General features: G+C 37.0%; 1 long non-coding RNA gene across 1 annotated transcript; it reads left to right on the forward strand.

Annotated features, from left to right (window-relative positions):
• Positions 1 to 21891: 21891 nt before the first annotated feature.
• Positions 21892 to 36531, forward strand: LOC132652483 (uncharacterized). The gene is made up of 4 exons (XR_009590123.1): positions 21892 to 23758; positions 31631 to 31726; positions 34280 to 34387; positions 35340 to 36531. It is a non-coding gene; the product is annotated as an uncharacterized LOC132652483 (long non-coding RNA).
• Positions 36532 to 72089: the final 35558 nt, after the last annotated feature.

A 72089-nucleotide genomic window follows, 5' to 3' on the forward strand; every position in this document is an offset into this window, starting at 1 on the left:
CAAAGGTGCAGATCTAACTTTATTATCTAGTATAACAGCCTTTAAATGATGAAAAGGCCAACCAGATCATCCCAGGCTAGCCTCAAGCACCACTAACAGACAATCAGCCAACCAGGTGCCACTATAAGGAAACGTGGGAGATGTCCTGTGGGAGGAGGAGCAAGGTCACCTTAGGAGACTTCAGTAAAGAAGGGGGATCCAATTTGAGACTTCACTAGTGTGCTAGGAGTTTCTAGCAGATCAACACTGTGCACAGTGGATCAGGACGTTTTAAGGAGATGTAGGAGTCGCTATGCACCTCCAAAAGGCTTACCTCAACATTCCCCACATATTTACATACATTGATATGAGTGTGTGTGTGTGTATATATATATATATGTGTGTGTGTGTGTATATATGTATACATACATACATATAGACATAGATACAGATAAAATATATAGATATATACATAGATAATGATATATAGATATATAGAGAAATGAGATAGAGATAGAATAGTCAGATACAGAAGATAGATATTAGGTAGGTATATGACTGATACAGAAATAGATAGATAGATAGATAGATAGATAGATAGATAGATAGATAGATAGATAGATATACATAAATATACACAATCAAGATTCCCTATTTTTTCTGTTAAAAAAAACTAAAAATATTTTCTTCTAGCTTTCAAAATCACACTGTGGTAAGTTAAGATTGATAACGTACTAGAGAGTAACAGACAACAGACTCTGTAGTCAAGTTCCACAACTTCATATTTCTATTTAAGTGATACAACTCTGTTAATTTAGTGGTGTCTTTTAAGACCCCACTCATCTGGAATCTACCACCCTCCTCTCTATTTCTATCAGATCAACATTTTTAGATCACAGGAATGAGTGAGGTCAGGTAGCAATTACCTTTCTTTGCCTATTTGTTAATGTTCTTCCTTGTAGCTATGAAGCTTTGAAACTTGCTCCTATATTTTGAGACACAGTGTAGTATCAGGAATGTGGTTTACAAATATTCCCTACCACTCTGTAAGCTGAAGTTCTGCTACTTTATTGATTGTTCTTCTACTGTTAAGAACTCTTTCTGATTGCTGTAGTCCCACTGGTCTCATTTTGCTTTTGTTGCTTTTGCTTTTTGTGTCATATATAAGACAATGTTGCCAAAGTCAATGTCATGAAGTTTACTTCTTTGCTTTCTTCTGGGAATTTTATACTGTCATGTTTTATGCTTATGTTTTTCATTCATTTGAGGTAAACTTTATTTATGGTGTAAAATGCTTGTGATGGTTGATTTTATGTGTTAACTGGACTGAAATTCTCAGACATCTGGTTAAGCAGTTTTGGATGTGCTTGTAAAGTTGCTTCTGAGGACACTGGCATTTTAGAACTTGAATCCTCATTAACGTGAGTGGGCATGCAGCAAGCCACTGAAGCCTAAAATAAACATGTGTAAGAAGAACACATTTATCCCTACTTAAGCTAAAATAATTCCATTCTTCTTTTCTTTTACTTCAAAATGTTTTCCTCCCTACATTTATCTATCTATCTGTGTATTTAGGCACTTTATATCCACTTCCTTGCTCTGTATATTTATTTATTAATCACTTTATATCCATTTCCCTGCTCTCTCCCTCCTCTCCTCCCAGTCCTATTTCCACACAGCCCCTCCTCCCATTTCTACCTACCCTTTCTCCCAGAACCAATCACACTGGTATCTCAAGTCACAGCAGGACATGACACACCACATCTCTCCCACTGGGGAGTGACAAAGAGGAATGTGACCCTGCAGCAGGTAACAGATTCAGAAACAGCCCCTATTCCCATTGTTAGTGGACCCGCATGATTACCAAGATGCACACCTGCTGCATATGTGTAGGGGAGCTAGGATCTGTCCATGCAAACTCTTTGGTTGGTGGTTTAGTCTCTGTGAGCCCCTTAGGTCCAGGTTAGATTACTCTGTATGTCTTTTTATGGTGTTCTTAAACCATCTCTCCTTCTTCCTACTCTTCTACAGCACTTCCCCAGCTCTACCCATTTCTTGGGCTTCAGTCTATGCATCTGTCTCCACCAGCTGCCTGACAAGCCTCTCAGAAGACAGTAATGCTAGACTCCTGTCTGCAAGCATAGCAGGGTATGATTAATAATGACAATGATTGGTTTGACATTCCCTCAATCGCTGTTCCATCTCTTTCCATATACTTGTAGACAAGACACGTTTTGGGTCAAAGATTTTAAGTGTGGGTTGGTGTCACTCTCGTTCCACTGGGAGTCTCACAAAGAAACAATGACATTTGCAAGAAAATGAATGAAACTAGAAAAGATCATCCTGAGTGGGGCAACCCAGACCCAGAAAAACACATTTGGTATGTAGTCACTTGTAAGTGCATATTATTCATATAGTACAGTAACCGTACTATGATCCACAGACTCAAACATGCCAAGGAGAGCCCAAGAGAAGATGCCTGAATTTCACACTCAGAACAGGACATGGAGCGAGGTGGAGGAAAGAAACTGAGTAGGAGATGAGGTGAGAAGAATAATGGGAATGGGGAAAAGGGTAGGAAGAGAGAGGAGAGGTGTGAGGAGAAGAACTGGGGGAGAGGATAAAAATTATAGAACAGGGGAGGCTCCTGGCTCCTGGGAGTCCAATGGAGTGACCCGAGCAGAGACTCTAACCAATGGGTGTTAAGGAGCATTCTCCTTTTCTATTGTACCACATCTCTTTTGCTGTTATTTGTTTCTTTTTGTTGTTTGTTTGGTTTTTCTGCCTAAACTCAGATTAGGATATAAATCAACAGATTTTATGAATCTCAAGATTATACTGAATTGAAGCTAAATTTCCTACTTTGCTGCCCAAGCTTTTAGGCTGCAGACCATGGAAAGCTTCAGGCTCTGTGACAACATGAGCCAATCTCTCATAGCAGCTCTCACTTATCCTTATCTGTAATACATCCTATTGGCTCTCCTGTAAAATTACCTTTTTTCACCTGATGCAGCTGTCATCTTGGAAGTTTACTACCTCCATCTGCTAACCTAGTTCTGAAAGCTTTTAGCCTCAGGACAATCTAATCTAGGCCTACATTGTTTTCAGCCTCTGTGAATTACTGCTGAGTAAGATCACCCTTTCTCATTCCTTCTGAACTCTGGCTGTCTGGTTCAACTCAGCTGTTCTGGTTCAGACTCCACTCCAGGCTGACTGATTCAATCTGGCTTCTCTCGAAGCTTCTGACTAAATTGCTCTGTTTGGCTTTGTGCTCACCTTGATCAGATGTTCTAGTCATCTGGCTGCTTCTCATTATCTATCTCATTCTGTCTTAACCTGTGTCTAGCCTGTTCTCGCTCTGCAACCTGTCTTGGTACAACTGGTCCAGTGAAACTGCTTCCTCCCTCTTTTTTTTCTGCTGGTCTCTCTTAAGTTGCTTTCTTTTTCTCTCTATTCTCATGAGAGTTGGCATATCCTGTGAACTCTTTCTCTGATTCTTCACTTTATTTACCTCTCAGATATCACATTCAAACTCAAGTGCTCTCTCTACAAATTAACTTTACCTTCATTGTCAGGTGTGTAGTGAGGGCATTTTTGCTTTCTAGCTTGATCACACAGACCTAGAAGGTCTTTGAATGTGATGAGAGCAGCCATGTTGCTGGATTGAAATTTCTCTACACTCCCCCTTTCCGGAGAATTTTGATCAATATGAAAATAGTCTAGATTCATATTTTTGCCTGCAGTTATTAGGTTACTAAACCTAATTGCTTACGAAGCCTTAATTCTCACTGCGTAATTATGATATCTTTATCAAGGGAAGGTTTAGCAGGTACAAACTGATTTAGCTCTGGGTTCTTTACTCTTTTCCATTGGATCTGATGTCAGTCTGTATGCTGTTTGAATTACTACATATTATAATATACTTTGAAGTCAGGGGTATGATGTGTCCATTTTGGTGATTTTAGTTTTCCTCAGGATTGCTTTAGATGTTCTGGTTTTTAGTAACTCCATCTGAAATTTGCTTTCTTTAATTCCGTAAAAAATACCATTGTAATTTGTTATAATCTTTACGAATACAGTATTGAATCTTTAGCTCATTTTGTCTATTAGTCACTTAAACTATATTACCAATGAGTATTATGTAGGCTTCAGTATAGGGTTAATTGCATTCTCACTTCCTTACTGAAGTTCACTGAGTATTCCTTTAAAAATATTGTAATTAGAATTACATTGATTTTATATCTTCCCCTTGTACTGAATTTGTTTGTTGTGAGTGCTATTTTCAGTTACTTACTATTTTTCTTAATTACCCTATTCTTTGCTGTTTTGTACACATGAGTATTTCTTTTTCATTTTATTGTAATTGAGATTACATTGATTTTCATATCCTCAAGTTGTACTGAACGTATTGGTTTTAAGAGTGATGTTTTTTTCTTATTCTTTGCTGTTTCATACAAAAAAGATGTAATATTCCAACAAAGGTAATTTTATTTTCACATCTCTTTGATCTCATTCATTTCCTTTTTTCTTGCCCAATTATTCTAGTTATTCTAGTAACTTCTGATACTATGGCAAAATGGAGTAATAAGTAAACATATCTTCAGTTTCAAGAAGAGGTGGAACTAAAATAAGGCAACTTGACTCAAAATAAACTAATAAAGCAAGAGAAATCTCAGCATAATGGTTACTTTACCGATCAATCCTAGTCTAGTCTGCTTAAGCCATTATGAATGTTGCTAAGAAATAATTGCTCACAATTATTTTTTTACCATAATAGAATTACAGGAAGCCAATATATGAAAATGAAACATAAAAAATTCACCAATGACTTTAAAATAGAGCACCATAATCTTGAACAACCATTGAATCAAAGCAATTCAAAACAGAAATAAGAAAATAGCACTCACAATACAATCAAAAGAAAACTAATACACACCTCAACATAGGAGAAGCAGAGAAAATAAAACCAAGACAAAATTTGTAGTTATGAATGTCATTAGTGATATCTTTTATAATTTAATTCTTCAAAGAAAAGAAGTTTTTATCATGCAAGCCATTTTTTTTCTCATTTGGTTAGTTAACTCAAGATACTTTATATTTGAGGCTATTTTGAAGATTGTGAAGGGTGCTTTTTCCTTGGTCTCCTTCACAGTCCATTTGTCACTGATATAAGGAGGCCGTTGTTGTTGTTGTTAATCTTATTAACAGCCACTTTGCTTAAAATATTTAGGAGTTGTAAGAGTTCTCTTTGTTTTATAGTTGAGCATATTTTGGATATGTGACTAGGAGTGGTATAGCTGGATCTTGAGGTAGCGCTATTCAAAATTTTCTGATAAAGTGCCAGATTAATTTCCAAAGTGTTTGTACAAGGTTACATTCTCACCAGCAATGGAGGAGGGTTCCCCTTTCTCCACAACCTCTCCAGGATGTTGTCACTTGAGGTTTTGATCTTAGTAATCCTGATGGGTGTAAGGTGAAGTTTCAGGTGATTTTGATTTGCATCTCCCTAATGATTATGAACATTGAACATTTCTTTAGGTGTTTCTCTGCCATTTTATATTTCTCTGCAGAGAATTCTCTCTTCAGCTCTGTACCCCAATTTTAACTGGATTACTTGGTTTGTTGGTATTTAATTTCTTAACTTCTTTATATTAGTCTACTATCAGACAATGCATGGAGAGGACCTAAAACTCCACCTCAGATGTAGCTCATAGACTCAGACTTCAAGTGGAGAGGGACTTTCTCTGGCATGAACTCAGTAAGCAGACTCTCTGATCACCTCCCGCTTGGGGGCGGGGTGCAGCCTTACCAGGCCACAGAGGAAGACAATGCAACCAGTCCTGATGAGACCTGAGAGGCTAGGTTCAAATAAAAAAGAAGGACGACCTTTCTTATCAGTGGACTGGGGAGGGCCATAATGGAAGAAGAGAGAGGGAGAGTAGATTTGAAAGGAGACAAGGGAGTGGGTCACACCTGGGAGACAAATTGAATAAATTGTAATAAATGATAATATTAAAAAAGATGAAAAAAGCATGAAACATTAAAAAAAGTTTCCTGATGGAATTTTTAATATCACTTATATGTGTTATCATACCATCTGCAAATGATGATATTTTGACTTTCCTTTTCAGTTTGCATCGCCTTGATTTGCTTCAGCTTTTTATTGTTCTAGATTAGACATAAAGTGTACTATATTGAATAGTTGTAAAAAGACTGGACAGCTTGTCCTCTTTCTAAATTTAGTGGAATTGCTTTGAGTTTCCCTTCATTTAAGTTGATATTGGCTATATGCTGGCTGTAAATTGTCTTTATTATGTAGAGGTCCATTGTATTCCTAATTTCTCCATAACATTTATCATGAAAGGGTTTTGGATTTTGTAAAGGCCCATTCTGCACCTACTGTGACAGATAATCATTGTGGGCTTTTTGTCAGTTTACTTTAATTGTTTTATCTATGTTGAACCAATGCTGCATCTCTGAGCTTATGCTTACTTGATCATGGTGTATGATAATTTAGAAGTATTCTTGGATTTGACTTGCACTTATTTTATTGAGTATTTGTGCATCTATATTCATAATGGAAATTGGTCTGGAATTCTCTTTCTGTGTTGAATCATTATGTGCTTTAAGTATCAGGGTAGCTGTTACCTCATAAAATAAATTGGGTAATGTCCTATTTCCATTTTATAGAATAGTTTGAGGACTATTGTCATTAACTCTTCTTTGAAAATTGAGGATATCTTTTTCCAACACTACTCTTGATGTTGAGATGTGCTTTGCTTCACCAGAACGACAGACCCTGTTTTGCATCCATTCTGCTAGCCTGAAATTTTTATTGGGGAATTAAGCCCACTGATATTGGGATATATCAATGAACAATAGTTATAGAATCCTGTTGGTGGTGGTGGTGGTCGTTGTAGTGGTGTTTGTATGTTGGCGGTTGGTCTGATGCTTGTATTTTGATACTAATTACTGGCTCTCAAGGTCTGTATACACCTATCGTTTTCTGTGTGAACCTGCCTAAGACATTATACCTGATACGTTGATTGAAGACCTAAAACCTGGGCAAGGAAGAATGAGGTAGGCATGGCTAAGGTTCCTTGGCTTTGGGTTCAGAAGAATCACTGGAAAGAGGCAGACTGATGGGAAGAGAGGAGGAAGGAGAACGTCACAATGGGTTATTATGGAGAAGAAACCATGTGGGCTGTAAGGACTCCAATAATGGCACAGAAAAGCCCAGATGAAGAATACAAGCAAGTACTTATAAGATTATGGATGGAAGGTAGCTCAGAAAAGGATGGTTCAGGAGGATGGCATTGGATGGGTGCTGGGAGGTGGATGTTGAGATTATTGAGACATTGAAGGTAAAATACCGGTCCAGCACAAGGTAAATAAGGCAATTGGAAAATTTAAGAGATATCTGTGTCTTATTAACTGTGATAATGGTTTAAAAAATACCACTGTGATAGTCATAGTGCAAATAACCCAACATCATTTTTAATTTTCAGCAACAGTTGTGTTTGTGTCCTTTCTTTTGTTTTTGCTGGTGTGAGATTATTTATTTAATTTCCTGTGTCTTTATGGATATAGTTAACCTTCTTAGGTTGGAGGGCTTTTGTGTTTAATTATTTATTTTTTTTTTCTTTTTGCACTTTCTGTAGGGCCAAATTTGTCCATAGAAGTTTATTTTGACTTTATTATGAAGAATCTTATATTTTCCCTCTATGGTGATTGAAAATTTTACTCCACATAATAATATGCGCCAGCATCTTTGTGGTCTCTTGGAGTCTGAGGTATATCCACATCTGTTCAAGCCCTTTTTGGTATTAGTCTTTATTAAAAATTAGGTGTAAATCTACTAGGTATGCCTTTGTAAGTTACTTGGTCTTTTTATCCTTGCAGCTCTGAACATTTTTCCTTCTTCGGTATTTTTATAGTTTTGGTTATTATGTGGCAAGGAGACTCCCTCTTCTGACCCAACTTGTTAGGTAATCTATATACTTCTGGTGTCTAGGTTAGGAAAATTTTCTTCTATGATTTTGTTGAAAATATTTTCCGGGCTTTGATCAGGGATTCTTCTTCTTCCTCTATTTCTATTATTGTTAGCTTTTGCCTCTTTGTAGTGTTTCAAATTTACTGGATGTGTTGTGTCAACAGTGTTTTAGATTAAACATTTTCTTTAACCGATGTATCCATTTTTTTCTATTATATCTTCAATGCCTGGGATTCTCTCCTCCATCTCTCTCTCTCTCTGTTGCTAGCATTTGTATGTGTAGTCCCTGTTAGAATTCTTAATTTTTCATTTCCATAATTCCCTCAGTTTTTATTTTCTTTATTGCTTCCATATTTATTTGCAAGTTTTGAACAGTTTTATCCATTTGTGTCAACTATTTGTTTGTATTTTCTCCTGTTAGGCCACAGAGGAGGACTTTGTATTTATCTCTTTAAGGACCTCTATTATCTTAATGCAGTTTGTTTTAAGATTTTTTTTTTCATTTTTCTGTGGTAGAATGATTGGGCTCTGATAGAGTCCTGTTTCTCTGGCTGTTATTGTTTAGGTTTTTGCACTGGTGTGTAGGCATTTGTGTTCGGTCTTAGTGCTGATTTGTGGGTTTGTGTTTGTTTGGTTGGTATTTGTTCCTTGGTTGCTGTTTCTCCTCTGTATTTTAAGAGAGTGTGATGACTATGTGTTGCCTACTTACTGGCATGCTCACCTTGTGTGTTCACAGAAAATGTCTGTTGTTGGAGGCTAGGATACACCGATGAGTTGGAAGGGAGGTTAGGACGGTTCGCTCTGTAGGATCCACAGAGGATATGGCAAGGGAGGAAGGGAGGTTTCAACAGTTACTCTGTGGCAGCACTAGGTAAGAGACTGGGGGATTCGGTCTAGGGAAGCAGAGAAAGAAGCAGGAACTGGGGGCGGTTCCCCTGGGGTTTTGGCATATGTCACCAGCGGTTGAGCAGGAGATACTTGCTTTGCGAGACATGAGACTAAGGGACCGGGTCTCAGAAAATAGACAGAAATTAGAAGATCTGCCAAAAATATATATATATTTTTTTATACAAAGGAGAAAAATGATCCAACCTTTAATGAAATAAAAAAAATTTCAAATGAGAAATAGAAAATTCCAGAGTTCTTTAGAAAGTATAAGAATAAAAAATATAAATAAATAACATTACATTTTACCAGTTATCTTGAGCCACTTAAGTGTACACATTGAAAGAAATCTAGGGTCTTCCTTATTAATAGTCCTCTCTTCACAAAGTTCATTTTGTAAGTATGTATATTTAAAACACTGCGCTTTTGCATATGACTCTACGTACATTTTCTTTTCATAATTTACTCATCTCACTTATCAAGAAACTGACAGAACAAAGGATGTGATTTAAGAAATTATGGTTATAAGTCTAATAATAGCTTTAGTGGCTATTACACATGCCCTATCATAGGGTTAGAAGATAACAGGACTATCAGCCACCAGAAAATTGACTTATTCAAAGTTACAGGAACAAAGAATTAAGTGAGATGTATTTGGAAAACCTGGGACATTAAGAATCTGCTTTACTATTTTAGCCAAAAAATATTTAAAATAGAAAACCACAGTCATGATGAGTTGGCATTAGGTAGAATTTCAACTTCATAAAACAGGCTTTAAAAATCTGTGTTCAAATCCATCAGCTCACTGACCAGGAAATATAGGGTTTAATTGCTCTTAAAGGATTCAGAATTTCCAGAGTCTCTGCACCACTGTCACAGCAGTTAAGTTTTCAATGGACTTGCATTCCAAATACAGATGGTCTTTGATTAAGGTAGAGCCAGCCTGCTTGCAGTGGCAGGGTCTTCCTCAGTTTAAAAAACCATTCCCAAATTTCACACATACAGAGAGAAAGAGAGAGAGAGAGAGAGAGAGAAAGAGAGAGAGAGAGAGAGAAAGGTTTTCTTTATTACAGAAAAAAGAATGTAGGAAATTATTCCTATTATAAATATTTTAATTAATATATTAATAAATAAGTGGCCACGATTGTCCCCTCTATTTGATTAGACTTGAGATTAGACATGTTCTTTTAACCTTTATCCTTGATGTTTCATTTTATATGCTGTTTTAAAAACACTTGTTTTTTAAAAGCAGTCATTTCTCTCCCTGATTTTTGTATATATGGATAACTATTAAATACTTGCCACAAAAACAACATGAAAAGCATGGGCTCTATCTATTTGGAAAGCAATTGCCAAGAGAGATGGCACTAGCATTCACAGTCCCTTGAACATTGGATGCCAGTGCATAATTCTTCAATTAAAAAAAAAAACTCTTGTCAAAAAAAATGGAGGAAATGTCATTTTTCTTTGGAATAAAACAATCAGCATAAACCAGAGGATTAAAATTCCTTTCAGCACTGATGTATATTTGTGATAATTTGAATTTAAGAGAGCAGATGGAAGAAATCTTGAATCACAAGAAGGAACATTATGTCAAATATTGCATTTCCTTTTTGTGGTTGGCTTGAAGCCAAGCTGTGTTCCTGAGAGGTAGGTGTTCAAGCACTACAGTCTTTCCTCATCTGTATTGCTTTATGTTAATAACTTTTATAGAAAATTGAGGCATGCAGGGACCTAGAAACTCTGCTCAGAGGTAGCCCATGGCAGTTCAGTCTCTATTTGTGTACCCCAGTAAGGAGAGCACGGACTGTCTCTGACAAGGACTCAGTGGCTGGCTCTTTGATCATCTCCTTCTAGAGCAGAGAGGGATGAGTCTTGCCAGGCCACAGATGAGACCTGATAGGCAAGGGTTAGATGGAAGGGGAGGAGGACCTTCCCTATCAGTGGACTGGGGGAGGAGCATGAAAGGAGAAGAAGGAAAAAGAATGGGATTCGGAGGAGATGAGGCAACAGTTGGACTATCAAATGAATAATTTGTAATAAATAATAAATGAAAAGAAAATAGCTAACAATATATAATTAAATGTAGGGAAATAATTACAGTTATCTATGATTCTTTATTACATAGAATTTTATTGTTGAATTTTTCTAAAGTTGATTTTTTATTTTAAATATATTTTGAAAAATTATATATAAGATGAAAATCATATTATGCTTTAGTAAATTATACCCTGTTATTCATATTTCTTATTTTATATCTAAATTATGTGATATAGCCAACATTCTTTGCTTTTTTTTTGCTGTTATTTTTAATAGTTAATTTTGATTAGCACCTTGGCTGGACAACAAAGGAAAGGAGCTTCTAGGAGATTTTCTCTTGATTAATTCCATTAAAGTATGAAAAATCACATTATATGCTACATTAAATGTATGGAAGACTTCTCTCTGATGCCTCAGAAATAAGATCTAAGGGAACATTTTACTTTTTGCCTACTTACCTTCATGTCTTAGTGATGAGTTTATCTACTCTGTTGCTGCTTCTTATACCAAAGTCCAGTTTCTTTTTTTTTTTTTCCAACTTAGACTGAAGACCAGTAGCTTTGGCAGGATCTTCCATGCCTTTAACATCACATTTTTGAAAGCTGAAGCATCAGCTTTATGTATTGAACAGTTCTTGGGCCTTCAAAGTCTCCAAAGTAAAAAACAACAATATATAGACTGCCTACACTTAATTCTGTGTTCTAATTTGATTTTAATACATATTAATTCTATCAGTTATATTCTTGTAGGAGACCCTAACTCATGCATCACGATTTAAAAATTATTACAAAAATAGCCTTTCCACTTATGTCTAGTTATCAATGATATAATAACATGCTGGCTATAGCAGAATTGTTAAAAATTACTGTACACATTTTTTTCTAGTCATAAACATTGGAATGACTGAACAAAGAATCAAGTACTTATGCTTATGCAACACATTTCTTATAAAAAAAACACAAATACTATCGGATATGTTCCAAGAAAAATAATTCTGACCTCCCATCTAAAACCATATATATCCAAAAAGAAGATTTCACTTGTATAGATCAGAATTGCTTTATTCCCCATGGTAGGCAGAAATAAAGTTTCCACTCCACCAAGTTTTCTACCATCTAATAATAGTACCCATGAATACATCATTTCACATGGCCAATGGGCAAAAGGATCATTATAAATTTGACTAAAAAGTTTGGAGTATAGAGTATTACCTGGATTATGCAAATGGATCCTATGTAATCACAACAATTTTTTTTAGAAATGAAATAGGAGCAGGAGAGTCAGAGGAAAACACATTTATGTGGATGAATTAAAGGTGGAGAAAAACATTTCATATAAGGAATATGGGAACCTGAAAATCATGTGAAAGAACCCTCTCTTTTAGAACTTCCAGCAAGAAAGACCATGGCTGTTGACAGCTTAATTTCAGCCAAGTTTTGACCAGACTTAGACAATAACACATCTTGGTCATTTTAAGCTATTAAACATAGGGTATTTTTTCCAGCAGCAATTAAAATCTTAGGAGGCTAATATCCTCGTGGCAGCAAAGACATGCTGTGGTTGCCTCCATCAGACTATCCTGAGGATGGTGTTCAGGGCAAGAAGAGAAAGTGTGCTTGCATGGGAGCTTTGAAATTTAAACTAGGCTCATACAAACTGGGTTCATGTAACTCAACCTTTACATGCTGTTCTTTTTTGGAGATTGTAAGAGATGATGATCCTTCCTGGCACAGCATGCGTTCGGTTTTTTACATCCTTACTCAGCGCATGGATGGACAAGATGTGCAACTAGATATTTGCTAGAAGACAAAAACAAATGCTTTTTTTTTCCCATGATAAGGAGGACAACCCTCCCTCCACTACATACACACAAAATTCCATCCAAGTCCAACAGTGAGTTTCCTGGTGTTACCCATAGAAGCATGGCCATATATACTAATAAATACTATTGCAATTTCTCATTAGTAAGTGAGAACTGGGTATCTTATTGAAGAGGCCTCACGGAATATGTACATCCCTAAGAGATACACCTCATTTCAACTAGAGCATGGGCCACTCATGGGAAGATTTGTGCTACTGGAAGTCCCCCTGGCCAATGGAAAAAAAAAGTGATGTTGGAGAAGCCCAGTCCACAAATTATCTATTATAAAATAATTAACAGATGGCGCAGGATCAGCTGAGCTCTGTGAGCCCCTAGAACTTCATGAGTCCTGTGAATGTTTCTCCTCCCTTGGCTTTTGAGGGTCTCTTGGAGTCATCAAAGGTTGTATAATTCCAGACAGCAAAGGTCATCGTCAACCCAGATGGAGCAGCAGCACAAACCACATGATACAAGCATACATGATTTGAGTTGCCTTTAAACATGCGATTCCACTCAACAAGATCTTGTAGGTGACTCTGGATAGTCCAACTGTGGACATTTAATTATTGAACTAGTTTCACAGGATGTTGGTTAGAGGCTTTACCAGTAAAATGTGCATGACTCTAAAGAGAAAGGTCAGAAATCAAGTGTCACATTATTTTAAAGGGCTATTACAGTGTAAGTTAGTCAGACTTGGGCAATGTTACCTGTAAAACTGACAAGGGCTGAAAGGAGACATCCTCTCAATGGTGGTATATAGTAATATGTACAGAAGAAATCAGAGTAGTTTTCTACAGGACACAACCCAGGTAATCTTAATACAAATTAATGATTCATCAAGACTCACAAATCTATCATGTAAAAGTAGCCATGGCATTAGAAACACATCTCTTCAGTTCTTGTCTGCCCTCTGATGGTGTTTTTAAAGCCTTGCCTATTCAAATGTTGGATCCTGGCATGAATGATGCCATCTACTCTCTATAAACATCAGCAGCAGCTTTACTCTAACCACATTCACGAGAGAATGTGTCCTTATATTGGGAATCTGTGTCTATACAAATGCCTCGGAAACTCAGTAAGTAGGTATTATTCATTTCCACAGTTCACATACTGGCTGGAGTGTGACTTTCAGCTGCCAGTATACCTGTTTTCTATGGCGCAGGTCAGACAGAAAGACTTTTTTTTTTTTTAAAGAATTCCATGTATAATAAATAAAGGACATGGATTATTAAGGTGAGAATGCAAGTGAGTTTTTTTCTTTCTTGTTTTCTTTTTATAAATTACAGTTTATTCACTCTGTATCCCAGCTGTAGCCCCCTTCCTGATCCCCTCCCAATCCCACCCTCCCTTCCTCATCTTGTTCCATATCCCTCCCCAAGTCCAGTAATAGGGGAGGTCTTCCTCCCCTTCCCCATGAAGCATGTTTACTTCATATACTCTGTTGGAACACTCATAGGCATCCCAGTGGAAAGCATTTGATCTCATCAGAGCTATTCTGTCAAAAACTAAATATGGACACTTATAAAAAGTTGTGTTAACCAATGACCCTATTAGTTTAACGGCTTCCCTCCCCCCAGCAGGAGAGGTAAAAGGTGCAATAATCACACAACCAGAAAGCAACCATTGTTTTACATATAACCAGATGTGGCATAAAGCTAGATAACGCTGCATTCTCCTACACCCTTTTCATGTCAGTACTGATTTAAATAGATGCATTCTAAAATGCTTCATCCTTAAATCAGAAAATCAGGGCAGAATATTTTAAGACCTTGGTGTATTAATCAGGGCTATCCAGATATTCTGAACCAGTAGACTCTATATGTATATGTGTATAGGTTAGGAATGTGGTTTACATAATTGTAGAGACTGTATGGCCAGCTAACAAGCTCTACCTTTATCACAACAGCTAAGGTATTGACAATGTAGGTATAATGTTCTTTTGAAATGTATACGCCTTGCCCTTGTCAATTCAAATGCTTATTTCCCCACCCCCAACTCTCTGGTTTCAATCCGGATATTGCATTGTGATACTCATTATAAGCATCCTGTCTCAACTCCTGTGTAAACAGGACAAAATAAAGCAACTATAGACAATGTTGTGCAATGGGAGGAGCCAGAGGACAGGATAGAGGGGAGGAGCTAGAGAGCAGGAAAGGAGTGGAAGGAGAAGGGGCAAGAGGAGAGAAAGGAGAGCAGAGCTGGAGGAGAGAGCTTGGAGGACATGGAGCATGAACCAGACCTAAGATTTCACAAAAAGCAAGTATAATGTGGGAAATCTAAATGTTAGGAAACTAAGGGCTTGGAAGTTTAGGAGGGAGTAAATATTGCCCAGCATTGTGTTCTAGGTTAACTAACAACCCAGTCTCTGTGTGGTGATTTGGTTATACAGCTGTTTAAGATTAACAGCAAACTTTACTAGAAGATAAACCTATAGTAAATATTAACAACTTCTTACAACATGACAACATTCTTCAGTTTTTAAAAAGACTTTCAAATGGTTGCACAGATACCATCTAGATAATCAAGATGATTAAGATTATTTGCATCTTTAACACCAATGTGCTGGTTGGTGGAGACAGAGGGACCCTGATCTTGTTGGCCACTCTATTTAAATGGTGAGCACCAGATTCAGTGAGAGTGATAGAGAAAGATAACAGAAGTGGATGTCAGGTCTCCACTTCAGGTTACTTAGTATAAAAATACACTATGTGCACACACATGCATACACAGACACATAAACAAAAGCCAAATAATTTGTAGGAAATTTTTACTATGTTTAACTTGCATTACTTTAGTATATACTAGTAGATATTGAAAAGGGATCAATTTTAAGTCATGCCAGAATGTGTTCAACCATCATTTCTCAGGGATTTCAATTTTCTAAGTCATCAGTCACAGAAACATGTTGTTCCAAAGACTCACTGAGATTGTAAAAGTTCACAGAAGAATTTCACTCACCTTAATAATTTAACTTTAGATATAGATTTTTAAAACTTTAAGCTTTATATATGTCTGTATGTGTGTGTGATATGTAAGTAGATCACATACATCCTATTATTTATTCATAAGGGAAATAGCAGTATAGCAAAGCTCCCTGAATTATAGTGTTGGTGCCTACTTGTAAATCCATAAGAAATTTGATCTACCCTCTAGTCAAAAATTAACTTAACACACCAAATAGAGTGTAATAACACAGTAAACTGTGTGCAGTGCTTTAAAACTCAGGCTTTCTATTGAATATAGTTTTTAGAGCATCTTATTTTTAAAAAAACAATATATTCCACCATAGTCATCAGGTACCCCCTCAGTTACCTGGACAGGGGTATTTAGATTATATCACGTTAGCTACTCCTTACTGTGAAACCTCATTCGGTCAACCCAGAGCTACATAGAAAGACCCTGTCTAGAAATAAACAAATAAGCAAGCAAAAATGCCTATAAATGTCAACATCAATAAAGAGCTAAAAAAGGATTTAAAATAGCTATATTTTCAGCAAACATAAAAGAATACTAACATATTATTATACAATATATAATTATATTATCAAAAATGTTTTTGTATGTACATTATTTATGCAACTATATGTTTGACTTATAGAATGCAAGTATAAATCTATTTTAATACATTATTTACTATTGTAAATAACTGACATTGTTCAGTATGTCATTATTATTTTGTCTAAATATTAATGTTTTCAAAAAAGAAAATAATAAAGAATAATGTATCTTTTTTAAAAAAAAGAAATACTACTTTAACTTAATTGGTTTCATTTATTCTAATACGGAGCATCACATTTATGACTTTGAGCATGCTTGTTAATCACGGTGCCATTGAGCAAACTCCAAGACAAGATACTCAATATCAAATGTAATATATGTGAGAATATTTTCTCATTTAAACAAATGATAGATATGTTAAATGTGAGTATATATCATAGGTATGACATATTAAAATCATATAGTTGTACAATTATATATAATACAATATAGTAGAAAATATATTATTATGTAATATATTTTTATATCTATAATATAAGCAATATAGATATACTATGGTTTCAATATGTTTCTGCATATTTGTTGGTTATTTGTTTTTAAATAAAAACAATTGCACAGAGTATCAATTATCCTTCATGAAACTATGTGAGCAATATGTTAAAGATAGTAAAATAATAAAATCAATTTATATGATGCTTATCATTATATTCTATTCATTCATTACTTTTTATGTTATGCCTATAAATTATACTCTTCAATACAACACAATCAAAAAATAAATCGGTAATAAGCATTACTGCAATACTATTTAAAGTCAGTGCGGCATCCGTTATATATAGAATGAAATAATCACCTGTTTTTGGTGTTTCAAACCAAGTGATGATTTTGTCTTCGTATATAAAATTCTTATTCTAGGTTCTGCTCATTCAATCCATCACACTATGATAAGATGGTGACAAAAGTGGCTATTAGAAACATGTTAAATATATCATTATAGCAGTTCCATGGAGATAAATTTTTAAGAAGCAAAATAATTTTCAACATATATTTTCTCTGCATGACACCCAAAAAGAACTTTCTTATATTTCATCCATAAGTGAACATTAGAAAAAAATTAGTTATTTCAACTTTGGTACTTTTTCTAAATAAATTAAATTAAAATACAGGATAACTTAAAGAAGCATGTGAATGATGACAGCAGCTGTGGAAATTAAATAAACCTGATAGCTTGTATTTGCTATGCTGCTAACATATTTTATGACTCAACAGCATTGCAGTATTCTCCTAATTTTTGCTACAAAGGGAAGTAAAACTACAGTTTATTGTAGCAATACTTCATAGTGACCTACTTCTGTAAATTGTCTTTAAGCTCTGGGGTAAAAAGATGAACATTTGTGTTTTTAAATTGGATACAAAAGCACTTTTTATCCTGTGGCTCCTGTACAATAAATTGTCAAATAGAGACCATTAGAGATGTATAAACATATTGCTTCTCAGTGTATTTTAACCCTTCCCCCTACTTTCTGACATTCCTTACCTAGGGCAAAATTACGTAGATAAACAATGGTTATTTTAAAGGTGAAATGAAAGTTATTAAAGATTTTTGGTTTTGAGAAACTTAATTTTCAAGATATGTGACACAAGTTTTGTTCTGTTTCCTTAAACAATTCCAGAATAGAATGGTCAGTGTCTTTTCAAGGAACAATAATTAAGGAAAAATGATTGAGTAAAGGCAAAACAAAAATGAGAATAATCACTAAAAGTTATATAGAGAATGACAAAACATAAAACCATATTGTTCATTCAAAATAAAAATTCAAAATAAAAATAAAGGTGTACTTTGATGGTATGAAGAAGGTAGCCTAAATATTATTTTCATATTTGTTCTTTCAGTTCTTTCCTCATTAATCAAATTAATTTCCTTTTTCAAATTTCCTTTTGTTTAATTTTTATTTTTTAATATTAATCATAGGTTATTTACTTTATATCCCAGCCATAGCCCCTTCCCTCATTCCCTCCCAATCCCACCCTCCCTCCTTCATCTCCTCCCTGTCCCTTTCCGAGTCCACTGATAGGGGAGGTCCTCCTCCCTTTCCATCTGACCCTAGCTTATCAGGTATCGCCAGGACTGGCTGCAATGTCCTCCTCTGTGGCCTAGCAAGGCTGCCCCTCTCTCGGGGGGTGAGGGGTGGTAAAGGAGCCAGTCATTGAGTTCATGTTAGAAATAGTTCCTGTTCCCCTTACTAGGGTACCCACTTGGATACTGAGCTGCCATGGGCTACATCCGAGCAGGGGTTCTATGTTATATACATATATGGTCCTTGGTTGAAGAAACAGTCTCAAAGAGGGCCCCCGTACCCTGATACATTTTTTCCTTGTGGAGCTCCTGTCCTCTCCTGATTATACTAACTTCCCCTTTTATCATATGATTTCCTGCACTCTACCGAAGGTTTATTTATGAGTTTCAGCATCTGCTTTGATACGCTTCTAGGCAGAGTCTTTCAGAGGCCCTCTGCAGTAGGCTCCTCTCCTGTTTCTTGTTTTCTCCTACTTCCCATTTATATATTTATTTATTTATTACAATCAATTCACTTTCTGTCCCTGCTGTAGACCCTCCCTCATCTCCTCCTATTCCTACCTACCCTCCCTCTTCTCCCTCTATGCCCTTTCCCTAGTCCCCTGATAGCGGGAGACCTCTTCCCTTTCCATCTGACCTTAGCCTATCAGGTCTCATTAAGGTTGGCCTGGCAAGGCTGCACCCCTCGGGGGGGAGGAAGGGAGAGGTGATCAGAGAGCTGGCCACTGCAATATAATTTAACAGATTCCTCTGAGCAGGGGGTCTAGGTCCTCTCCATGCATGGTCGTTGTTGGAGTATCAGTTTCTGTGTAACCCAATGGGCCCAAGTTTTTAGATTCTGTTGGTCTCCTTGTGAAGTTCCTGTCCCCTCTAGGTCTTTCTAGCTCCCTCTTCTTCTTCTTTTTTTTTTCTTTCCATAATTTTATTTTTCTCATTAGTTACATTTTGTTAATTCTGTATCCCAGCTGTATCCCTCATTCCTTCCCCAATCCCACCCTCCCTTCCTCATCTCCTCCCTGCCCCTTTCCAAGTCCACTAATAGGGGAGGACCTCCTCCCCTTTCATATGACTCGTTTTTGTCAGGTATTTTCCGGACTGCAGGGAATCATATGAAAGAAGGGGAGTTTGATGTGGAAAGGATAGGAGCTCCACAAGGACCAAACGTATCTGGGCACAGGTTCTTTTCTGAGATGGACACTCAACCAAAGTTCATGAGAGGATAAAACCTAGAACCTCTGCTCGGATGTGACCCGTGATAGCTCAGTAATCAATTGGTTTCCCATAGTAAGGGGAACAAGGACTATTTCTAACATGAACTCAATGATTGGCTCTTTGACCTCCCCACCTCCCAAGGGAGGAGCAGTACTGTTAGGCCAAAGAGGAGGACTTTGCAGCTCCCTCTTCTTAAATACGGTTTCCTACACCCTGAACAAAACTTGGCTATGAATCTAAGTACCTCCTTCAATACCCTGGTGGGTAGAGTCTTTCAGAGGTCCCCTGTTGTGGGTTCCTGTCCTGTTCCTTATCTTCTCCTTCTTCTGATGTGTATTCAGTTTGCCCTTCTGAGTGAGATTTCAGAATCTTCCTTAGGGTCCCCCTTGTTATTTTAGCTTCCTTAGAACTATAGACTTTAGTGTGTTTATCCTATATTGTATGCCTAATATCTACGTATAAATGATTATATACATTATGTGTTTTTCTCCTTCTGGGTTACCTCATTCAGGATGAACTTTTATAGTTCCTACCATTTGCCTGCAAATTTCATGAGTCTGCACTTTCTCAGAAAATTAGAACTATGAGGGAAGGAGGGTGGGGTTGGGATGGGAGGAGGAAGGGGCTAAACCTGGGATACAAAGTAAATAAAATGTAATTTATAAAAAATAATTAAATTAAAAAATCTTACTAAAATAGAAAAAAAGAAAAAGAAAAAGAAAATTAGGAATAGTGCTACCTCAAGATCCAACTCTACCACTCCTGGGCATATGCCCAAAATTTGCTCCACCATTCAATAAAGACACTTGCTCAAATGTGTTCATAACAGCTTTATTTTTAATAGCCAGAATCTGGAAATATCCTAGATGTCCCTCAACCAAGGAATGGATACAGAAAATGTGATACATTTACAAAGTGGAATATTACTCAGCCAACAAATTATTTTCTATTAAATAATTACAGTCTAGCTTGTCAATAAATTTTATAGGAAAATACTCATAGGTTTCTATGAATATTGCAAACTATTAATTCAGAATTTGCTCATTTTTTAAAATAAAAAGAACGCCTAGTGTAATATTTATAGCTGCCAACTCCAAAACCATGCCTTTAGTGCTAAAATCAGATTGTTTGATTTTTCCCATCCTTATCCTTATATGTTATTTTTGTTGATATTTTAATGAGTGAAAATGACAGACTTCCATTTAGTTGGGAAATCAGATTAAAAGGAAAGCAATGATTGGAGCTGATTCATGTTCTTTTCAACATAAGGACTACTGTTAGCATTCCCCGCCTAAATTTGGGTTCCTGTTTTAGGGTAGTTAAAGTTATGCAAACTTAGTTATATTTTGAAGTTCTATATAAATTAATTTTTCAAATATACATCATCCAGACGATCACTGAAGGAGTAGAATTACTAATTTTATGTCTATGTATTGACTTTAGGTTATAAATAGTTCCCCTTAAATTTTGAAAATTTACTATTATTTTGGATACAGTTCCATTATAAAAATGAGAATTCAGTTTGCTCTTATAAGAGGCAGCTGGCTGGAGCTCCTCTAGATAATGGGCATTTGTCACAGACTGGCTCAGCATCTTCCATGTATTCTGATATCAGGCTCTCTGGTTTTCATACACATGTAAATGTAACTATCTAGACACCTTATTAGCAAAGTTGCTTTATAGCTCCTATGTGATCAAAGGCTCCCTTCTAATTTTCTAGGAATGATAGGTACATTTTCTGATTTATGACGTTTTCATTTTATCTTTTGTCTATTTAAGAAGTTCTTAAATCCTCTGAAGGAAAAGAGGCAATACCACACCCAAATATGGGCATGTTAAGAGAAATAACAGTAAGTCATTTTGAAGATGCCTGCAATGTTTTTTTGCTACAACAAACCAAAGATATAATAGAGAAACAGATGTGAAATTTCTGTGAGTGCACCCTGGAAGAACTCCACTGTGAACTACTTTGATAGCTGTTCTATACCTGCAGAAAGAAAATCCCACTCTAACAACTTGGAGAGATTTTTTGGAGGACTCCTAACATCCACAGCATAGGACATACCTTGAATGTGATGAAACCAATAATAACTGATGTTTTCCTGCATTGCTGATATTGTACAGCTATAGCTGTTTAGTATTAAATGCTATAGTAAAAGTTACTTGAAGGCAGGCTACATGGTTTAAACCATTTTCGTCATATTTAAATCTTGTGGTAAATGTACTAGATATAGTAATCATAAAAGAGTAAAAACTTTCACAAAATATGAACATGTATCAGTTTTCTTTTACAAGTTTATCAGTATTTTAAGTAAAATTTCTGTTTATATTTTTTACAGATTATTCCCAGACCTTGAAGGACATGACAGGAACTAGTCCTCACTAACAGAGGCCTTGCATGAGCCTAGAAAGCAATCTTTCCGGAGAACCGTGTTTACAACTTGTAAAACACATGGCATCACCTGAGAAAAGTCACTGATAAGTCTGATTTTTGAGTAGAAATATATTTCAGTATTCAGCTTGAGGTATTCAAAGATCTGATGGGGAAGGAGGATGCCAACAAAATGAGAACGAAGCTTTGCTTGTTCTTTAATATATTGTGAACTTATCATACTTTGTATATCATACTTTGTAAAATGCTCCTTCTTAGATGTATGGGGTTTTTGAATTTTTTATCTTAAATCTTTCTCTCATTTTTGGAACAGGATTAAATAGCAGTAATTGGCGGGTGGATTTAATTGCTTTTTTTTTTTTTCAGAGAAAAATGTTTGATGACTTAATGGCTCTTCTTCTGCAAGTGAAAATGTACCCACAGATATATTCAAGATGCTTTGCCAATTTCAATTGCATTGTTGAATCCAAAAAAGCTTCATAGTCAATCATATGTGTTTTCATACTTTTATTCTACTGTAGGAAACACAAAGTATTTCTAGAAAAATGAACCACTGTTAAAGCTGAAAATTGGGCGATTTCCTACTTACTGGTCAACTATACCCCATAGTATCGACTACTTCACTTTCTAAACAACTGTCCTGAGATCAGTTTATTGTACAGTGATTAGGTCCTAATTTTATCGTCGTCACTCTCTTCCCAATATGTTAATAGAGCTGAAAATGACCTTTGCATTAAGACAAAACTGAATTTAAGTTAAAACAATCCTCTTCACTTTGTAGGCAAAAGCAAGAGGATCAGGATATCAAGGCCATCTACCAGTCTCCTGCGAGTTCAATTATAGTCTGGCTTACAGTAGACTTTGATGAAATAAAAAGGGAAAGAAAAAAGAAAAGAACAGGAGCAGGAGAGATAAATTAGTGCTTAGAGTATTGACAGTTCTTCCAAGGACCTAAGTTCATTCCAGGCACCCACATGGGAGCTCATAACCATTTGTAACTCCAGCACCTGGATACAAGGCATGCATGTAGTAATAGGCAAGCATGAAAGGCAAAACAATTTTATACATACAATTTTTAGAAATTCAAAATGTAAAGCAAACAAAAACTGTAAATCATTCATACTTATTAATCACATCCTTTTGCAAAGGTTTAGATTTTTCTTTCTATAAAACAAACTAGTAGTCATGCAACAGTATCAAACACACTAAATTACACAAAATGTTAAAGATAAAACCTAGAGCCCACTAAAGCATAAAAAGCAGTGTTATGGGGGAACTTTTACACTGTGCTTATAAGGAGTCTAATGGCTGAGCAGAAAAAAGCAGCAAATGCTTAAAGTCTGGACAATTCTCTGAAAATCATGGAGCAATTGGAAAACCTTACTTAAAAATAGTGAATAGTGGTAAGAACAATGAGAATTTGTGACAACTTTCCATACCCTGAGTGTTGTTTCACAGATAGTCCCAGTTAGGTGCTGTTAAAAACATGAATGATCATGCGTAAAATACTCCTGCACGTAAGGTTCAGGTAATAGTGGAATAAGGAGCAGAAAGATTTTAAGAGCAAGAATATCAAGGAGTTCGGTGTGAGATTGTGTCTACTAATAATATAAGAAGCTACACCACAACGTCTTAACAACATGACTAACCAAACATAAGCTGAAAAAGGATGATACCAAGGAACATGCCTGCGTGAATGAAGAAACAATGAGGCGTCAACACTATCGAAAGAACGACAGATAACTGAATAAATCTGGGAGCAGGAGAAAAACCAATTAGTTGTCTGCTTGTGAATTCGCAACACTAAAAAGCATACAAAAGGTACCATCACATGTATGAAGCATGTTATGATCAGGAATATATGTATGCAATAAAAATATTGTAAAGAACTTGACATTTTCAATTTTAAGGGGAGCAGGGAAAGTGTGTGGGAGGGCTATCAGGGACAAAAGGTAATGGGAAAATACTGTATGATTAAATCTGAAAATTAAAACAAACAAGAACAACAGCAACACTGAAGCACTCCTCTTCTTTCCAGGTCCCAGATGAAAGTTGAGCTGCCAATCTGTAGGAGGAAGAGTATCAGGATTTCTTTATCTACTCAGGTGTTCTTTTTTTTTTTTTTAGGTTGCATAAATTTTATTTATGGTAAGAAGGTCTGAAAGTTAAAGTCCTTAAAGGAAAGTGTTATAGGGTAAACATAGAATACAGGTATCTGAATAATCCTCATCACAGCTTGTTCATAGAGCAAAGGGTTGAAGCTGAGAGACACTGTCAAGAATTATGTAGGTCCCTTACTTGTTTCCTGTTTTCTTCTTCTTCTGATGTCCATCCTCTTTGTCTTTCTGGATGGGGATTGAGCATTTTAGCCAGAGTCTTCCCTCTTGATTAGTTTCTTTAGGTATACAGGTTTTAATAGGCTTATCCTATATTATGTGTCTATATGAGTGAGTATATACCGTGTGTCTTTCTGCTTCTGGGATACCTCACTCAAGATGATCTTTTCCAGTTCACACTATTTACATGCACATTTCATGATTTCCTTGTTTTTCATTGCAGAGTAATATTCCATTGTGTAGATGTACCACAATTTCTGTATCCATTCTTCAGTTGAGGGGCATCCAGCTTCTGGCTATTACAAATAAAGCTGCTACAAATATGGTTGAGCAAATGTCCTTATTGTGTACTTGAGCCACTTTTGGATATATGCCTAGGAGTGGTATAGCAGGATCTTGAGGAATAACTATTCTTTTTTTTTTTTTTTTGAATTTTATTTTTTCTTATCAGTTACATTTTATTAACTCTGTATCCCAGCCGTGTCCCGATCCCTCATTCCCTCCCAGTCCCTCCCTCCCTCCCTCATCTCCACCGTGCCCCTTTCCAAGTCCACTGATGGGGGGGACCTCCTCCCCATTCATCTGATCCTGTTTTATCAGGTATCTTCAGGACTGGCTGCAAAGCCCTCCTCTGTGTCCTAACAGGACTGCTCCTCCCTTGGGGGGTGGGGAAGCCAAAGAGCCAGTCATTGAGTTCCTGTTAGAAATAGTCCCTGTTCCCCTCACTTTGGGAAACCAATTGGTTACTGAGCTACCACAGGCTACATCTGAGTGGAGGTTCTAGGTTATATCCATACATGGTCCTTGGTTGAATGTCAGTCTCAGAAAAGACCCTGTGCCCAGATATATTTGGTCCTTGTGGAGCTCCTATCCTTTCCCCATCAGACTAACTCCCCTTCTTTCTTATGATTCCCTGTATTCTGCCAAAGCTTTGGTCATGAGTCTTTGCTTTGAAAACACTGCTAGTTAGAGTCTTTCAGATGCGCTCAGTAGACTCCTGCCATACGTTCAATGCACATCCCATCTGTCTTTCTAAACAAGGATTGATCATCTTACCCCGTGCCTGCTCTCTTGATTATCTTTTTAGGTGTATAGCTATTCTTAATTGTCTGAGAAAGCGCCAGATTGATTTCCAGAGTGGTTGTACAAGTTTAAATTCCCACCAGCAGTAGAGGACCTTTCTCCAGAACCTCTCCAGCATGTGTTGTCACTTGAGTTTTTGATCTTGGCCATTCTGATGGGTGTAAGGTGAAATCTCAGGGTCGTTTTGATTTGCATTTCCCTGATGGCTAATGATGCTGAGCATTTCTTTAAGTGTTTCTCTGCCATTCGATATTCCTCTACAGAGAGTTCTCTGTTTAGCTCTGTTCCCCATTTTTTAATTGGATTACTTGATTTGTTGTTTTTCAGCTTCTTTAGTTCTTTATATATACTGGATATGAGTCCTCTATCAGATAAAGGGTTGGTGAAGATTCTTTCCCAATCTGTAGGCAGTCGCTTTGTTTTGATGACAGTGTCCTTTGGTTTACAGAAGCTTTTCAGTTTCATGAGAATTTTGTGAAGACAGAGGAACAGATTGTTTCCTGGCGAGGCTACACACACACACACACACACACACACACACACACGCATGCATATTTAAGGACAATTTTTATATTATAAGAGGGGAAGAACAATTTCCAAATCTCATGAAAGTAAGAAAAAGTTTCTGGAAGAAATGGAAAGTTTTTGTGGGTTTTTTTTTTTTGTTTGTTTGTTTTGTTTTGTTTTCAATATGTAAACAACTTCAGAACTTCAGTCCAGGGATATTATGGGCCATGATCCCAGAATTTACTAGCAAGCTATAAAGCTGGTGAATACATAAAAATAAATATTTTAACCATATTAGCAAGAAAAGAAAATAAATAAAAGTCCATGAGCAAATATAAAATGTAAAACTGTATCATGTTTTAAAAAGTCAGTGAATTAAGAACCATCAGATGGTCTGCATCTGGCGGGGTCTTCTGTGGGATCCTATAATGAACCTCATACTTTAAGGGGTTCAGATGGAAAATAAGAGACATTTAGACTGAAAACCAAGATTCACAATTATCTATTTGAAGATGCCATTGAAGTGTAAGGAAATTCTATGAGGGTCAACCACATAGTAACAACAACAAACAGTATTACAAAAGTCATTGAGTTCAGTAAATTTCTGTTTACGCTTCTTTAGAGTTTGAAAAATCTGAAGGATACACTGAAGAAACATTTTTTTTTCACGCTAGTTTCAAGACACTCAAAAAAAATTAAAACAATGACTTTCATGGCATACTTCAGAGGGATCAGGTAATTCCTCACTCCAATTTTTAAAAATATCAAACAGAGCATAAAATTTATATGACCAATCTTAAAAAGAACAAACTGGAACAATTCTACGAATATTTCATGAATGTATACAAAGCTGAAATGGCCAAGACTGTGTGCATCTGAAAGGACACACTTATCCAACTGTGAAGAGAACTGAGTAAAAACCCAAACCCACAGAGCGTGCTCAGCTTTTCTACAAGAGTGACAAGAAAAATCAACATATAACCCAGAGAATTGTTTTCATCAGATGCTACTTATCCATATGTGAAGGACTGAATTTGGTCTACCTTTCTGCACATAAAATACTCAGATTAACTACACACTGATAAAAGAGCATATAAGATATGAAAACACAATTTTTTTTTTACAGGAAAACAATTGGTTAGCATTTTAAAAACTTGCCAGGAATGGTGGTGCATGCCTTTAATCCTAGCACTGGGGAGGCAGAGGCAGAGGGTTCTCTGTGAATTCCAAGTTAACCTGTTATATAAAGTGAGTCCAGGACAGCCATCACTCTGTTACACAAAGAAATGCTGTCTTCCTAAAAACCTAAAATTACCAAAAAAAAAAAAAAAAAAAACTTTTTAGGTAATTCTAACTCAGCTATGTTATAGGCTTTATATATAATACATGGAAATATATACATATTTATGTAAAGGAATTGCATTTAGAAAACATAAGTGTGATCTGTGGTGTATCTTAAAAATTCATATGCTTCTGATAAACTATGCTAAGAAATGTTTAATTTTGACCCAAGAAGTAATATAAGTAACTACTGTGATACCAACTTCTTCCTCAGGAACACACACGCAACACACACACACACACACACAGAGAGAGAGAGACTAGTAATTGTAATGAAGAGATGAGACTACAGAATGGGGTAAAACATGCAAATAATTTATTTTATGTAAATAGAAGTGGGAAATATTTTTTCTTAATTCATCACTGGTCTATTTTGATGAATAAGGTTGAAGTTAGGAGGAGACCTTGCCCCAGATAAGTGTCTGGAACAGAGAAAAGTCTTTGTGGCATACATGTGAAGATCGTGACTACGGTTGGAGCATACACAGCTAATAAAACAGAGCAGTAGTTAGCTTTGTTTACCTTAGCAATGATTTTGAGGTTTATGTGTAGGTGATAGAGTGTTATTATTTTTCAAGAGAGGGAATTGTGCCGCAGAAAAATTCAGTATCACACCTAGCAGAGTCTCTTTAATGTGGGATGTTCATTGTGTTTGCAACTATACTGTAAATACAACGTGACATATAAGGATGTAAATCCCTATGTGACTTGAAAGGATCATGCATTTCAGATATTTGAATAAAAAAAAAAAAGGCATGTGAGACATGTTTATTTTTTAAGTATGATTATAAAATAAGTAATAATTATCCCCAAATACAGATTGTCACATGAGAAAACCCAAGTCAAGCTTTATCTTCCCAAGGTTTAATTATTGAACGCTAGTTTATATATTCTAGTGTAGAAGTTCTTCACTTTCTTTCTGCATGTCCACCAAAACTCTGACTAAGCCTTGTTGTCTAATACTTTCCAGTATCTGGAAACTCCAAATTTCCAAAGAATGCAAATGAATCTAAATAGGGCAAACGTTAAAAATGAATCCTGTTCCTTCTTTCCATCATCTTAAATTTACTATCTTCTCTAGATACATCTCCATATTTCAAAAGAATCATGCAGATAAGAGGTGGTATTTTTACTTTACTGGTAAATAGCCATTCAGTTTGTAGTAGCACATAAGAAGAACATACTTTGAATCTAGTGAAAGTTTTTCACACTGACTCCACTTCTTCCCTTTGGTTTTCACTGAGTCTCTGACCTCTTAAATGCATAACACAGAATGCTGTTCTGTAGGAAGGGGATAATGCAAACAATTGAGGTCAAGTCAAACAATTTATTTTTTACTTATTTGCTCATTACCTAGTATGGAATCTTGCTAACATTTTTTAACCTCAGTATTTTCCTGGATAAAAACACTTAAATTATTGGCATCTATAAAGATTATAAAATAAATGCTGGACCAATAATTTGAAATATTGCTTAACATATAGACATAAATATTGTTTAGAGTTGTTTGGGTCATTCTTTCCTAATAAAGTCTTTTACAAATCATTACATGGCCACTGAACTTCATTTAAGAGTTATTCAACTACACATTTTGTTACTCATATGCCTCATGCTAATTGGAAGCACTGATATATACTATTAGAGAATGTAAGTTGTGTCTTTCTTATGCCCCAATTAAAAATCATAGCAATTTAGCAGGTTCAGTAAAAAAGTATAATATTGCATGAACTTGGGTATTTCATGTAAAAGAGAACAAAGAAAAAGCTATTTAGTCAAAGTTAAGAGCAAAGTCATCAACCAACAAGCCCAAGAAGCATTTGGCAGAGACCCAAAGGCTAGGCAAGTTGTGAAAAAAACACAGAAAAGATTTTTGTTTTTTGGTTTTTTTTTTTTTTTTTCAGAAAAGGTTTTAAGTGTTATGATTTGTTAGTTGGGAAGGCTAAAGATGAAGCAAGATGATGGGAATTTAAAGAGACTGAGTAGGATTGTAAGACTTCTTTGATTTTTTGACAATTATAGGGTGTGCTATAATTATTTTAACTCTCCTTCCCCTCTTTCTTCTTCCACTGTGGCTGATTCCCTGCTTTTGGCCTAGTCCTGCATTTTTCTTTCCTTTTTTTCTTTTTCCGTTTCTTTTTCTTTTTTGCTTTCTGTTCCACATAACAGGCACACATGTTGTATGTTCTTGACTGTCATGCCATATCCATTTTGCATCACTGATCTTTTATGACCTTTCCATCTTCTCTTCTATAATATTCCCTGGGCATTGGAGAAGCTGATGTAGATAGCTCACTCAGGGCTCAACACTCAGATGTCACCTTTTTCTTAGAACTTGACCAGTTGTAAATTTCTCTATCAACTACCATCCTTTGATAAAAGAAAAAAATGTTATTAAGAACAATCAGATTACTCTAGTCTGGTTATTGGGACTCGTTATTACAGAGTATTGTTTTCCTTCTTGAAATAGTTGTTAGAGCCAACAATTGTGATATATTTAAAGCTTTACTTGCAAGTAGAAGGTTGGCCTCCTGATTGTCATGTGTGTGTGTAAGTGTGTGTATGTGTGTGTGTATGCTTGTGCACATCTGTATCTGTGTCCCCGTCTATGAATCATATCTGTAAATCAGAGGACAACTTTGCAAATTAGTTGTGACTTTCCACCTTGTTTGATGTGGCTTTGTGCTCAGTCTGCATGTTAGCCTAACTGGCGATGACCTCACAGGCATGTTTCTGTCTCTAGGTCCCATTTCTCTGCACGAGCCCTTCTTGCAGACACCCTGACTCAATTATTTATTTATTTATTTATTTTAGTTTTTTTTTTGTTGTTGTTGTTTTGTTTTGTTTTTGAGAAAGAGTTTCTCTGAGTAGCCCTGGCTAGTCTGTGCAGGCTTAGAATTTTTTTTTTTTCAATGCAGTTTATTCAGGAACATTGAACAATCCTCGGACCCCAGGGAAAGCCAGCCCACAGCTTAAATAGCCTCTGGGTAGCCAACCCAGGCGTGCCACGTGGGCAATGCAGATAGGTCCACATACATGGAAGCAAGCCAGATCCTCAGCCTTAGCCAAATGTGGAATTGTTCGTGACAGAGAGCACTCACTATCGGGAAGGTGGAAGGCGGAAACCAGCTCCATCTTTAAGGCATAGCATTCCGCAGCTCTCTACAGTTCCCCCTTTTTTGTTTTAGACGTATCAGGCAAGAGTAGAGGTCTGATCTCTGATATTAGAAATAAATTGGGACTTTTATCAAACCTACTTTATTTAGGGTTCTTAAACACCTTTACTTCCCTTCCATGCCCTGAACTTACATAAGAGATTAGTAGGGAAAAAGGCTATAAACCTCTTTTATTTACTTCCTGCTGAGTATAGTCAATGGGTCTTTAAGGAATTACCAAACTCAGTTCTCAAGTCTAGTCCTAAAGCTAACAGCAATCAGCAACACACATCAGCAGGACACGTCAGGGAAAGCCACAAGACTCAGTTGTTTGCCCTGAGAAGTTTTCTGGAACATTTCTCTAGGGAAAGTCAAGTGTCAAAGCACAAAGATCAGTGCAGCAATGTCCGTCCAGCAAGCAAAGCCTCACTGTGTGGGGACCTTTACGTATCTCCTCTCCACAAAGTCCACCCACGGATGTTCTCAGCTGGCTAAAGTCATATCCCTGGCATGAGAAAGCTCACTGCAAAACATCACATGCTCTCTCACAAGCTAGCCTCCAGCAAAAGATCACCTGACAAAACTGAGTCTTCAAAGAAACCAGAAACTTCCACTTCAGTCCAGGACTCACTTTGTAGCCCAGGCTTACCTCGAACTCACAGCTATTTGCCTGTTTCTGCCTCCCTGAGTGCTGTTATTAAAGGTGTGTGCCATCATGTCTGGCTCAAATCTCAGGTCTTAATGCTTTTGTGGCAAGTGCTTTAGCTACTGAGTCATTTCCTAGTCCCAGTGGATATTTTCTGATGACCTAGACAGCTTTTGTTCCTCAATTGCACTCTTAGTGAAGCAACAGAATTACCAGGTGTACATTAGTGAAGAATTCACAAAACTCAAACAAAACAAAACACCAAGTGCAATAAATTCATTTCCTGTGTTATGAATAGTTTTTATTTTAACACACAAAAAGAAGAATGCAAAAGGACATGAAGTCAATGGAACAAATATTTCTCATGATGTAAACTGCATCAAGTATATAGCAGAGACATACTTGGCTTTCTAATATGTAAATTACTATCTTATTTGGAAAAAGGTTTAGAGATATACAACTATTATGAAATAAAAATATTTCTTGGAATCTCAAACTAAAATAATTATAATTATCATAAGATGATTTTAAAACTAGATATGACTATTACAAGATTAAAAAGAGCTGTGCTCTCATGGTATCCTTTATCCCTATGGCTCCTACACTCCTTTCTCCTGACCTTTTGCAGGAAGCTCTACCTAATCTCTGGCTGTGGGTCTCTGCATCTGCCCAATAAGTTTCTGGATGAAGCCTCTCCGGTGATAACTAGGCTAAGCACTGATGTGTGAGTATAGCAGGCTGTCATACTACTAGGAATCATTTCACTGACCCTTGTTTTTTGACAGTTTTTGACAGTGGGCTCTATCCTAGCTCTCTTGGTTATCTCACCTCCAGTTCCTGGTCATCTCAGCAGTATTGGCCATCGGCTCCCACTTGTGGCATGCGCCTAGTTGGATGCATCAATGGTTGGCCACTCACTCATGTTCTACACCAGTTATTCCAGCATAATTTAGGGTAGGGCAGATTGTAGTGGCTGGGTTGGTGTCCCAGTCCAATCACTGAAAGCCTTGCCTAGTTACAGAAGATGGTTAGTTCTGGCTCTGACTCCTCCATTACTAGGAGTCTTCTCCAGGGTCACCCTCAGAGATTCCTGAGTTTTCAGTGTGCTAAGTGTCTACATCACCTTAAAAATGCCCCCCAATTCCAGTAGTATCTCCCCATACTCTCTCCCTCCATTCCTCTGCCCTCACTTTATCTCAGAAGGGATATTCCCATCCTCCAGTCCACCCACAAAAATCTATTCAATTATGTAGAGCTTCTAAGGGCTCATGGAGACTGAAGCAACAATCACAGAGCCTGCATGCTTTTTCACTAGCTAACTCCGCGTGTAAGTTAGAGTTGTGTAGATTGGTGTTCCAGCAGGGCTCCTAACAGTGGGAGTGGCAGGTGCCTCCACTCTTCCACCTGATTCTGGGACGCTTTTCCTCTTACTGGGTTGCCTTGTTCAGCTCTGATATGAAGGTTTGTGCCTGGTCTTACTATTGCAGCTTGTTAAGACAGTTCTGCTGATTATCTCTGAGAAGCTTGCGTTGTTCTGAAGGGAAATGCAAGAGACCTAGGAGAGAAGGTATATGGGAGGGTAGCCAGGGATGAGTGGAGGTCGGGCAAACTACAGTCAGGTTAAAATATACAAGAGAAGAATTATAAAGGGAGGGGGACTGTAGGGTTACTTTAACAGTTATAAATATATGCTGCTTTTGTAGAGGAATCATGTTTGATTTCCAGTTCTCATAAGAAGGGACTCATAACTGTAACTGTAACATAAGCCTCAGGGAATTCCAACCTTACTAGCCTGCATGGGTACCAATACCCATAAATGCATGCTTGCATACATACATATACATACATGCCTAATTAAAAATAAAGTCTTAAATGTAGTGAATAGTCCTGTCTAGGCGTCAACCTTTAAGCTAGTTCTCCCAACTCATCATGATAACCATGCTTTCCAACAGCAAAGGCACAGCTTCCCAGCAATATCCTTCCTTGCTTTCAGATTCTGTCTTAGATGGTCCATGTGCTTTCAAGGACAACAAATTCTCTGGCAGCACAATTAGAGTTCAGTCACAGATTTGGCTGAGATGATTATCATCTCAGAGGGAGTCATCAGCTACTGATGGAGATGTGACTAAAGTTGCCAGATACCTAATCAACCCTCTGTGCTGTCAAGGAAATTTTTGTATTAAAAATTCATATTGAATCTGAGCCTAGGCACTATGCTTGGGTAGACAGACTCATATATTAACGATGATACAATTTCTTTAGATAGAAATCTGGAACATTTTATTAATTTTTTGAGATTTCATTTATTTTTATTATATATATATATATGAACATTGCTCTGCATGAATGTCTGTACCATGCGTCTGATGCTAGTGGAGGCCAGAAGAATGTATTGTATTCTTTGGGACTGAAATAGACAGTAGCCATGATGTGGTCACTGAACGCTAAATATGGGTCCTCTAGAAGAGCAACCACTACTCTACACCACTGAGCCATCTATCCAGCTGTTCATCTCCAATATTTACAGTAGTTTTCACATGTCACACACAGGCATACATCAACACGCTCAAATATATATATATATATATATATATATGCAAAAAAGGAAACCTATGTTTTGACAATTGCAATCTCTATGACTTTCTAAGTTTTAATCAATTTTAACATTCTCTTACTGCTTGATTTTTATGTGTGTTATCTTGTGTTTGAATTTATGATTGTACACAGATATATGCATGAATGAAGAAAGGATTGAAATTTGTTTAGTCAGTCTCAGTTTTTAACTTTTACTCTGTGTGTATGTTCTTGCATGTTTATGTTTTAACTATGTGTATGTGCACCCATCCATGTGGACAGAGGTTTGAGAAGAACATTGGTTGTTCTCATCTAATACCCTTTACCTTATCTTCTTGAAGCAGTCTCTCGCTGAAAATGAAAGGTGCTGTTTTACTCGTATGTTGGCAGTCTAGCAAGTCACAGATATTCTCCTGTGTCCATAACCCTAGCAAGTAGGTTGGAGGGTCTAAGCACCCGTGACCATATCTACATATTTACAAAGATGCAATTCAGGTACTTTTGCATGCACAGCAAGCATTTGTATGAACAGAACTGTCTCTCCAACCCAATAGAGACTGTCTCATGTGAATAGATATATAATTTAATGAGGTAGTAAGAAGCACGTTGATAATATTCACTTATTGCAATGCACAGCAATATAGCAAGTGGCAGATTATATGTGTTCTGCATACATTGATTGCTACCTTATTTCATTAAACAGCTGATCAACTTCTTCCTGGCCACATAGAAACTCAGAAACTTCGCCTACTGCCTTTTCATCTCTTGGAAAGAGTTCCATATCATTTAAGAGTGAAATTGCCACTGGTTGGTAAGAATGGAAAACTTCCTCTCTTAGTAAAACTACTTCTTTGTTAACCATACCCTACTCATTTTCAATGACTAAAGTAATACAGAAAAATGAACTTTTCTCTAAATTAGTTATAGTCAGGATGAGAAGAGAAGTAGTAGATTACGTGTGCAAGCATAGACAGCCTCAACTTTTATTGTAACTGATAAGATTTCCTGATATGACGTAACATTATGTGGAGTCTTCTACTAATGGATTTAGTACTCTATGTGCTTTGAACTGGTGCTGTGAGAAAAACATGAATAGCTACACCAGTGTGTGGACCAACTGGGACCTATCTCTTCAGGTAGAATGAAAAGCAAGATAATCTTCATCCCATCGTGCATATATCTGGCCTTCTATTGGATAATGTTATTTTGGAAGCAAAGCAAAGGAATCTGATCATTGTTATGAGAATTGAGTATCTTCACTATTAATATCCTTTGCACATAGGTCCATCTACATGCTTATGACAAAGCCATTTGACTTTATTTGTTAATTTCCCAAGCCAATGAATATGTAACAGATTCAATTTGAATTTTTTCACGTTAACTTCTTACCCACAGAAAGCAAATAAGTAACATTTTCAAATGAAGACAAGATAGTCATGAAGAGGAGACCTTTGCAGCCAGTCCTGAAGATACCTACCTGATAAAATAGGATCAGATGAATGGGGAGGAGGTCCCCCCCATCAGTGGACTTGGAAAGGGGCACGGTGGAGATGAGGGAGTGAGGGAGGGACTGGGAGGGAATGAGGGATCGGGACAAGGCTGGGATACAGAGTTAATAAAATGTAACTGATAAAAAAATAAAAAATAAAAAAAAATCACAAAAAAAGATAGTCATGATGGGAGGTACTAGGCATATATATCAGCAAAAAAAAGGTTATATCAAATCAATTCATCTGCAAAATAATTTTTTTCTTGTTTTCCAGGTAATCATAAACAGTACTAAGTGCTCCTAGAAAGAAATTGAGGAGGAAGAATTCACACAGAAGTTAAAGATGCGATTTTATTGTGTTTAATGAATGTGTTTTGTTTGTGATTTTACAAACTGTTCACTTTGTATTTCATTCTGCATTCATAAGTTTTTTTTTTCTCACTACATGACATGATGAACAAGTTCTTCAGAATATGAAACCAATTAGAAAATTCATGAATGCCTTTCATATATGGTTGCAATCTCTAATTGTACAATAATACATATACAGCAGAGTATGAAATTTTTAACAATCACACAATGAAGCTTACTTATTGACTAAAGTCTGGATTGGAAAAAAACAAAAGAGAAATGGTTGGCATTTTTACTGTGGCTGAAATTGGGGAGTCAGAGCTGAATGATGTGTTATACACCAGGACTCAGGTGCCAGAAGTAGGAGGATTGCTGTGAATTTTGTTGCCAGGCTTGTCTACATACTGAGTTACATACTACAAAGCTATTATTAAACACGGCCTTACAAACACAAAGACATAAAAAATGGGCGTAGAATGAAGAATCCTGATGATATCAAATGTGTGAGCATTTGGATATTCCATCTGCTTTCCCAGAAATAGAACACAGGGAAAATAGGAATTTAGCAAAGAAGCTTAAATGTTGACAGTATATGTTCACACACAATGGAGCCAGGATCTTTGTTACATAAGTCCTGAGATGAAGCATGATTTGTTGTCCACTGGTTCCCTGTGTCCTGGTAGCTAAGCAGGGTCTGTGAGTCTCTTTGCTGCTGCTGTTTGCCAATTGGATGACCTTACTCAAAACCTTAAGTGCACACATTCTCCTATCAGTCACTTTTTTATTGGGTGCATTAATACTTCCCACACAATGTCTTATACTTATCATGAGTGACTGTAATGACATGTCATCTGCTGTGTTATATAGCTCATGTAATAAATGTGTTATTATAGTCTGACTTTAAAATATGTGTGTGTGTGAGTGTGTGTGTGCATGTGTGTGGACATTATTTAAAACTAGCCTTGCTAGGCCACAGAGGAAGACAATGCAACCAGTCCTTACAAGACCTGATAGGCTAGGGTCAGATAGAAGGTGAGGAGAACCTCCTCTATCAGTGGACTAGTGGAGTGGGATAGAGGGAGAAGAGGGAGGGAGGGTGCGATTGGGAGGAGACAAGGGAGGGGGCCACAGTTGGGAAACAAATTGAATAAATTGTAAAACATGATAATAATAATAAATTAGAAAATTATAAAACTATTAGCACTGTGTGTCATTGATAAAATGCGCTATGATAATATCTCCATATACGGAGTTTAAAACCTCTGGATCTAAGGAGATCTGATGATGAGTCATGATGATTGCTTCCACACACAGATGTGTGAGAGAGAATAGCTTGCTATTGGCACGTGATATGCAACATATCCAAACAACTTAATCTCTCAGATATTTATGGCTGTTATGAGCCCAGTCTTTATAAATTCTCTTCCAAGTCCTAGAGTAAATACTGGCTGTATCGTGTCTTATAAATGTATTTATTTATTGTGACTAACTTAATGTTATTATGATACAGTACAGAGAGAGGTAATTAACATGCATTTATTCCAACTTCAAAAATCCCTATCATCTTTCACAGCCTCAAAATAGTTTAAGAGTATAAAGCCCAAAATTTCTTATAAGACTCAAAGCAATTTCTTAATTGTAACTCTGGAAAATCATAATTGAAGAGCAGATCACACACTTCCAACATGTAGTGGTAATGCACAGCATATGTATTATCATTTCAAAAGAGAAAGGAAATAGAGCACAGTGAGGAAATATTGGACCAAAACAGAACAAAACAATCAGAGCAAACTGAGTTATGCATCTCCATGTCTGATGTTTTAGCATTCCTTGGATCTCTAACTCCTTTCAGTTTTGTTAACTTGAACATACTTCTCTCTCTTGGGCTGTTTTCATGCTCTCTCTGCAGCTCTTGGCAAATACTCCATGACTCTGGCATATCTAACACTTTGCAGAGTTCAACACAATTCAAGCTTTGTCTTCAGAGCTTCATGCAATGACCTCTGTGAACCCCCATCCCCTAGGAGCGTGCGCCAATACCTGTCCATAGGGCAAATGGAGCAGGGGTGAAGGATGGGAGTTCAGAAGCCCTACAGGATGGATGGAAATGACAGCACTCCCGGTCAGGTCCAGGGGGAAAGATCAATTTATCTTAGGTGAACAAGGGTTATATAGAACTTTGGGGAGGGGTTAGGAATATCCAAGTAGGGAAAAGTCATTGGCTGAAGGGCTGAGGTATTGAGATATCTTCTTAACATAGAGAAATGCCAGGTGTTTGCTGAATGGGTTCTTATTGGGAGAAAGAGAGTTGAACCTGTAATTTCCCTAAGGGTTATGTGAGATTCTTCAGGTAGAAGGGGTGGGTTCTGGGATCCCTGAGGCAGAGAAAAGGAAGCCTCCCCTATAAAGGGGGTCCTCCATTTTTGCACTCAGTTCAGGGACTTTCCAGTAAAGCTAGACCTTGACCTTAGCAGCAGTGTTTTCCAACAAAGCTCTCTGGGCCTTCATTCACTGATATAATTGAAACATGTTTTACCTTAGGGGCTTTTTTGGAGGGATATCTGATACCCCTTTCTTGTATACTTTACTGAAGCCAGAATCATGGGGCCAAATTGGCCAAATTTTGTATATTGATAGTATTGAAACTTGGCCTCCTTGTCAATCACATTTGCATCAGCTTTCTCTTGTTGATGATTTTTTTCATTAGCTTCAGTTTTCTTTTCATTATTTTTCACAAGTTGTAAGTGTATCTGGGTGGAGTTTTGCCCTGAAGTCTCCATTCTCTTTATTGTATTCAGCATCATGTTTTTAATTAAACCTTTTATCCCTCTAGCACAGGATTTAGCTCCATTAAACTTCTTAATGCTCCTTTTCCCTTCAAACTGCACATTTGATATTTCTCTTTGTTCACCTTACTCCTTTTCATTATAGATGTGCATTAAAAATAACCACATGACACAGTCAAAATGATAGACTACATTGGAATCTTCTTTGCCAATGCCAGTAGTTTAATAACTCTTCAATTTAGAATTAGCCTTTTATTGGGGGTGGGGGGAGTACAAAGGCAAAAGGCAGCCACCTTCTTTGCCAAAATATCACAATCGTGATCTTGAGAGCACATACTACTATTCTTCCCCTTCCAAACTTCTTGAGCTGGGCCATCATATTACCTTGCTCTCAGCATCACTGTCCATGTGCATACTAGGATGGCCCAGTAAGCCTCCACTTGAAGTGCTCATATAGTTTTCTAGTTCAAAGTCCAATGCAACATTGTGTCACTAGTATCATGGTTAGGACGGTCACATCAATACTCCAGCCCCTTTTACCAGCATCTGGCTTAGCCACTGTTTCATTGCTGTCAAGAGACACCATGACAACGGCAATTCTTGACAAATAAAGTATTTAATTGGGTTATTTCCAAGTAGCTGAGTGCTATGTTCTTCCATTCTTCCAAAATGTCAATTAAAAGCACAAAACAAATCCCAATTTGGACCATGAGTGTGTAAAAGAAAATTCCTACTTATACAACTAAACAACTAAAAGAAGTTTTACAAATAAGACCGGGGAGGGCGAAGCGGCCGTTGGCTCTACTTCAGTGAAGTTCGCTCTCCGGGTCTCAGCTCCGGAGGCCGGAGCCTGGCGGGACACCGGGAAATGGACTCAGTGGCTTTTGAAGATGTCGCTGTGAGCTTCAGCCATGAGGAGTGGGCTCTGCTGGATCCTTCTCAGAAAAAAACTGTACAGAGATGTAATGCAAGAAACCTTCATTAATTTGGCTTTTGTTGGTAAGAATAAAGTTATCCTTCAGCCTAAAAAAAAAAAAAAAAAAATAAGACCGGGTCACAATTAAATCTTTTTCTTCAATTAATTGATAATTATTGTTTTATAGTGTATGGATACACATTGGTCCAAATGCCAGGCAAAATCTTCTAATGTCAGAGTTCTCCAGCATTTCAATGTTTAGGACATGGTACATGAGTTTCTATTTTTTTAATTTATTTATTATTATTATTATTAGTTACATATTATTAACTCTGTATCCCAGCTGTACCCCACTCCCTTATTCCCTCCCAATCTAACCCTCTCTTCCTCATCTCCTCCTGGCCCATTTCCAAGTCCACTGATTGGGGAGAACCTCCTCCCCATTCATCTGATCCTGTTTTATCAGGTATCTTCAAGACTGGCTGCAAAGTCCTCCTCTGTGGCCTAGCAGGACTGCTCCTCCCTTGGGAGGTGGGGAGGTCAAAGAGCCTGCCATTGAGTTCCTGTCAGAAATAGTCCCTGTTCCCCTTACTATGGGAAACCAATTGGTTACTGACCTACCACGGGCTACATCTGAGCAGAGGTTCTAAGTTATATCCATACATGGTCCTTGGTGGAGTGTCAGTCTCAGAAAAGACCCCTGATCCCAGACATATTTGGTCCTTGTGGAGCTCCTATCCTTTCCATGAGTTTGCTCAAGTACAGAACAAGGATATTTGCTCAACCATTTTTGTAGCAGCTTTATTTGTAATAGCCAGGACCTGGAAACAACACAGATGTCCATCAACGGAGGAATGGATACAGAAATTGTGGTAGTTTTATACAATGGAATACTACTCAGCAATCAAAAAGGAGGAAATCATGAAATTTGCAGGCACATGGTGGGATCTAGAAAAGATCATTCTGAGTGAAGTATCCCAGAAGGAGAAAGACAAATACGGTATATACTCACTTATATAGACCTACAAGATATGATAAACATAATGAAATCTATACACCTAAAGAAGATAAACAAGAAAGCAAACACAGGGTAAGATGATCAATCTTCATTTAGAAAGACAAATGGGATGTGCATTGGACTTATGACAGGAGTCTACCACAGAAAGCATATGAAAGGTTCTACCTAGCAGTGTTTCAAAGCAGATACTAAGACTCATAACCAAACCTTCGGCAGAGTGCAGGGAATCATATGAAAGAAGGGGAGTTGGTACATGAGTTTCTTTCCCTGCCTAACTTGTTCAGGAATTTCTGCTTGCATTCCTATATTCTAAAATAAGTGAAAAGACAGAAATTGATAATGAAAAGTGCTTTGATTTAAAAGTTCATTAGTCCAGGTGGAGAGTTTTATTTTCTGTCTACCTTTCCCATAAAAATGATAAAATTTTATAAAAATATTGATATAAAATGTGATGAGACCTGAAAGCCTATGGTCATATGGAAGGACAGAAGGACCTCCCTTATCATTTGTATTGGAGACAGGCATAGAAGGAGGTGAGGGAGGGAGGTTGGGGTTGGGAAGGAATGGGGGAGAGGGTTACAGCGGTGATACAAAGTGAATAAACTGTGATTAATATAAAATTCAAATTTAAACTTAAAAAATCTGGGAAATGTGCATTTTTAATTAAATTTCAAGATGATGCCCTTAGCTATTTTTATGTTTTCTGTCAACTTGACACATGTTAGAATCCCTTGGGAGGAGGAATTATAAAGAGAAGATACCTCTTTAAGATTAACTGGTAGGCAAGTCTGTCTGCAGTTTCCTAATCACTGATTGATCTGGGAGATTCCAGCCCGTCGTATGTGGTACACACCATGGGTCCTGAGTTCTAAGAGAGCAGCCTAAACAAGCCTTAAGTGAGCCAGCCAGTACTCAGCATTCCTTCATGGTCTCCACATCAGTCCAAAGAGAAGACATAATAGTTTGGAAGGCCTCCATCATAGTTCAGTATTCCCACATAGCTAGAGTTAATTATTATTCAATGCAACAATAACTACATCTGATTTTTTGACATACTGTCCTACTGTCTACTGTTCAAGTTGTCTGAGAATCAATGATCCCGATATCAAAGTGTAGATGATTTTGAAGGCTGTCAAGAGAATGACAACAAATATTTCCGTTTTTGTTCTAAAGGGCAAAACTAGAAAAGGTACATAGATAAATTCAAAAGATAATTTTATGTATCGAGTTACTGTCTGTCAGTCTGCCCACCACATTCAGTGAAAGGTTATACTCCTGATCATTTTCTTTTATTTATTGAAAACAAATTTTTAATGCCATGTATTCTTATTACGGCTGTCCCTCTGCCATGTTCTTCCAGACTCACCCCATTTGCTTCTCATCCAAATCCACATCTCTTTATGCTCTCTCTCATCAAAACCAAAGAGGCATCTAAATGATAAAATAAATAAGTAAAATAAAGGCAAACAAATCTGAATGAGACAAAACAAATAAACCATGAGAGACAGAGAAGAAGAGAAGCAAAAAAGCAAAACAAACACATAGATACATAGAGACACACCTTGCAAACACAGCAATGTCAGTAAATCCTAACATTGTAAACCATGGTATCTATACAGAAGACTAGTAGTGTAAGAACATAAGAACATAGACACACATAGACACACACACACACACACACACACACAGTGAGAGAATGAGATTGAGAAAGTGTAATAAGACAAAGAAAAGCAAAACTGCTATTGCCTTTGTTTCTGTGTTAGCCATCTACTGCTGAGCATGGAGTCAAATGTCAAAAGAGGTTTGGGTACTTAGTGAAACTCTTTTGGAAGAAACCTTAACTTTTATTATTAATAGGCTATCAATCAGAGGTGGTTTCTGGGCTTTTGTTCACTTAAGTTTTCAGAATTGTGACTCCATCAGGGCCAGGACTTTGCAGGCTCTGCACATGCTGCCTCAGTCTCTGTGAGTCTGTATATGCATCAGTCCTGTTGTGTTTACAAGGCCTTGTTTCTGTGGTGTGTCCCATCTCTTCTGTTGCATAAAATTTAAACTAAAAGAATTCAGAGTAGAAAGCATTAGACAATCTTCCCACTGTTGACTGGGGAAATATTTTTTTTTTGCACTTGAATAGAGAAAATTACAAAAAAAAAGAAGAAAAGGGTGAGTCAGTCTACTTTATTTAAGGGAGTTTGTGCATCATGGAACGAGGGAAAATAATTTCAAGACATATATCTGCTAATATGTAACAAAAATACACAAATACCAGGGGAATGAATATATGGCTCAATTGTAAAGAACATTCAAAGCTCTTGTAGAAGGGTAGGATCTTCTTTTATTCTTCACAAGAACCAAGCATTACATATAGTTCATGTATGTGATATAGGTAACTCATTTATACATATGAAAGAAATATACATTATATATTCATATATATTATATACATATATGTATATATATATAATTTCCACTAAAACTCAATAGCAGTCAAAACTGAATTGAAAATTGATAATAGTTGGGTTAAAGGCTCTTCTCTACTTTCTCTTCTATCAAATTCAGTGTGCCTGGTTTTATGTTTAGATCTTTGAGAAAATTGGACTTGAGATTTGTGCAGGGTGATAAGTATGGATATGCTTGCCTTTTTTCTACATGCATTCAGTGAGAGATGGCTCTATCAATTAAAAAGAAAAAAAAAGCTATGAGCATAAAATGAGCTATGGCATAAAATGACTTTTCTTCAGAGAAGACATGCCAAGGACCAAATTGTGTAATGAAAGTTGCTCACTGTGAGTAAACACCAGGGAAATAATACCATATTCAGGATACATCACCTCACACCTCATATCTGTTACAGTGTCTATTGGCAAAGAAATATATTTTTGTTCCTATTAGAATAGTCACAACTACCAGAGTGATTAACTAGCTTGTAAGAAGTCTTGTGTGAGCTTCAGTAGCACATCAATGAGGTGCAGTGATCCAAAGGGTTATCCTTCTACTCAAGGATGTGGCGATAAGAAGATCAGAAGTTCAAGATATTTTGTTACATAACAAGACACCAGCTAGGCAGAACTACAAAGGGCTCTGAAAGAGTGTATGTAATCTTTGAAAAAAATCCTGATCTTTAGTCAAATATTTATTAAATATCATATTTGTTTTTATTTGTAGGTGGCTAAAGACAAATGAGGGTAGAGTTTCTGTTATCAACTAAGGACCGTGAATATGTTCTTAGAAAACAATAGACATCCCTGGGCCCAGGGAGCCCTGCAGAGACTGATACTACAACCAAGGACCATGCATCATGCATGGAGAGGACCTATAACCCCTGCTCAGAGGAAGCCCAGTGGCTACTCAGCTTCCCTAGTAAGGGGATCAAGAGTTGTCTCTGACATGAACTCAGGAGCTGGCTCTTTGATCACCTCCACCCAGGGGGAGTGCAGCTTTGCCAGGCCACAGAGGAAGATGATGCAGCCATCCTTGATGAGAGGAGGCCCTACCCTATCAGGGTACTAGGGAAAGGGCATAGGAGTAGAAGAGGGGAGGAGGATGGGAGGAAGGGGGTTGCAGCAGGGATAGGAAGTGGATAAACTGTAATATATATTAAATTAAATTTAAAACAAAGAAAGCAAATCAATATTTCAAGATCACTAGGAACATAAAAATAATAAAAATACTCTTGCTAGTTCAAATATAAAATATATGTTGGTGACCAAAATACATACTGTTTCATGTAGGATTTGTTTGTTTTTTTTTTTTTTACAGCTAAGAGCACTTATAATCTGTAGTTACTTATGTAGTTGTTTTAAAATATTTTCAACATAAGATATGTAATAAACAACAAGCAAGACATACATGGCAAAATAAAATAAAATATTATGGCCCATGAATATGGTACCAGAAAGTATAAATCACATGGTCAATAATAGCAGGTCAAATATCTATTATCAATATGGGATTGTTGGAGCTCTTTCTTTTCATATACAAGCAACACACAAATGATGCCTCTCTCTCATCAGATAAGTAGATCACTACGTTCAAAATAATAATTAACTATTAATACAGTAAAATAGCCTATAAGTAGAGGATTCTGTAGCCAAGCATGTATAGGATGCAATTAAATTCATCTGCTGCTCTCTCTTGCCAAGTTCCAGGAACTGACATCTAAAAAGTCCTGAAAGTATCTGAAGCAAAGAACTTTCTTTATATGTATTTATATTCTCAAATCCAAATTTAGTGGATAAAATGCTGGGAATCACATTTTTAGAAAATTTACGACATTTTCAATAAAAGAAACTTGGAAATTCTTGGAAATACGGGATGTGAGAAATTATGAGCTTGGGATGTTAAAACGTGTCCCTTCATAGTCAGAAGTCAGTATTCAATTACTACGTGCAATTCAAGCCATGATTCACACATTTTAGGATATTTCATAAAATTATATTTTCCTGTTTATGAAAGAAAGATATCCTATCTTAGTTTATTAATTCTACAATAATCTTATAGAAAGCTGTAGTGACATAATCAAGGCCTCTTCCCTGGCAAATTTCTCCTATCAGCGCAATGGACAGTGTATCAGTAGATTTACAAAATGGAACTATTTTTTCAAATGTCATTTTTTTTCCTGTTAACCAACTCTGTCTTCTAAGGAGTGCTGACATTTTAAGGCTGTTTGAATCACTCTCATTTGCTGAATCAAAGCTGGTTCACTTAATTAGTCCGATAACACATGGAGTTTTAGCAGTCAGCATGCCTTAGAATCATTGCGGCCAAGACCAACACATAAGTACTGCTGGTCTTCAAAACGGTGATAAGCATAGCCTTCCTAATTAAGGCTGCCCTTTTCAGTTTTTATCTATATGACACAAATGTTCTGTAAAGACTTGGGCCCATACCAAGAAGCTGTTGTTCATTCCATATTAGAATTGCCAGAGATTTTTGTGAACATGTTTCCCAATTTCTACCTAGGATTGAAAAAAAACATAAAACCGCTATTTTGCATACTGCTAAATTTAATATTGGCTTTGGCATTTTATAAGTAATCCTTATATTCCCTTTCATAAAAAATATTTTCTGAAATTTGGTTAATTTTTACAAAGTAACTATATACTTTGTGCAAAATATGTACTTTGACACATAGTCTGTGTATCAGGGCAGACATTCTGTGATCCATATCCCTAAGTATCAGAGATGGTGACAATTAATTTGCCAATGGCTTCGTATTTATTTAACTTCAGTATTATAATAGAATTTGCTGTAGTTCTAAATAATTAAATTTTGTTCTGAAATAAGTAATCAATTTGTTCCAAAATGGTACAGTTCTAGTCATTTGTTATTTATCCAAATTTAGGTATTTAATTATACATGGGCATAATTATTTAGATTACTTCATACATTAAAACTCAAACTTAGTGGCTGGCTGTGTTGGAATGAAAAGGCTTGGGTCCATAACTTTTTCCCGTATTAAGACTTCTCCTATGTAGCCAATTATTAACCTATCATTTCTCTCCCTGGTTGACTGGCTTTTGGCCTTTTGTAATTCTTCTCCACAACACTATTAAAGGATGAGCAGAGGAGATGTTAAACCTAAATTAGGCCACTTGTTATTCAGTCAATGAGTCAGCAAGGACCTGCAGGGAGCCCAGAGTGTACAAATTACTGCAATTTTCTCTGTGATAATCTCTTAGTCAGAGAAAAATCCCTATACTCCTTTACATGATTTGGTACTCGTGAATTTTTGGATTCTTCTCATGTATGTTCACTCCATGGTAGCACATATTAATTATCAATATTTATCACAACTGATAATTAATATGCTAGAAAAATGTCATCTATAAAATTTCACATATATTAATATAAGTTCTGCATAAAGATAATGTCAGACTGCCCATGCTTTATATTAACCTTTTCTTGGTAATTTTCATTTCCTAGTGGCAAAGTGTCTCAATAGTCTGATAGCTGAAGAGAGGAGTCACAAATATAGCTATTTAAAATAGCTGCACTTCTGCAAGAATGGGTACACTAAGATATCACTGAAATGAGAGAGAGAAAGAGAGAGAGAGAGAGAGAGAGAGAGAGAGAGAGAGAGAGAGAGAGAGAGAGAAACACATACACACACACACAGAGACAGAGAGAGAGAGAGAGAGATTACATAAGTTTCAAGAGTTTTCTGGCTATTTATATAACCAGAATCTTGTTTTTAAAGTTTTTTTTTCTTTTAATTCTTTTTTTAAATTCTTTAGTAATTAGACTTCATTCACTTTGTATCCCTCCTGTGGTTCCCTCCCTCCACCCTCTGCATGTATGGCCCTCCCAAAGTCCACCAATAGGGGAGGTCTTCTTTTCCTAGTCAATTAGGTCTCATCAGGAGTGGCTGCATTGTCTTCTTCTGTGGCCTGGTAATGCTGCTTCCTCCTCAGGGGGAGGTAATTAAAGAGCAGGCCAATCAGTTCATGTCAGAGACAGTCCCTGTTCCTGTTACAATGGAACCCACTTGGATACTACTGCCATGGGCTACATTTTAACAGCATTAAAAAAAAATCTCAATTTTGTGAACTAAATAAGATATTAGATAAACCTTTTATTCAACAACAGAATGTTTTAAAATGAAGATTTTGTTTAGGACAATGTTTCTCCAAATCAGGATAGGAAAAAACAACAATAGCAAAGAATTTTTTAAAATGACAGCAATAGCCAAACTTTGGGCAGAGAGCAGGGAGTCTTATGAAAGAAGGGGGAGATGGAAAGACCTGGATGGGACAGGAGCTCCACAAGAAGAGCAACAGAAACAAAAACTCTGGGTATAGTGGTCTTTTCTGAAACTGATACACCAACCAAGGACAATGCATGGAGATAACCTAGAACCCAGGTACAGATGTAGCCCATGGCAGCTCAGTGTCCAACTGGGTTCTCCAGTATTGGGAACAGGGACTGTTTGTGACAGGAACTCAGTTGCTGGCTCTTTGAACGCCTCCCCATAAGGGGGGAGTATCCTTTCCAGGCCACAGAGGAGGAAAATGCAGACAGTCTTGATGAGACCTTATTAAGCTAGGGTCAGATGGAAAGGAAGGAGGAAACCCCCCCCATTAGCAGACTTGGAGAAGAGCGCTGGAGGAGATGAGGGAGGGGGATACAGCTGGGATACAAAGTGAATAAACTAATTAGTAAAAAAAAAAAAAAATTTAAAAAATGACAGTTATAACCTTTATTACTTTATTTTTTATTTTATTACTTTACTTAAAGTATAATTTAAAAATGACAGTAATAAAGATTATTATCAAAGAATTACATGTATGTGATTTGTTATTTTTTCAGAGGAATAAATAATAAAGTAACTCTGGGTGCTTAGTTTCATATATTGTTTGTGGTGTTTTATCTGAACATTACATTCTCTAAGTGTAGTCTGTTATCTAGGATCTGATCTATGATAAGAAAGAAGACATGAGTACCAGGAAATTTGGAGAAGCCTAATGGGTGCCTATTTGAATACTGAGTAGGATCTTTTTTGTTTGTTTGTTTGTTTTTCATGTTGTAAACATTTAAGGAAGGAAAGAGATTTTATGTGATAATCCAAATATTGCCCCTTCCCCCGATAAATGAGTGTGATGTATTACTGTGGGTCTTCATTGTCACAGGAGCCATGTGTTTGGATTGACTGACAGGCACCTCAGTCTAAGCTTAAGTGCCTTGCATTCACAGCCATCCTCTCCACATCCTCTCCAGTGTCGTTTTTCTTGTCAGTACAAGAAGCTTGTAAATTATTATTGGTTTGCTTTGCTCTGTGTAGCAGAACCTATTCTCAGGACAAACATGTTTACATTAATTAAATATGTAATTTTTAATGCTACTTTCATATTGCCATGTATCTTCAATTCATAAAAATGTAGTGAGACTTTGAATGATAATTTAAGTTAGTGACTAATTAGTAAAGTGATAATTTTAAAAACTTATTCGTCCATGTATTACTGTGTACATGATAGTGTGCACCTGCTTGTGTGCCGGTGTGTGCCTGTGAGCATGGAGACCAGACGAGGGCCTCGGTCTCTCAAGGCTGGCGTGACAGGCATGTTGCAGGTTTGAAACCTGGTTGGGATATGTCTTCTATTGCACGTAAGTTCCCAGGAAGTTCCCTTAACCACTAAAGTACCTCTTTAGCCCTTAAGTTCTTAAAGGAGATCTAAACTATTAAGAAATTTTGAATTGTAATTTCACGTATGAAAGAATTGGTGAAAATTTATTTTGTAATATTTAATCAGATTTTGAAAAAAAATTAGGTTTCAAGCTATAGTGTGTGATAATTTTTTTTATTTAAAAAGAAAGTAATTTTAATGTTTTTAATAGGTATATTAAGAAACTTAAAGTCCACACTGCTCCCAAGTTGAACACTGATCCACTTGAAGGGTTGAGCATTTCCTAAATTTGCTGGACACATCACTTTGTTCAAAATTTAGTTTTCATTTGATGGCTGTGGCTGGTTACATGTGATTTTAGTTTAATTAGATCCTCCTTACTTGCCAATTTTTACAGGTGGTGTGGGGGTGAGGTGGTGGTTTCCATAGTGTGAATGAGGCTTTCTAGGCTAGGGTGCCGAGCTTATTCAAAAGTTAGGCTGTCGGATGCTCCTGGCCATGCAAACCTCTATGTAGACCATGTTATCAGTTCCTTGTCTCTTGAATTTGCAGAGACATTCACAGGATGTCCATATATATTATATACTTTATAATATATGTAAATATATATACTTGTTCAAATATATTATATATTATATATATTATATATGCATATATAATGTTGGTAGCTGGAAGTTCTAACATCAATGCATCAAAGGGGGAATTTCTGACATGATGTCTTCTGTCCAGCACTGAGTGGAAACTATAAGATAAGGCAATGCCTTTAGCCAGAACAAAGACAAGATTCAGAGCTGCTTATTTTTGAGATCCATATCCCTGTCTTCTTGACAGATTTTTGTTTCTTATTCTCATCTGCTTTCTGAAAAGCTAACTCTAACTGCCATTGGGGAATTAGGAGGCAAATTTTCCCTAGGCAGAGAATTAGGAGAACTGAAATGAGGACATTTTACCATGTCCTTCATAGGTTCACAAGTGTGGGATATATCGGGTTTCACTTCATTTTTTTATTCTATAGTCTCAAGATTTGAATACACAGTGATGAAACCAAGTTTTGATCCAGGCGTTTTGGAAGCTGTGGGGTGATAAGCCTTTCTGGGGAGGCTCTAGAAAGTGTGAGTGGGGAGAAGTTTGACCATCAAATGATTTCCATGTTGGAGCAAAAATATGCTTTTCTCTTGTCTCTAAGACACACACAGGTGGTTCAGTGTAGACACTGAGCCTAAGTCACAATTGTCCATATCCAGGTAGCCTTGGAAGAAGACAACCATTAGTAAGTATGTAAGAGATAGGAAGCAAGCAGAGACAGTGTGTCACAGGAACATGTCAGGTACCCTTGAGCAGCTAGATTAGGGCTTATTGACAACACTTTTGGCAGAAACATGGCTGAGGCATTCTCAGTCAAGGCTAGTTGGTCAGTCTAGCTGGTAATCCTGTGGAGTGTTCATACATCATTCTATCTGAGGTCATGGACTTGGGATTGTTGTACAAGCAGCAACTCTGCACACAATATTTCTGGTTTATCTGGACTGTAGCCAGGGCAAAACTCAAACCAGGGCATGTTTTCAAGTCCTCTGGTAAAAATATTTCTGGCATTCTTGACCAAAGACAAGTTTCAGATCTCTGGTTTTCAGGACACTATTTTTTGTCTTCTGTTATCATCACAAGGGCTTGCTTATTTATATAACTATATGAAATAAAGTCTTTAAGATATTGTCAACCTAGACTGTATATTAGAATATATTATGAACTGCTGAATTGAATGCTACCATCCCAAACTGGAACAGTAGTTGATTTTCTGACAGAATTAAATTCAGAGTTAAATTAAATTAAATTCATAAGAAGACCTCTTTCATTTCATATTAATGATGATTAACAAATGAATAGAACTTTCTGAAACATTTTTGTTTGTGTTTTAGTCTTATCACAAAATTCAGAAGCCAAGAAAGATACTTTTGATGGTAATTATGCTTTTGGTTATTTGTATTTTATTTAACAGGATAAAATATATGCCTGATATTATGATTATATATACTGTTTGTTTCTTTGTTTCTTAACATTGAATTATTTGTTTAAAAAGTAGATTTTCTGTTAACCAGATGTTTGATTTATTTTTTCTACAATGTTTTTAAATTTTTAAAAATATTTACAAATTGTAATATAATTGCATTATTTCTTCCTTCCATTCCTTCCTGCAACCTCTCCCACACATCTCCTTTCTCTCAAATTCATAGCCACTTTTTCTCTAACTGTGGTTTGACACACACACACACACACACACACTGTCTCTCACACTCAGTAAATATACTACACTCAGTATATAATTCATACATTACCTCAAGGCCAACACCAATTGGTTATTCATAAATGTTTCTCCAAGTTTAGTTTTGAGGTGTTTAGATTTTTTAAACAGGTTATATAAATCTCTAAATCAATGTAAAAAGTTTCTACCCCCCAAATAAATCTCATAAACAAACCCAGGTATTTCTCAGGCCCAATCTCACAGTCCAGCTACTTTCTATCTCTGTACATTTGTCAGTTCAGTGGGCTCTGTATACCTTTTGTTTGATCTTTACCTTTAGGTATGTATGATGTTTTGAAACAAGGTCTTACTGCATAGCTCAGACTAGCATGAAGCTTCCTATATAGCCCATGTGAATTCTGAGCATCAAATGTTTTACTCTATATCCCACTAGGTAGGATTATAAGCATGCGTCAACTTTTGGGGGTCTAGAACCTTCTAGACTATGGTCTTGGTTTTATTTTTGTTGCTTACCTTCTTGTTTCATTTCCTTCTTGTGGAGCAGGACTTAAATCTCCTCAGATTGCTGGTTACTCCCATGGCATTTGTTTCACTATTGAGCTAGTAAGCAGGTCTTGCCTGGCCAATTGTTTCCGTAATTTGCAAGGTACACAGCTAGGTAAGACTGATGATTGCAGCACTATGAAAGCTGGCCAACAGGGATGAGGTTTCCATTAAATACTAACTTAATTTCTCTATTTTATATGACTCAAAAAATTATTGCTAGAGACACCGTGTATTTAAGCTCAAGAAAAAGGGATTCCATCTAACGTGAGCATCGCTGAAGAGAGATGTGGTGTTTAGTGAGTGTATTCTCAGAACTCTGAGAGGGGTGAAATATGAAAACTTTGAGGCAAGCCGGCCTGGAATTTATAGTGATAACACCTTGTCTGAGGACAAAACAAAATTAATGTAAAATATATATTCTAAAATAATAATGATGACAGTGATAATATAATGATATATTTAATATATTTAATTCACTGATAGTAAAGATTAACAAGCTAGAATAAAAACACTTAAATTTCCTGATGCATCTAAAACAAAAAGGGGGAACTGTAGAGAGCTGCGTAATGCTACGCCTTAAAGATGGAGCTGGTTTCCGCCTTCCACCTTCCCGATGGTGAGTGCTCTCTGTCAGGAACAATTCCACATTTGGCTAAGGCTAAAGATCTGGCTTGCTTCCATGTATGTGGACCTATCTGCATGGCCCACGTGGCATGCCTGGGTTGGCTACCCAGAGGCTATTTAAGCTGTGGGCTGGCTTTCCCCAGGGTCAGATGATTGTTCAAGGTTCCTGAATAAACTGCATTGAAAAAAAAAACACTTAAATTTATATAAGAAAACAAATGTGTTTCTACATGAATCAATACACAAACTTGATGACAGTTTAAACATACCTAAAAGTTATTAACATTATTTTTATTGCAAATAAGTAAATATTTTTTGAGTATAGAAAGGCAAACTGAAATTTCATAGTTGAATTGTTTTGTACTTCTAGAAATCTCTTAAATGTTTGAGTCAATGACTGGCTGTTTGATTTCCACACGTTTTACTGTTTTCTTCAACACTGTGTCAAACGTTGTGACCTTCTTCCCAGAAGAATATGCCATGTGGTTGTGATGAGATGAGTAGAGATAAGCGTCACAATATCCAAGTGACGATGAGATTCTTTGACCTCTCCAAGTTCCACATTGGTTATTGTTAACTCAGATGGAATCAAAGACATTTTAGACACACTGGCCTAGATAACAGTATCTCAAGAACTGTCATAGGCTCGACACTAGCTCTAATTACAAGGATTGGATTATTGTAAATTCAGCTCCAAGAATTATCTTAACCGTATCCAGAGAAGTAATATGGTCCTAAGCATTCCAGAGATATCAGATCATAAAATATGAGGTCAAAGCTTAGGTATAGACACTAACAGTATCAGTCCTGAGGACTGGGATTCACTCTTGTGACTTCTGTGTAATATACAGTCACATTCCATACAGAACTGCCTAGAGTTTGTGTCATAATAGAAGCATCGTGGTTCATGACCATTTACTTAATTCAGCATATATACACAAACCATAGTCTAAAGGAAATAAAAGGAATATAATTGAATTGAACTTATTTAATACATACAAAACTAACATAACCATTTAGAAGTTTACACAGGCCAGATGTTAAGGTTCTTAAACCTGTAGGCAAAGTGAGTATTTGATTATTGAATGTTATCTGTATCTACAGGTAAATTGAAACACTCAAGCAACTTATTCTTTGTTAAAAATCTATGATTCATCATGTACTTTTAACTACGAAACTGCATTTCTATTTCTACACAAGATTTTTAAAGAGAGAAAGCGTTTGGAAAGCTTACACTATAAAGTCAAACACTGCCTAGGTAGCATTATTGATGTTATGCTCAAGTACCCATGCATGAAACACTTTTGTAGTCTTGATAACTGGCAGTCTTTATAACTGGCAGTATGAGTAAGGAAACGCATATTTTTAAGCAAATGTTTGTAATTCTGGATGTTTTTTACTTCTGATTTTCATTTTCCTTTTAGCTAAGATTTGGAATTTAACACAATCCATCAATATTGATATTAAAGCAGATTTTTTTCTCTTTCAGTTAATTTTTTCTGCAATAATGATTTCCTCTGAATTGCAGGAGTTAATTGCTGAAAGTCAATATAATATTTCATCATCCATTTTGCATTTCATATTCCCTTTGGTTTCAGATACAAAGTTTACTTGAAAGAAAATATTCATAACAGAATTTTCATTCTTTTAAAGAGGGCTTTTACTTGAAGTATAAAAGGCTGAAATATAAACTACTTTAAAATTTCAAGTCTGGTGATGATATATTCAGGATATTTATAATGCTTAAATTGGCATATTTAGTAATCATTTTCAAGTCTTAAAATATATTTTAAAAAATATACATATATATTTAAAAGATGTATTTCAAATATAATTAAAAATATTTTTAAATGCTGAAATTAAGTGATGTTAATAGAGAAAAATACTGAAATGATACTTTGCAATAATCCCAGTTCTCGACCAAAACCTACAGGAGAGAGCCACAGACAGATGGACAAACAGACAGGAGGAAGGCAGAGCGAAAGAGAGACACAGACACAGAGAGACTGAAGTTGACATGGGTTGGATCTGGAGAATAAGGGCAAATATGATCAAATTCTCAAATAATTAATATAAATAGTACTTAACGCTTTAAAAACTGAAAGCTTTAAAAACAAAGCTGTAAAAAGCTTTTAAATTTAATGTTAAATGTAAGTAGAAACTACACATATTATCGCCAATAAGTAGCTCATCAAAAATATCATAGTTGCCTGTAAATTTCATGATTTCCTTGTTTTTAATTGCTGAGTAATATTCCATTGTGTAAAAGTACCACAATTTCTGTATCCATTCTTTCGTTGATGGACATCTGGGTTGTTTCCAGGTTCTGGCTAGTATGAATAAAGCTGTTACAAACATGGTTGAACAAATGTCTTTATTGTGTACTTCGGTATCTTTTGGATATATGCCTAGAAGTGGTATAGATGGATCTTGTGGAAGCACTATATCTAATCCTCTAAGAAAGAGCCAGATTGATTTCCAAAGTGGTTGTACAAGTTTGCATTCCCACGAGAAATGGAGGGTTCCCCCAGGCAAATGGTGCAATCTAGAAAAGATCATCCCAGGAACAGAAAGACACACATGGTATATACTCACTTATAAGCGGGTTCTAGACCTATAAGATACGATAAACATACTAAAATCTGTACACCTAAAGAACATAAACAACAAAAGAACCCAGGATAAGAGGATCAATCCTCACTTAGAAATACCAATGGGATGGGCATTGGAAGTAGGAAAAAACAAACAAACAAACAAACAAACAAGTAACAGGACAGAAGCCTACCACAGAGGACTTCTGAAAGACTCTACCTAGCAGTGTATCAAAGCAGATGCTGAGACTCATAACCAAACCTTGGGCAGAGTACAGGGAATCACATGAAAGAAGGGGAGTTAGTATGACCTGAAGAGGACAGAGCTCCACAAGGACCAAATATATCAGGGCACAGGGGTCTTCTATGAGACTGTTTCTCCAACCAAGGACCATGTATGGATATAACCTAGAACCCCTGCTTGGATTTAACCCATGGTAGCTCAGTTTCCAAGTGGGTTTCCCTAGAAAGGGGAACAGGGACTATTTATGACATGAACTCAATGGCTGGCTCTTTGACCTCCCTACCCCCGAGGGAGGAGCATTCTTGCTAGGCCACACAGGAGGACATTGTAGCCAGTCTTGAAGATACCTGATAAGCTAGGGTCAGATGGAAGGAAGGGGAAGAGGACCTCCCCTATCAGTAGACTTGGAAAGGGGCAGGGAGGAGATGAGGGAGAGAAGGTGAGATTGGAAGGGAATGAGAGAGGGGGCTAAGGCTGGGATACAAAGTAAATAAGCTGTGATTAATATAAAAAAGTAAAAATTATTAAAAAATAAAAATAAATAAATAAAATAGCATACTTGATACAAACTAACAAATAAAATAGTATGAAACTTGCTTTCAGGGGTGAAATGCAATTGTGGTAAATGTCAGACTACAAAAGGATGTAAGCCAAGAATCACATAGGAGTTAGGCAATGCTGGTTCACACTGAGTCAGTCAGATGCTTGTCCTTTTTTTATTAGAGTACTGAAAACTAGGTTCTGTAAACTATCACACCTAATGTCATATCAGTCATTATGATAACATTGTGGAGGGCATGGACAGTAAAACAAAATGCATAAGTGTTTTCAGCTGAATTATAACTCATTTACTTATCAGCAGAGTATGGTAGGAAATATTAACATATTGCTGCATTAACTGTGGAAAGAATAAATTAATCACTAAACTAAGAGATAAAAAGGGGAAGACAACTAGTCCATATTCATGTTGAAGGAAAAGCTTAGACTTCAATAACAGTACAATCGAAGTTTGATTTTTTTACCCAAAAGAAGGGGTCGTTATTTAAGATAAAAGTAAATCATAATCTGATGCTTACTGGAAGACATAAAGAACCAGAAGTAACATGCAGTATATTATATGTGTTTAACTATATAGTTCCACATAGATCTGCATTATACCTTGATATTAAAAACAAAGCATATTTTATAAGCACACATATAAGCCTGAGATGGTGAACACAGTCAAACGAATTTTTTATTATGTGAAATGTAGGTTTTAGTGTAGGCATTCAGTTTTAGGACACACACCTTAAACCAAGTTGTAATACAAAAATAAAAGCTTAGAAGCATTTATTGAGGCCAACAGTAGAGTAGGCAGTTAATTAATCACAGCACTCATTTCACAAGTTTTTACTAATGAAACTGTGAAAAGTGATGATATGAATAAACTAATTTCCTCAAAACAATTTTTACCATTTTCTTATGAAGAAATTTGGGTCTAATTAAGACAGATTTTTTTTAAATTTTATATACTGCAGGACTATAATTATTAGTTAAAGTGTAAAAAAAAAAAGTCTGAAAGCCCCAGACAGAAAGGTAATTGATGGAGCCACAGATTCAGTATCTATTTGGTGCAGAATAACTGCGGCCTTTTTTTTAAATATATATTTCATTGTTCTGGCTGGACCAACAATGAGCTGAAATAAAATGAACAGGATCTATAGGAAGCAGCATTATGATACAAAGTTACTTTGACTGGAGAGAGATTTAAATAATGCAGCAACTGTTAACTGAAAATAAAAAGGTTTATGATGTTGGGGCTGTAGATTAGGCATTATGGTGACTGCCAAGCATGGACAGGGCTTTTGATTGGTGAGCAGCACTCCATACGCTAAGCATAGTGATAGAAGCTTGCAATTCAGCAGCTCGGTAGGTGGAGGCAGGTTCACAGGTTCAAAGTCATCCTAGGTGTTAGGCCTTGGCAGCCTGAGATACGTGAGAAATTATCAAGACACACAGACTTAGACAGACCAACCCCTACACAGCCAGCTGGCCAGCCAGCCAAACACACACACACACACACACACACACACACACACACAGAGAGAGAGAGAGAGAGAGAGAGAGAGAGAGAGAGAGAGAGAGAGAGAGAGAAAGAGAGGAGATTAAAGATTGGGGAGGATTGTTTCTTTGAAACAGTGTTTCTCTATCTAGACTTGGTCATCCTGGACTCTCTTTTTCTAGAGCAGCCTGGTCTCAAACTCAGAGATTTGCCTGCTTGCCTCCCCAAGTGCTGGAATTACAGGCCTGCACCACCTTACTCCACTAACATTAAAGATTTTGAAGACTAAAATGAAATTGTTTTGTATGTGTGCTTTCAATTTTACCACTGTTTCAAACATCTCTTTTCTGAAGTTTCATGGTGAAACCTAATAAATATGATAGAATGATAATGGTATGTGAAAGGTATCAGCAATCTTAATTATTTATTTATGACTTTAAGTAATTTGAAAACAAATTCCAAAGGCAGGGATTGTCTTGTGTCAAGGTGTTATGACATCTTAAAATGACTAAGCAATTTGTATTCTATAATATGCAATACATTTGTGAGAGAACAAGTGGGGTTTGATGGGAGGAACAGGAGGAGAAAAAGGAAGGGGGAATTTATATACTTAAATAACTAAATAGAGTTTTTTAAACAGTGCATGAAAAGTGTTCACCTAATATTAAAAAAAGTTTAAATTCAGGTTCTGAGCTCTTGATATTCCAATGTCAGAGTGTGAGAGTAATTTTTCTAAGGATGGTGGATAAAATGGCTCAAAATGATAAAGACAGAAAATGATATGCCAGGGTGGGGTTTAAATTCAGGAATTTGATATAATTTTTAAGGATGGACATGCTGACACTCTTCTTCACACACACACACACACACACACACACACACACACACTCATATGGTTTGAATGTGAAAAGTCCCAAGATGTTAATGTACTTAAACACTTGATCCCTACCAGGAATTTTGCTGTGATAGTTATAACCATACGGTGGATTCTTTCCGGAAGAGGGGTATTTGCAGACTTGAGATTTTATACCTCAGTCTCAGCAGCAGACCTTCTTCCTTCTGCTTTTCCATCCTTGCCTCCAATGAATAGCAGAATGCACCCTCAAACTGTAAACTGGAGTAAACTTTTCTTATAATAAATTGCTTTTTATCAGGAATTTCATCACCACAACAAGAAATCTGATCTACAACCTAACGATATATTTGCAAATCCTATAAATTTACACTCATAGATAACAAATACAAGCTTTGGAATTTTAACTAAGTCAAAAGAAGATTTTAAAAACAAAATTTGTGAAAATATTTTTAAAGTATTCACATGTAAATGCATAAAAATATTCCTTAATCAGGAGAGAAAAATGTTAACACGTTCTCTTGAGGAAAACACTCCAAAGGTTCAATAATCTCACTTAGCTGTCCTGATTTTAGATGAGATAAAACACTCTTCAACCCTTCCTGAAACCAGTAATGTTAGTTTATATTCATTTGTCAGCACTTTGATGTTCATACCAACAAACTCCTGAATATATTCTATTTTTAAACCATTGTGTTGTTTAGACTAATCATTTTTCTAATCATAATAGTGGCACAAGTACAGAGACATGGTAAATAAAGCCATGTTGATTAGAGTAATATTAATTTTAACCAATTTTGCACCAAGAAAAGCACCACCAAGTGAGAGATGGCCTTGAAATCTGAACAGAATAATTTTTAAAAATTTTCCTTTTTTAATTATTTTTATTTTTATTAATTATAGTTTATTCACTTTGTATCTCCCCTGTACCTCCCTCCCTCTTCCCATCCCAATTCTAAACTACCTCTTCCCCACCCTGTCCCTTTCCCAGTCCACTGAATAGGGAGGTCCTCCTCCCTTTCCCTCTGATCCTAGTCTATCAGGTCTCATCAGGAACGGCTGAATTGTCTTCTTCTGTGGTCTGGTAAGGCGTTCCCCCTTCAGGGGGAGGTGACCAAAGAGCAGGCCAATCAGTTCATGTCAGTGACAGTTCCTGTCCCCATTACTATGGAGGCCACTTGGATACTGAACAGCCAAGGCTACCTCTGTACAGGGGTTCCAGGACATTCCAATGAGTGGTCCTTGGCTGGAGTATCAGTTTCAGAAAAGACCCCTGTGCCCAGACTTTTTGGATATGTTGTTGTCCTTGTGGAGCTCCTGTCCTCTCCAGGTCGTACTATCTCCCACTTCTTGCATAAGATTCCCTGTACTCTGCCCAAAGTTTGGCTATGAGTCTCAGCATCTGCCTCAATACCCCACAGGGTAGAACCTTTCAGAGGCCCTCTGTGGTAGTCTACTGTCCTGTTTTTTGTTTTCCCCCTCCTCTGATGTCCATCTTCTTTGCCTTTCTGAATAGGGATTGAACATCTTAGCCAGAGTCCTCTTTCCTGATTAGTTTCCTTAGTTGTACAATTTTAGTATGTTTATCCTACATTATAAGTCTAATATCCACTTATGAGTGAGTACATACCCTGTGTGTCTTTCTTTTTCTGGGATACCTCACTCATGATGATCTTTTCCAGTTCCCACCATGTAACTGCAAATTTCATGATTTCCTTGGTTTTTTATCGCTGAGTAATATTCCATTGTGTAGATGTACCACAATTTCTGTGTTCATTCTTCAACTGAGGGGGATCTGGGCTGTTTCTAGGTTCTGGTTATTGAAATAAAGCTGCTACAAACATGGTTGAGCAGATGCCCTTTTTGTATACTTGAGTGCGTTTTGGATATATGCTTAGCATTGGTATAGCTGGATCTTGAGGAAGCACTATTTCTAATTGTCTGAGAATGTGCCAGATTGATTTCCAAAGTGGTTGTAAAAGTTTACATTCCCACCATCAGTGGAGGAGGGTTCCCCTTTCTCCACATCCTCTCCAGCATGTGTTGTCACTTGAGTTATTCATCTTAGCCATTCTGATGGGTGTAAGGTGAAATTTCAGGTCATTTTTCTATATGCCACAGAATTTGAAAATCTAAATGAAATGGACAGTTTTCTTGATTGATTCTACTTACCAAAGCTGAATCAAGACCAGGTAAATCAATTAAATAGTCATATATCCCTTAAGGAAATAGAAGCGGTCATCAAAATTCTCCCATCAAAATAAATAAATAAATAAATAAATAAATAAATAAATAAATAAATAAATAAAGTAAAATAAAATAGAAAAAGCCCAGGACCAGGGTTTCAGCGCAGAATTCTACCAGACCATCAAAGAAGAGCTAACTGTAGTTCTCTTCAAATGATTTCACAAAATAGAAACACAAGAAACACTACTAAACTCATTCTTTGAAGCCACAGTCACCTTGGTACCTAAACCTCACAAAGACCCAACAAAGAATGAGAATTTCAGGCCAATCTCTCTTATGAACATTGATGCAAAAATATTCAACAAAAAACTTGCAACCTGAATGCAAGGACACATCAAAGATATCGTCCACTATGACCAAGTAGGCTTCATCGCAGGTATGTAGGTGTGGTTCAATATATGGAAATCCATCAATGTGATCCACCATATTAACAAACTGAAAGAAAAAAATTCAAACAAAATATAGCACAGAAAAATCAATACAAAGTGGTTGTACAAGTTTACATTCCCACCAGAAATGGAGGAGAGTCCTCCTTTCTCCAAATCCTCTTCAGCATGTATTGTCCCTTGAGGTTTTGATCTTATCCATTCTCATGGGTGTAAGGTGAAATCTCAGGGTCGCTTTGATTAGCATTTCCCCAATGACTAAAGATTTGAGCATTGCTTTAAATGTTTCTTTGCTATTCCTCTATTGATAATTCTCTGTTTAGCTCTGTAGCCCATTTTTTAATTGGATTACTTGATTTGTTGCTTTTTAACATCTTGAGTTCTTTTTATATTCTGGACATTAGCCCTCTGTCAGATATAAGGTTGGTGAAGATCTTTTCCCAGTCTGTAGGCTGTTGTTTTGTTCTGATGACAGTGTCCTTTGCTTTACAGAAGCTTTTCAGTTTCCTGAGGTCCCGTTTATTGATAGAGTGCTACCTCAATATCCAGCTATACCACTGTTAAGCATATATTCAAAATATGTGCAAGTATACAACAAGGACATTTGTTCAACAATGTTCATAGCAGCTTTATTTATAATAGCCAGAATCTGGAAAAAACCCGACAGAGGTTCCCCGACAGAGGAATGGATACAGATGTTGTGGTACATTTATACAATGGAATATTACTCAGCAATTAAAAACAAGGAAACCATGAAATTTGCAGGCAAATGGTGGGATTTAGAAAAGATCATCTTGAGCGAGGTACTCCAGAAGCCGAAAGATATACATGGTATATTCTCACTTATAAGTGGATATTAGACATATCATATAGAATAAACATTCTAAAATCTGTGCACCTAAAGAACCTACGCAAGAAGGAGGACCCTGGGTAAGATAAGATGATCAGTCCTCACTCAAAAAAGCAAATGAGTCAGACATTGGAAGAAACAGGGAACAGGACAGGAGTTTACCACAGAGGGACTCTGAAAATACCTGTCCAGCAGTATGTATCAAAGCAGATGCTGAGACTGATAGCCAAACTTTGTGCAGAGTGGAGGGTATCTTATGAAAGAAGGGGGAAATATAAAGATCTGGAGGGGACAGGAGCTCCACAAGGAGAGCAACAGAACTAGGAAATATGGGCCCAGGTGTTTTTTCTGAGACTGATGTTCCAATCAAAGACCATGCATAGAGATAACCTAGAACCCCAGCACAGATAAGCCTATGGCAGCTCAGTCTCCAAGTGGGTTCCCTAGTACAGGGAACAGGGACTGTCTCTAACATGAACTTCAGTGGCTGGCTCTTTGATCACTTCTCCCTGAGTGGGGAACAACCTTACCAGGCCACAGAGTAAGACAATGCAGCCAGTCCTGATAAGACTTGATAGGCTAGGGTCAGAGGGAAGGGGAGGAAGACCTCCCCTATCAGTGGACTTGGGGAATTTCATAGGAGGACATGAGGAAGGAGGGGTAGGATTGGAAAGGGTTGAGGGAGGGGGCTACAGCAGGGATACTAAGTGAAGAATTTGTAATTAATAAAAAATAAGTTAATTAAAAAAGAAAAATCAGTACAAAACTGTCCCTATATTTTATAGCTAATATCTACTTATAATATATGATATACAAACTAAAATCTAAAATCTATAGTCCCACAGAAGGTAAAGAACAAGGAGGACCCTAGGGCAGAAGCTGAAACTTCACTGGTAATGCCAAATAGGATAGACAACAGAAGTAGGAAAAGACATGGAACAGGACAGGAGCCTTCTGCACAGGGCTTCTGAATGACTCTGCCCATCAGGGTATGGAAGGAGATGCTGAGACTCATAACCAAATTTTGGGAACAGTACAGGAAACCTTATGGAAGAAGAGGGAGATAGAAAGTCCTGGAGAGGACAGGGACTGCATAAGGAAACCAAAGGGGCCAAGAACCGTGGGCATAGAGGGGGCCTGAAGAGACTTATACTTCAACCAAGAACCATGCATGGAGAGGACCTAGAAACTCTGCTCAGTTTCCAAGTGGCTTCCCTAGTAAGGAGGGCAAGAGCTGTCTCTGACAGGAACTCAGTGGCAGGCTCTGTGATCACCTCCTCCTGTGGTATGCAGCCTTGCCAGGCCATAGAGGAAGACCATGCAGGCAGTCCTGATTAGACTTGATAGGCTAAGGTCAGACAGAAGGGGAGGAGGTTCTCTTCTATCAGTGAACTAGGAAAAGGGCATAGGGGAATAAGAGGGAGGGTTGATGGGAGCGGAAAGAGATGGTGGGGGCTACAGACAGGATAAAAGTGGATAAATTATAATAAATAAATAGTAGATAAAATCTGTGAAAAAATTATCCATCCTTAATGATGCATTTGTGGTTTATTATCCTGACATAAAAATTTATCTGCTAAGCTGAGAAATTAAATTCAGCAATTTAAATCCAATTACATTTAGAATTTTAATTAACAATTTGTTACTTTAAAATTTTTTAAAAAATTACTCAATTTGTTTTTCAAATTGTTGTTGCTTAAATTACTGGTCAAGAAATCATAGTGCATGATATTTAACAGCTTATGATTAGAGAGTAACAACTAAACATTAAAAGCTAATCAACATTTGCTACACTGTGCAGAGGGCGACCTTGGGTGACACAGCCACAAGGAAGGAGTAGCTCTCCCCAGAACAGTGAGAAGTGGTCCAGAAGACATCTTTACCTTATCCAAGAAAAACGGTTTTCAGAAATCTTGTTTTCACAATTACAAAAAACAAAACAACACCTTACATGTAAATCATCTATATTTCTAGTATTTTACAGTTAATACTGATAATAAAAGTATTGTTTAAATGAAAATTACAATTTTAAACTGAAACACAAACCACTGACAAATGATATCTAGGCAAAGTTACTTTTAGGGTTCTGAAATATCTCAATATTCTTACCATGAAATATTATTCACAAGAAAAACATTCAACAGGTCTCATCGTGGTTTGTTTTTCTGGATTAAAGCAAGGTAGTTTTATGATTAGGTGAATTCTCTGGACTTTTTATTCATGTGTAAAACATGACATCAAAAGGATAGGTTGTGTCAGTGTAATAATTAGCAGTAAAATTTTCAGTTGTGGAAGTGTTTTCCTCACTATGTAAAGTACTCTCAATGTACTCTTTGATTGGGCAAATTTGTTAGACACAGAAGCAAGACTGATTTGACTCCCTTTCCAAGTGAGCAAATAGGATCCCACAGTCCTATCTTAGCAATTAGATTGTTATTCCCATTAGAAAATGCTATTTTAACAAAGCATTTCAGTACACTATTTGTATATGATGTATATAAAATGTGACACTCTTTATGATATCTTACTTATAACATTCTACATTGTAAGTAAAATTTTGTTTATAAAAGTAGTATCTCTTAAAATATTCACCATAAAGGAAATTAACACAGTATAGCACTATTATATGGGATGTATTCATGACCCATTGAAGATGATGAGCAAATACACACACAATGGTGATTTAGAGCAAAATTAAACACATGCATGAAAGTGCTCCAGCCATGTGGCTTTGCACAGGAATTTGAGAGGATGCTCAGAGAAGAATAGGTATAGAATAAGCAGATCATTGACAGATAAGGCAGAAGGACATTTGAATTAAGAGTAATATTATATAAATCACCTAAAACTAATAGAAAAAAGGGATAGAAACAGACAGTGCTAAGGTTATAGTCAAATGTCTTTCTAAAAAACTTAACTTTGGAATTGACGAAATTTCTTGAATTAAAGAATGGATTTTTGAGTCCAAATTCCCACACATATCACTTCTCATGTATTCTGTAAGAAAAAAAAAATACAAGTATATATCAGTGACATAGACCCTTATTTTAGGCCACTATTTTGTACACCTAAGGAAGCTAATCAGGAAGAAGGACTATGGCTAAGATGTTCAATCCCCATTTAGAAAGGTAAAGAGGATAGACATGGAGGAGGGAGAAAACAGGGAACAGGATAGGAAACTACCACAAAGGGCCTCTGAAAGGCTCTACCCTGCAGGGTATCTAGGCAGATGTTGAGACTCATAGCCAAACTTTGGGCAGAGTGCAGGGAATCTTACAAAAGAAGGGGGATATAGTAAGATCTGGAGAGGACAGGAGCTCCACAAGGACAGCAACAGATCCTAAAAGTCTGGGCACAGGGGTCTTTTCTGAAACTGATATTCCAGCCAAGGATCACTCACGGAGATTGCCTGGAACCCCTGCACAGAGGTAACCTATGGAAGTTCAGTGTCCTAGTGCATTCCATAGTAATGGGAATGAAAGGGTTAGACTAACTTTGTAACCTATATATCTTCTAAAGCCTATAGTTTTGAGTTTTAGGTCCAGGTTAAGCTAAAGCCTCTTAGTACCTTTCCAGAGAGTGAAGGAATGTGACCCTATCTGTGAGGACAGATATTAAAAAAAGGGCAAGCAAACAATGACCTTCACTCAACAAAAGAAGGACCAGACCCTTGTCCTTGAGATAGCGTTTCTTAGCAACGAACCTAGACTTCTTCTGAGTAGCTTTTGACCTCCAGCCAAAAGTCTGTAGCCCCTAATCTTCAAGGATGAGCTAACCACCCCACCTTCAATTGCAGCTGCATCCACACTTGTCAGGACTGGCCAAGCTTGAGCACCTAAGACTAACCAATTATCTTACTTTATAACTTCCTCATCCAATCCTAAATTGCCAAAACTGCAACTTCAAATTTCCCGCAATTTTTCTTTTAAAAACCTAAAGGCCTTTGTCTCCGGGTGCCACTCTTTGCTGACCAGCAGGGGTGACCCCGTTGTACAATGGTTAATAAACCTCTTGCTTTTGCAACGAGTCTTGGTCTGGGGGAGTTTCTGGGAAGGGTGCGATTGAACTCCCGAGCTGTGAGACCCCAGGTCTTACAGGAAGAGGGACTGTCTCTGACATGAACTGATTGGCCTGTTCTTTGATCACCTCCCCCTGAGTTGGGAGCAGCCTTACCAGGCCACAGAAGAAGACAATGCAGCCACTCCTGATGAGACCTGATAGACTAGGGTCAGAGGGAAAGGGAGGAGAACCTCCCTTATCAGTGGACTGAGAGAGGGACAGGGGTTGGGGAAAGGTAGGGTGGGATTGGGAGGGGAGGAGGGAGGGAAGTACAGGGGGGATAAAAAGTGAATAAACTATAATTAATAAAAATAAAAATAATTATAAAAAACTCTTAATGTAAATCAGAATCACGCAGGATATAAACAACACAAAAGCACAGTAATAATGGCTTTGATGTCTGAGTAAACATCTTAGACTCACTGAGTAGATTTTCTGCTATGCTCACAGGCAGGAGCCTAGTATAGCTGTTCTCTGAGAGGCTCCACCCAGCAGTGGATTGAAACAGATCCTGAGACTGAGCCAAAAATTGAGCAAAATAAGAGAGTCTTGTAGAAAAGTCGGGGAAGGATAGAAAGACCTTGGGGTGAAAGTTGCTACAGAAGAAGACCAACAGAGCTAACTAACCAGGGTCCACAGGGTCTGGAGAGGACTGAAGCACCAACTGAAGACCATGCATATACTGGACCTAAGCCCCCTACACATATGGACAGGTCAGGCTTCATGTGGGTCCCTAGTAAGGGTAGCTGGGGCTGACTCTCACATGGACTCTGCTGCCTGCTTTTTGATCACTCCACTCTGATGGGGCTGCTTTGCTAGGCCTCAGGGAAAAGAGAATGATCTCAGTCCTGATGCAACTTCATGAAGTGGGGTGGTGCTCCCCTTTTCTGAGGAATAGGGATTGAGGGATAGAGGGGAGAGGAGGGAGGACGGTACCAGGAAGAAAGGAGGGAGGGGTCTAGGAGCAGGATGTAAAGTAAATAAATAAGTATGTAAGTAAGTAAGTAAGTAAGTAAAAACATGGCAAGAGTATGAAACAGCTGGACACACTGCATCTCATCAATGCCCAGGAAACAAAGGGAGACCAATGCTGATTTTTATTGCTTCTTTTTGCCTGATTATTTCCAGGATCCCAGGCATGGGGTGATAGCTCCTATACTCACAGTAAATCTTCCTTCCTCTCTGGAAACCCTCACACACATGTCTAGGATATGTGTTTCCTAGATGATGCTAAAATAGTCCATTGACTATTCAGTTTAATCATCATCGATGCCACTATGGAAAAATCTCAGTCTTTTTTTCTTAAAACTATCTTTGTGTCTTGTTGTCATCAATAAATTAAAATAAAAGCCTAAAGCATGGCAAAACCCCTATGAATTGCTTTATTTCATTTCCAAAAAGACTTCATACAGAAACATCATCTCATCTCAATTTACAGCAAAGCAAATTGCACAAAATAATATACCAATAGGTAGTGGTTTGAAGGAGAAACATCATCTTTACTCTTGGGTATTTGAATACATGATCTCCAGTTGGTGGTGCTGTGTAGGGAGGCTTAGGAGGTGTGGCCTTGCTGCAGGAAGTACATCACTGGGAGAGTGCTAGGGGGGTATAAGGATTCATTCCAACCCCACTTTGATCAATTTGGTAGCTCTGGCAGCTGCTTTGATATTTAAATCTCAGCAGAGAGACTGCTTTTACTGGACCTTCTCTAAAGGCAGGGTAGAATTTGCAAGTCCATCTCCTTTTGTTTGTGACAGCAGGTAGGATAGCTCGTGAGGATCACACCTCTTCCTCAGGCTCCTCATGGAATTTAAACCATCATTTTGAGATGTTTCTACTCTGGCTTAGAAACTCTACAATAAAAGACAGGCAGACAGTTACTGTAGAAGAAGGCTAAAGATGATGCTCCAAGCTTCCTGTCTCAACTCTTGTGCAAACAGGACACAAATAAAGCAACTAGATACAAGGTTGTGCAATGGGAGGAGCCAGAGAACAGGAAAGAGTGGGAGGAGAAGGGGCAAGGAGAAGCTCGAGGAGAAGAGAACACTAGGAGAGCAGAGTGGGAGGAGAGAGCTTGGAGGACGTGGAGCATGAACCAGTCCTAAGATTTCACAAAAAGCAAGTATAATGTGGGAAATTTAAATGTTAGAAAACAGAGGGCTAGAGGCAGAGGAGAAGGCAGAGACTTGAGACTTGCTGCTCGAGTTGATTGCTGCAGCAGCCTGCCTTTTGCTGAGTCTGGACCTTTAAAAAGTTTCCTGTGTGCTGTGTGTTTATTTTATTAATATTAATGCTCACTCCCGACTCAAGAACCGTTGGACTCCACTGCCTGGCTGCCTGGCTCCGGCAATCTGGTTCATGCTTGTAGTAAAAGAAGTGAGCTCTTTCTTTGCAGTGTTGACCACTTCTGCTGGTGCTTGCTGCTATTCTTCCTGACATCATGGACTCTTGTTTTTCTGGAAACTTTCCTCTTTAGGTGACCTTGATCATGGTATTTTAACACAGTAATGGAAAAATATACCTTCAGGTAAAGCTCCCAAGTACAGATTCACAACCTCCTAGTGATGATTATCACCAAAGCTTAAATTTTGAATTAGTACACTGGACCATTCTAGTACGTGTTCATTCTTTTCTGTTTATTTACAATGGAAGAAACTAATACTTTATGAACTAATTAAAAGTAAAGATTTTTTTCCCTTTTTCACTTATAAAAGGGTAAAGTAATTCATTAAATTTGGCTTGTTCAACACAAACCTCTCTAGTGAATTGATATACCAGCCACTACAGATTTTGCTGCGTCATGTATAACTCTACCACAGCCATAATGACATTTTCCTGAAGATATTGATTGTTGAAACAAAGACAAAATAAAGTGAATGATAACAATATTCAATGTGTTTGCTATACTCTATCTACAACCAGAGCATATGGGGAATAAAGTGATCAGTGAGTATACTGTGAGTCTCTTAACACAAACAGATGGGGTGCCATCTGTCAAAAATAGGATATGAAGAATTCCATCATAGTGATCGATTGGATTACATTTAACCTAGGAATCTAGTGGTACATTTTATGATCTGTAAAAATATCAAATGTTCTAAAACAGTAGAGAAAATTTTAGTATTTACAGAGTTTTTTGCCAACAACTGCATTTATGCAGAAAAAAATGATTCCAATATATATATATATATATATGTATGAAAGGCAATTACTAAATGCCCAGCTGAGTTAAGTTGAGGGTATCTAGATCGTTCTTATCACATTACTGATCTTAACTTGGGTTTTAGTATGTGTTGGCAAGAAACTGCAAACTCCCAGAAACATGGACAGACAGAGACTCAGATCTGAAATACATATACCCAATTGGAAACTTGAAGGTCTATAGCAAAATATCCAAATAAGGAAAATGTTCCTTGTAAAAATTTAAAAAGATAATCTAAAAATTACTTTTGATATCTATTTAGGCTTTGTGTGGAACAACAAACATTTTTTTTTCTCCAGCAGCAAATAAAAAAATAAAAATTGTGCTTTAGATGAAATTTGATTTGTATTTCCATTACCTCAGAATAGAAAACTTAATTTAAAGTTTAGTATTATATATATATATATATTATTGTTTTATACACAGTGAGGAAATGACCACAATATAAAACCAGACACACTAAAATTGTTAGAAGAAAAAGTTGGGAAAAGCCTTGTTCTCATTGGTAAAAGTACAACTTCCTGAACAGAACACCAACAGCACAGGCTCTAAGATCAATGAACAATAAATGGGACCTCATGAAACTGAAAATTTTCTGTAAGGCAAAGGACACTGTCAACAGAACAAAACAACAGCTTACATACTAGGAAAAGATCTTCACCAACCCTACATCCAACAGAAGGCTAATATCTAGAATGTATAAAGAACTCAAGTAATTGAACACCAACAACCTTAATAATCCAATTAAAAAAATGGGACACAAACTAAACAGAGAATTTTCAACATAGAATATCAAATGGTGGAGAAACAAAGAAATGCTCAAAGTCCTCAACTTATCAAATCAAATCAAAATGACTCTGAAATTCTTTCTTACATCCATCAGAATGTCTAAGATCAAAAACTCAAGTGACAACACATGATGGCGAGGATGTGGAGAAAGAGGAAAGATCCTCCATTGCTGATTGTAATGTACACTTCTACAACCACTTTGGAAATCAATCTGATGCTTTCTCACAAAATTAGGAATAGTGCTTCCTCAAGATCCAGCTATACCACTCCTAGGCATATTGTGACTTATTTTTTAACTTACTGTTGGAACATGGTCAAAAGGCAGAGAGACACTATCCAAATTAACAAAATCAGAAATGAAAAGGGGGACATAACAACAGACACTGAGGAAATTAGTCTTACTTCAAAATCCCATACTCCACAAAATTTGAAAATCTGAATGAAATGGACAATTTTCTGGACCAATTCCACTTACCAAAGCAAAATAAAGACCAGGTAAATAAATTAATTAGTCCTATATCCCCTAAGGAAATAGAAGCTGTCATCAAAAGTCTCCCATCCGTGGTCAAGAGAGTGACCCATAGTGAATGCTGCCTTGGCGACCTGTGAGAGAAGCTCCAAAGAAAGTCAGAGGAACTTTTACCTCAAGTTCCCTGGATTGTTCTTGGACTGATCCCATGCCTCCTGTGGCAAACGTTTAAATTCAATTAATAAGACATATTTATTTTTAAAAGTCAGCTCACAGTTACAGAACACAATCTATTCAGTGTACCCTGAAACTGGATATGGCCTTCTGCTTTGTTTCCACGTTTTCACAGATATATACTATAGTACATGTTAGGCAATTGCATTTGAATTGGTCTGTCCAGCTAATGTTCTGGGAAAAGGCTGCTCTGTTAATATTTAGTCTCTGCTTACAAGTGCTTATTTACATGTGTTTCTGATCCTGTCTTTTCCGAACTCAACCTTCACTGAGTCATCGCTTTTTTGTTACATGCATGTATAAAAGTACATTGAAACTAAAGTAATATTGCCTGTAGTGTTATAGTATCATCTTATTCTTTCAGGTCTTTAGATACCAATTCCAGCATACAAAATCTGCACAGGTGGGCCGAAAAGTCAGAACCTTACATTACATTAGAAAATTTAAAATCCCTCTTAATAGAGATTCACTTTTCCAAGTCAGTAATTAACTGATCTTTTCATATTTATTTGATTGTATTTAATTCAATCGTTCATTATTTGAAAATCAGCCATGAGTTTGAATCTTCTAATGTTATGTACTGCATCAAGATTAATGACACAATGCTGTGAAAATCACTAAAATTCCTACTATGCAAACAAGAGCAATTTTACTTGATCTCCAGCACACGTGTAAAACTGGGCGTGACAAACGAGCATGGCAATAGGTACAATCCTTATCAGCTAGACTAGCCAAATATATTCTTTATTTTTTTCTCATTTAAAAATTTTTATTACAGTTTATTCACTTTGTAGCCCCTTTCCTTTTACCCTCCCAATCCTGCCCTCCCTTCCTCTTCTCCTTCCATGCCCCTACCAAAGTACACTGATAGGGGAGGCTCCTCCTCCCCTTCCATCTGACCCTAGTCTATCAAGTCTCATCAGGACTGGCTGCATTGTCCTCCCCTGTAGCCTGAAAGACTGCTCCTAGCTCAAGGTGAGGTGATCAAAGAACCATCAACTGAGTTCATGTCAGAGACAGCTCCTGTTCCCCTTATTAGGCAGCCCACTTGGAAACTGAACTACCATGGGCTACATTTGTGCAGGATTTCTCCATGCATTGTCCTTGATTGGAGTATCACTCTCAGAAAAGACAACTGGGCCCACATTTTTTGGTTCTGTTGCTCCCCTTGTAGAGGTCCTGTCCCCTCCAAGTCTTCCATCTTCCCCTTCTTTCATAAGATTCCTTGCACTCTGCCCAAAGTTAGACTATGAGTCTCAACATCTGCTTTGATACCCTGCTGAGTAGAGTCTTACAGAGGCCCTCTGTGGTAGACTCCTGTCTTGTTCCTTGCTTTCACCCTGTTCTGAAATCTATCCCTTTTGCCCTTCTGAATGAGGATTGAGCATCTTATCCAGGTTCTTCCTTCTTGCTTCTGGCCATCTTACCAAAAGCAATGTACACATTCAATGCAATTCCCATCAAATTACCAACACAATTCTTTACAGACCTTGAAAGAAAAGTTCTTAACTTCCTATGGAATAACAAATATTTAAACTCTAAACTCAGTAAGATATCTTCTCCTAATATATGGAGAAAAAAATAAAGTGGAAAAGAGATCATGGAAGAAAATGTTGGCTTGTAACTTCAATACACACCTCCTCTCTCTTTTTCACATAAACACACATTTAAACACACAAAAATACAATGGACCTCTGTGGAAATACTATACTTTAATATAACAAAAATATTTCTTTTCTATTTCTTTCACTGTACATGACTATTGAGCTAATAAAAAGGAAAGCTTAAAATCTATTTGAATAGTTTTGGTCCCATTAACTTTAGAAGCAAAACAGTAAATGCACTCAAATTGGTAGTTATGTATACTTTAACAGTCAAAATTCTGTTCAATAAACAACCTTTAATTAATATATAATCATGTACTAGCTAACTACCTTAAGAGTTGGGGAGGGAAGAAAGGAGACAGGAAAACAGCACAGCCATAGCATGCTCATTCCTTTTCCTCAATTCCTGTTTTGCATTTATTTAATAGTTATACTAATAGCACTGTTTCATTGGTGACATGATACAAAGATTAAATAACTTCATATCATGGGTATATAGCCAAACACATATGATTTTTTTAACTTAAATGGGAATATAGCAAAATAAATGTAAAAATGATTTTAAATATATGTGGAGATAGACTGATAGAGTTTAATAAGCATTATGTAATTGTAACCAGCAACAGATCAAAAAACACGATATTACTCTTACCTGCACAATATGATTTTGCCTGTGTAGAGTCAATGGCAAATTTCTGTTGTGAGGCAGGTGATTAAGCAGCAGCTATCATCACTTCAGCAATAATCCCTGGCTAGTAATTCTCACACTCTTCTCTGTCCCAGCAATTCCTGTAGCATGGTAGCAGAGCAATTAAAATGTCAGCTTTC

Source organism: Meriones unguiculatus, chromosome 2 (genome assembly GCF_030254825.1).
Source record: "Meriones unguiculatus strain TT.TT164.6M chromosome 2, Bangor_MerUng_6.1, whole genome shotgun sequence".
Classification (NCBI taxonomy): domain Eukaryota; kingdom Metazoa; phylum Chordata; class Mammalia; order Rodentia; family Muridae; genus Meriones; species Meriones unguiculatus.